The sequence below is a fragment of the Impatiens glandulifera genome, chromosome 9 (genome assembly GCF_907164915.1).
Source record: "Impatiens glandulifera chromosome 9, dImpGla2.1, whole genome shotgun sequence".
Lineage (NCBI taxonomy): Eukaryota > Viridiplantae > Streptophyta > Magnoliopsida > Ericales > Balsaminaceae > Impatiens > Impatiens glandulifera.
In genome coordinates, this window is record NC_061870.1 from 6,640,426 (window position 1) to 6,712,514 (window position 72,089).

Here is a 72,089-nt window from a genome sequence, read left to right on the forward strand (position 1 = left end):
GTTTACGTGTTATATTTTGGTGAAATGCCTTATTAGCATTTCCCACAAAGACCAATCATAAAACTCTTTTCTTTTTCTTTTTTTGCAGTATGATGCATTTGACATTGGCTTCATAACAACAGATGATTTCACCAATGCCGACATTCTAGAGGCGACTTATCCTGCAGTTGCAAAGAGGTTATACAGTGATTAGAGTTCTGATCCTGCAATTCCTGTTGTTACTGGTTTTCTTGAAAGGTTCTTCCTGATGGCTGACTGATTTGATTAGAAGTATTTGATTAGTTCACCACCTTGCATGAATTGCAATTTAATCCATTGTGCAATTACTATGTTTCTTCTTACAGGTATTCTTTATCTTTGAGGATTTGGGCATATCTGTGGATGTTGTAGCAACAAGTGAAGTCAGTATTTCTTTATCTTTAGATCCATCAAAGCTCTGGAGCAGAGAATTGATTAAACAGGCAAGCATAGGATAATCTTGGTTTATTTTCCATTTATATATTAGATAGATTATTATAATAATGTCATAAAGTTAGCCTCCTCCAGGGAAAAAAATCTTGATCTCAGAATTAATTTTTTATTACCATGTCAATTTTGTGTTTCATGCGTAGCCTGTTTGTTTATGTGTGGGTCAGATATATGAGCTTGAAAAGATTGAAGTTGTGAATCTTGTTCAGCATAGATCAATCATATCTCTCATAAGCAATGTCCAGAGAAGCTCACTTATACTAGAGAAGGTTTTCTCATTAATACCAATCAAAATTTACATGAAACCTCGATTTTATACCTTTAAAGCTCAACGTGGCCTTTTCTTTGTCTCTGTGTTTTTTGGTAGGCATTTCATGTTCTTCACACCAATGACATTAATGCCAAGATGATTTCTCAGGGTGCATCCAAGGTATATAATTTTATTTTATTTTTGTCTTTAAATAACATCAAATGAATATTCATCCATCCGTCATATGGAAGGCTCTTTTTAGGTATTCATGTAAAAAGTTAGTTGATTTTTTGTTTTTGTTTTTTTTGTTGTTAGACATGTCAGGTGAACATCATAGTAAACGATAGTGAAGCAGAGCAATGTGTGAGGGCTATTCACTCTGCCTTCTTTGAGAATGACGACGTACCTCAACATGGTTTCGAAACACAATATGAGGAGAAGAACCCGTGCTGATATCAATAAACGAGTGTTGATTTGGTTCATCACTCACGATGTGTAACTGTAGCGATAATACAAAATAAGTTATTGTACTGTTAAATGGATAGAAAGAGATATGTAGTATATTTACATACTATTCAGATCGAGTTAGCCTTTTCTAGATAATACACTCTAGTTTGAGAGTTTACACTAGAAGAGATCGATTAAGGCTTACTTGGGAGTAGGCATTTAAAATATTTTAAAGATGATTATGAGTTAACCATTCTCATTGTTGATTTAATTTCTTAAGTTTTGTGAAATTACCATATAATAACAACATACATTAATAAAACTAGCATGAATTATGTGCATTTGCACGGATATGAATATACATAAAACATTATTTATTTATAAATATTTTAGATAAAATTAATTTTTATCTTAAACTTAATATTAACATATATTTTATCCCTTCAGCACCCACTTAACCCCTCAATTGATCCTCATCTTGTGACTCACACTTTTTTATATACATTTTTTATCCTTTCGGCAAACCACCCACCAATCTTAGTCGACCTCAATTGATGACACACCTCTTATATCTCGTCAAACTCAACCACTAACCTCCAATTGACCATCATCTTGTGACTCACACTTTTTCATATAATTCTTTATTCTCTCGGAAAACCACCCATTGACCCTAATCTTGTGACTCACACTTTTTAATATGACTTCATTCCTCTTTTGACTGGGGTCTGGCTATTCATAACAACTTATGACTAACGATTCGATTTTAACTCTATTAGAAATTGAAATCAGTTTCTATTCTTCACAAATCTTCGAACTCTTGAAACGATTTAAAGGGCGGAAGTGTTCTTTGGATTTGAAGCTTTGAACCAATAAAAGATGAATGAAAGAAAGTAAAGAACACAGGGAGTTGTTTGTGGATGTTCGGAGCAAACCCTCCTACGTCACCCTTCTTCCACAACCGGAAGGATTTCACTAAACTCTTTGAATCAAATAGAGTTTATTGAACTAGCTAATACTCTGTTGAACTATTCAACCTCTATTCAACTTACAATATTATGAACAATATTCTCTTGAACTTAGAAGATGATAGAAATCAGTAAGTGCAAGAGTGATTCGGTAAGACAACAAGGTGAAAAAAGTAACTAGTGATTCGGCCGTTGTCCTTGAGCATCAATTTGTAGTAGAAGGACACCAACGGTCGAATCTTTTTCATGGACGTGGCAAGCGACCATTGGGAGGCCGCCCATAGAACAAGAGTACAACAGACTCTGAGCAAATGGATCATGGCTGTACTGAACTGGTAGTGCGCCGAATATCCTCTCTAATATTGTCTTGTATTAGATAAACCGTTGGATAGACATTTGCGTACGTGGCATTCGTTCATTGGATACAATTAGCTGGCTTGTCAGACGGCACATGAGTGAGTGGAGAAGAGTAGCGGACAACTAGTTTATCGTGGGTAGACGTATGCTAACTTTAAACGGCTTCTAAAGCGAGACATTAGACGTGCTCCATTAGACTGCATAGTCTAAGAGAGTTAGACGTCAACGTCTAATAGACCAACAAGTCTAATAGAGTTAGACTGAAACGTCTAACTACGAATCCCTTCAGACTTGTCTGAAGTCTGAAGGAGTTAGACGCCAACATATAACTACGTTACCCATTAGACTACCACGTCTAATGGAGTTAGACTTCGTTGTCTAACTACGTATTTGTTAGACTGTAACGTCTAATTATGTATCACTTCAGACTTGTCTGAAGGAGTTAGACGCCAACGTATAACTATGTTACCCATTAGACTACCACCTCTAATGGAGTTAGACTTCGACGTCTAACAACGTATCTGTTAGATAGAAACGTCTAACTACGTATCACTTTAGAGTTTTTTGAAGGAGTTAGACGCCAACGTCTAACTATGTTACCCATTAGACTACCACGTCTAATTGAGTTTGACTTCGACGTATAACTATGTATCTGTTAGACTACAACGTCTAACTACGTATCACTTCAGACTTGTCTGAAGGAGTTAAACGCCAACATCTAACTATGTTACCCATTAGACTACCACGTCTAATGGAGTTAGACTTCGACGTCTAACTACGTATATGTTAGACTGCAACGTCTAACTACGTATCACTTCAAACTTGTCTGAAGGAGTTTGATGCCAACGTCTAACTACGTTTCCCATTAGACTACCACGTCTAATGGAGTTAGACATCAACGTCTAACTACGTAACACGTCTAATTAGCCTACTTAGACCACGTCTAAGTTTGCCAAGTCTGATGCACCTGTACAAAATCAATTAGACAACTTAGCTTTATTCATATTTAAACATAATCAAAATTCATTTGTGTAATATTTCGTAATTTCCGTTAATTAACTCTTTACTTAGTTTTTCCCAACAATTTCTTCTAAGTTAATTAACTCTTCTCTTAATTTTTCCAAACAATTTCCCCATTTTTTATTATTTAAGCTAAATTATCAAAATCAGATAAAATCAGATAAATTCATTTAATCCCAAATTTTTTTCTCTTTTTGATGATGTTAAAACCATGCAATCTTAATAAAGCAATGTAAACACCCATCAAATACGATAGAAATCAAAGTGATTCACAAAAATATTCCAACATAAGTTTTTAAAATATGAAAAGTAAAGAAAGAAAGAGATTTATGGTCCTTCCCTTTTCACGTTTGGATCAGCTTCTTCTCCTAGTAGAGAGTTGCCCGTTAGGAGATCGTGAAATCGAGTGATAGCACCTCAGCCGCCTCCACTTCCACCACCTCTGTCGCCTCCACGACCTGGACCTTTCTTTGCTGGTCTGCAACATTCTTCGATCTCTTCAGAAGCTTTGCATTTTGGTTTCGCTCAGGTTCCTCTAGCAGTTCCTCCTCTTTAGATACCACCTCTCGAGCTACCTTCCCCCTTTTTAACATTATCAACTTCAATAAGGGCTTTCTCTTTAGCAGCAACAGACTCAACTTCTTCAGCAACTTGAATAGACCTTGCAAAAGAATCAGCTTGCTCTATTCGTTCAGCTTCAGCTCTATTCATTGCATTGGAAATATCCATCATTTGGTCTTGCGCGAGATTTATTGCTAACATAACATTCTGATGAAGCTCTAGGATGAGAGATTTGGATTCAGCAGCCTGCTCCGATTGTCTATTGAATAAATTCTTCTCAAACTTCTTGTATGTAGCGTTAATGATTTTGACTTCATAAGTGTTTATCTTCATTGTCTTCTCCAATTCCCTTTGAGTAGCCAAAATAGAAGACACCTCTTCCTTGCTAGAAATTGAGCTCTTCTCAAGATTGGCCAGTCTAGACTGCATATCCTGCATATTTTTTGAATTGAACTCATTGCGTCCAACATGGAATTGTAGAATTTTACTCCTCCAGGAGAGGCTTCTTATGAGGAATGAGAAGTAGAGGACACAGCCTGAGAGCAAGCTGGAGCAGTACGAATCGGGCTGACATGCACATTAACTTGTAAAGAATGCTCCGGTTCTTTGTCCTTGGAATGAGAAGAGGGATCCTTGGACGCATCCTTGGATTGCTCTTGATCATTGAGAATATCAGCACATACTTGATAGATCTGTTCTGAAATACCTTCAAAATGAAGAGGTAATTCAACAACTTTGTCGATAAGATCTGTTGGTGTTATGATTGGGGTTGAAGGGGAAGATGGAATTTTAATTTCTTCCTAAGATGAGGATGAGGAAGACTCCTCCTTGTCAGCTTGTTCCCCCTTAGCTTGTAAACTGAACGAAAGCAACCTATCGCTTAGATCGAGTGACCGATTGGCCACCTGTTTGTTGGCTGGATGAGCCAAAAGCCGTATCCTTCGAGAACTTCATCCTCGCAAAAGTAATTTTCACAGAAAAACTGGTGAATATGCGACTCGGGTTAATAGCCTCACCCTCACCCATAGACACACCCAAATGTTTCATAAACCAACCGAGTTGGGTTGAGAAACCCACACTCTCCTTCTTCCTTGAGTAAACCAACTAGAATAGATTAGAGAACAATGTAGATGCCCACTTGATTTGCATACCTTTCGAAATGGCCGCCATGTAGTCGAAGTGGTCTTGGTTGTACAGATTGAACGAACCTACTTTGCCTTGAAGAGCCTTTGCCACTATATCGTTCAACAGAATAACATGCGACTTTAGGTCCTTCTTCTTCCCGTTTAGCCTGATAGAGGAGCCATCGTTGGAAAAGACAATCTTCATTTCCGAGATGGTTTCTGCTGGAAGCGCTAGATTAAAGGTATGACCCTCCAATGGATGTTCCAGAAACTCAGCATAGGCATCTTCATTAAAAGAGGTAGAAGTTTCATTTACAGTCACCGTAATCGATTCTCCGACCACGTTCTCCGTCTTGAAAAACTCTCTGATTTATTTCTCATAGAAGATGAACGGTCTGCCAAGATACTTTCGAAGACCGGAATACTTTAGAGACCAGAACATATCAACAATGTCCTGTTGATCAAAGGTTAAGAATGATGCGAAGTCCACCTGTAAGGTGTTGTGACCAAGAGTAATGGGTTTCTTGTTAGTCATTTGATAATAGATGAAGAAGATGAACATGATTTCTTAGAGAGAAATTAGAGAAAAACTAGGGTTCTTAAAAAATTTGTGAGCATCAAATCTTCAAACACATGCATGATGTCCTTAAATAGAATCCGAAAGGTTAAATGTCTTTACCGTCATTTTTTACAAAGAGGGCCCACCAATTAATGTTAGACGCCTTTTCCAAAAGGTAGTAATCATTAACTGGGTTTAAACCAATAATAATTCAATATTTAAGGGTATGTTAGTCATTTTCCTTGACATTGAAAGACACGTGTCTTTAATTCATTATTAAATGAATGCTTTAATATTTGAGCGGGAAAATTAGATGACCGCGCAAGAAGACAACTGTCCTCAATTAGTCAGAAGATGAAGCGTCTAACTGCACACGTAGTTAGACGTGTCCTTTGCTTCTACATTTTGGCATCTTAAGTTGAATAGACATCTATTAGACGCATGAGTCTATTAGACGCAGATGTCTAATCACACTTGTTTTATATAAGTCTAAATGTCTATTGGACGTAGATGTCAATTTACGCATGGACATCACGTATTAGACGTGTGTCTAGTTAGACGTTAGCGTCTAACTGCTCTAGTCTTATCAACGTCTAAACGTCTATTAGACTTCGATGTCTAACCGCGCAGGTTTTTAACCAATACAGTCCAACTCAGAAGCATAGACTGTGTAAGAAAATATACGTCTAAGTACTTGCTTTTCTTTTAGACGTCCTCGTTTAATAGAACGGTTAAAGTTTTCGTCTGCGTTAATCTGTTTAAACAAATTTAAACATTAAATTCCCTCTCAATTTATGCATATTTACAGAATGAATAAGTAAATATTTTGAGGTCCTCAAGAACAAAAATATTTTTAAGGAAAAAACACTTAGTCTGTGGAAATTGCAAATGTGCCACTTGTTGATCTTCTGGAGCATGATCTCAAAAGAGTGCGCTCCACTTTTCTAGGAGACGGTTTTATCTCGTTTCTTCTTTAATTAATAATATGTTCATGTTAAAGGTAATTTTGATCTTCTCTTCTCCTAGTTTTAAGATCAGAATCTGAACCAAATCACTCTTTGATAAAAATTATTTGTCATGAGCTCTTTGCGTTGATCTCTTTAGTCATATTAAAATCAAGTTTGATCAGATAGATAAACACAATTTTCTTCTCATGTGAGCCTGTGATGTAATTTTTATTAAACCGATTCTATCATAATAGTTTTTTTTATTTTGAATGCAGGAGGCCATAACATTTATTTCCATGATAAAACGTTTTAAGTGAGAATCAATCAACGACGTTGGTCTCTTAAGAATCAAACAGTGAGGTAATATTTGTTAGCCTGATTCTATCATAATAGTTTTAATATCTTTATTATATAGTTTTCTTGAATATATTTCATTTAATTTTCAAAATTTATTGTTGCAGGACCCATACATTTTCTATATTCGATCAAACTTTTAATCTTGAAATCATATCAAATCAAAGTTTCCGCATTAGAATTATAAGGTAAAAATTTTCGAGAAATTATAGTGAAATGTTCAATTTCCTTGATATGAGATTGATTTTCTTCATCATATATAGATCTACTCATGTTTGTTACTCTATGATAACATTAATTGTTTTCATTTATCTAATTACAAGTGAATCAACATGAAGGTCCCTATGGATGAACACAATAAAACCTCTTTTTGTTGTTCAGGTAGATATCATTCACATTGACTTTAAATTAATATATACGAGGGTTGTCTGCTCCCGATCTCTCTACTCCCTCTGTTTTCTCCTACAGGCAGGGTCAAAATCGTAATTTTTTAATTAAAATTTTTTTTTACTATTTTGCTCCCTCCTTGTGAGAGGGCAAATGAAAGTAGAGAGATTTCAGAAACAGATGATCATATCCCATGTTTGATGTTGTCTCCAAATATTCTCAATGATAAAATTATTTGTATATTAATTAGTCTTGCCTTTATGAAAAATAATACATTATAGTTTTATTTTAATAATTTATAGATTTTTATAAAGTACTCGTTTTTTTTATATTCATCTTCTTGTTATTTAAAAAAAATATTGTAATCTGAAAGATTTGAGGTAATCTACCAATTTTCATAAAATAATATATTTTTATCCACTTTTTACTTTTTACTTATTTAAAATTTAAACATTTTAAAAATTATTTTAATTACAATTCTTTTTATTAAATATAAACAAAATCTATTTTATTTTTTACTTTAAAAAAATAAAAGTATTATTATTATAATAACTATGACAAATTAATTTTAAAATGGTAAATAATCTAAGTTAACAAAATTTTATAATTTGAAAGAATTTATGTAATATGATTTACAAATTTAATTAATAATAAAATCATTTTTATCCACTTTTTACTTATTTATTTTTTAAACATTTTAAAAATTATTTTATTTACAATTATTCTTATTAAATATAAACAGATTTTTTTTTTACTTTAATAAATTTTAAAAATAATTGTGATAATATTATGACAATATTATTCATAAAATGGTAAATTATTTAAGTTAACCAAATTTTATAATTTGAAAACATTTATGTAATATGATTTAAAATTTTAATTAATAAAAAAATCATTTTTATTCACTTTTTACTTATTTATTTTTCAAACATTTTAAAAATTATTTTAATTACATTTATTTAAATTATATATAAACAGAATTTATTTTATTTTTTACTTTAATAAATTTTAAAAATTATTGTGATAATATTATGAAAATATTATTCTTAAAATGGTAAATTATCTAAGTTAACAAAATTTTATAATCAGAAAAAATTGATGTAGTATGATTTCCAAATTTAATTAATAAAAAAATCATTTCCATTTTATCTTCTCATCTAATTTTCACTAAAGTATATTTAATGATTTCAATTATACTTTTTTAATAAATAAAAATTTAAAATATTCACTATTTTTATGATTTAAATTCATTAAAGATTTTTTTTCTAAATATGGATAAAAACATATTTTGATTTTTAATTTTTTAATTTTTTTATAATTTAGTTGTATATATATTTTCCACCATTCTCCTTCATTTCGTAACTGTATTTTCAAGCACAACACATCCTCTGTCTTTCTCTCATTCACAGTTCAATCGAATTGCCTATTCACTTTTTTTTCTAAAATGTCTGGAAGAATTGGAGGACGCGGAAGTCTAAGAGGTCAATCTGACCGTACTGATCAGCCTTTACCGCAAGCCGGACGTGGACGTGGATGCTTTGGAGGAAGAAGAGGTCAATCAGACCGCACCGATAAACCTTTACCGCAATCCGGACGTGGACTTGGACGTGTCGGAGGAGGAAGAGGTCCATACCGCTCCTACGTACTTGTATTGTCCTCTACCTCTTCTTCATCTGCAGATTCCTTAGTTGTAGATGTGGAAATGAAGCTTAACTTAGCTTCACCTTCAAGAGCTGTTGAGACTCTGCAAAAGTTGTCCAATGCTTTTGAGACTCGATCTCTTACACCTTTGACCGCGACAACCAGACTGCCGGATAGACCAGGTTTCGGTAGAGCCGGTAAGAAGATCTCGGTCCGAACCAACCATTTTCCAGTTGAATCAACTGGACATGATGTATTTCATTACAATGTGAGTGTATATTATTTGATCGGCTCTTATCATTTGATGTTCATGTGTTTCTTTTGTTTATATAATCTTTACAAATAAAATGTACAGGTCACAATCACTCTAGAGGTGACATTGAAGAAAGTATGTAGGGACGTCATGAATACTTTGATCGAATCTAACATGGAGTTGTATCTGGGGAATCGGTTACCTGCATATGATGGAAGAAAAAACATTTACAGCTTGGGGCAAATTCCTTTTCAGTCCAAGGACTTCCCGGTGAAACTGCTTAAAAAGGATGGAAATAGAAGGTGACTTTTTAGTGTTTAAAATTGCTTAATGTTTCACTTTACTTATTTGATTTGACTTGAGATTAACAATGGATCTTTCTCGACGCAGGAAGGAGAGTCACTTCAATGTGGCAATTAAGTTTTCTGCTAAAGTTGATCTGTATCAGCTTCAAGCATTCTTACATAGGAAGCAAGGGAATCTTCCTCATGAGACGTTGCAATCTCTTGAGATAGTTCTCCGAGCAACTCCGTCGGTTATGTAAGAACATTTTATGCTTCAATTCATTTCCTTGATCAAAATGTGCTTTTTCTTTTGTTTACCAAATTAAAATACAATTTTTTTTGCAGGTATACCGTTATTGAAAGGTCATTCTTTTCACCAAGATTTGGTGCAAAGGGGAAATTGGATGGTGGCCTAGAGTATTGGCAAGGGTTCTACCAAAGCCTACGACCAACTCAAATGGGGCTCTCGCTGAATATTGGTATGTAGCTTTAGTAGCCTATAAACATGTTTTACATTTTTACTAACTCAGCATCTAATTTTTATTTTGTAGATATATCAGTAAGGGCATTCTTTGACCCCATCCTGGTGACAGAGTTTATTCAACAGTATCTTCACATTGGAGATCTGTTTAGGCCATTAACTGACCAAGACTGTAAGAAAGTAAGTTTCAACTTTCTCTTAGATTTTTATGAATGTTTGAGTGTAAACTTAACTAGGATCATAAGTCACTTAAATGTGTTAATATTATTTTTTCAGATCCTGAAGGTCTTGAAAGGTATGACTGTGAAAACGACTCACCTGAACAATGTCATGAGCAAAAAGATAGTTCGTCTATCTCAACAACCAATTGGTGAACTGATGTAAGCTATTTTTTCATACGATCATATCCTGTTTAAATCTATTTTCTCTTTCCAACTATCCGTTCTCACTTTTCAATCTTGCTCTTGTATAGGTTCACGTGTGATGACGGTGTTCAAAAGAAGTATGTGGTCCAATACTACTTAGAAATATACCGTATCACACTTAGGTATCCTTCCTTACCTGCAATGCAGTATAGAAGTGATTCCAAGCCTATTTATCTGTCATTGGAGGTACTTAATACTTGAACTGATCTTTATTTTATGATATAGTCTTTATTTTCCTTAATTACCTTTGTTTATCATTTTTCAAAAACTCATTTCCTTTATTTTGATGACGCTATAGTTGTGCAAAATCGTGGAGGGGCAGAGGTATATAAAGAGGTTGAATGAGAGGCAGGTAACCACTCTTTTGATGGCTACCTGTCAAAGACCCGTGCATAGGGAACAAAACATCAGACAGGTACTTTTGTATCCATTGAACCTAATCTTTCAATGTTTTTTTATTTGTTATATATTTAGTCCTTTTATTGATAATTTTCTTCTCCAGATGGTCAGGAAAAACGATTACAACAATGACAAGTTCGTGAACGAATTTGGGTTGCATATACAGCCTGAACCTACAGTGGTTGAAGCAAGACTTCTTCCACCTCCCATGGTAATTCTTTAGTCTTGTAATTATTTGGTTTACGTTTCCATTACTAATCTTTAATAAAATTATTGCGCTGGTTGTTGCAGCTCAAGTATGATGGGTCACAAGAGGCTCCAAGTGTGGGGAAATGGAATATGTTGAACAAGGTATTGTTTTACTTGGATGTGTGCGCGCATACCACCTCCCATTTTATATTGTAGCGTAATTATTTGTCTTCTTTATGTTTAATATGTTCTTATTGTGGCAGAGAATGTTTAACGGGGCCAAGATAGATTTCTGGATCTGTGTCAACTTCTCAAAAATGAACCAAAATCAGGTCGGCCAGTTCTGTTGGGACTTGGGGCAAACGTGCATAAGTAAAGGGCTGGTATGCATTCTTTCCATCTCACCTCGAGCTTGTGCATCTTATATATCTTATGAGAACCTATCCTTAATGTATCTGCTCTTGGATTGTGCATTTTTGTACTTAAATTAAGTTACTAATAATATATGTTGTGTAAATGCAGAGATGGTGTTAGCGATGGCCAATTCAGCCATGTTTTTCTCTTTGAGGTTGATGCAATTCGGAAGGTAGTTTTTACTTTTAATATGGCTATATATATATATAAATGATTGTTGTTTTGTTTTGTATAGGTATTTGTGAGTTGAAAAATATATGTTTGGTGCAGGCATGTTCTTCTCTAGAAGAAAATTACCTTCCGAGGATCACATTTGTGGTTGTGCAGAAGAGGCATCACACTCGCCTCTTCCCAATAACTCATGGCGACAGACATTCAACCGACCGGAGTGGAAATATTTTGCCAGGTAATATTATTGGTTGTGGTTTGTAATTGTCAATGGGTTGGTTGATTGATGTAAATACTAAATCTGATTGATTTGATCTTCATATGTAGGTACGATTGTTGATATAAAGATTTTTCATGTAAGGGAGTTTGAATTCTATCTATGCAGTCATTCAGGTATCTAGGTAACTACTAAAAAAAATTAATTAGATATTTTTTATTGGTTGAATATATATGAAGCAATCACTAAGATATTTGGTAACAAACTGAAACAGGGAACAAGTCGGCCAACACATTACCATGTGTTGTTTGATGAGAATGACTTCAGTGCAGATGCATTGCAAGGACTCACTAACAGTTTGTGTTACACGTAAGTAAAGACTTAATCTTTAACCTATATTGTTGTAATTATATAATACTAAGTAATCGGGTGTTTCTTTTCAGCAATGCGAGATGCACTAGATCGGTGTCTATAGGTTTGTCCTTCTAGCTAACTAAACAACTAAACTTATGTTTTCTGATCAATCATTCTTCTTATGGTTTGATTTATTTGATGTGTAGTTCCTCCTGCTTACTATGCTCATCTTGCTGCGTGGAGGGCACGCTATTATGTGGAAGGTTACGTGGAAGGTGGTGTGGAAGGCGGCGTGGAAGGTGACATGGAAGGAGATGGAGCTGATGCTGAATCCACTAGTGTCAGAGTGAATACAAGGGAAGGGGATGCAGTTGTTCGGCCTTTACCTAATGTTATGGATAATGTAAAGAAATATTTGTTTTACTGCTGAACAACATTGTAATAAGATTTTTGTTGTAATATCAGTTTTTTTTATTGTTGTTGTTAAAGTATTAAATGGTGGGTAATTTAGATATGAAATAGGATGTAGGTGTTAATAGTTTTGTAATTTTTATGGGGGTTTTCTAGAAAGATTGTAACAATTTCATGACCCCTTTTAGGGATAAATATTATTATAAAAGTTGTGTTTGCAGTTAATTTTTACTTGTTTTGTGTTTTACATTTCCTTCTTTACTTTTATTAAGTTTTAACTCATGATCATTCATCAGGCTTTACATCAAAATATTTGTCAATTACATTACATTTTGATGGTATCTATATGCTTTAGTATTTAGTTTGGATGTGTCACCGCCTTTTCCACTAAGGTTTTGGATTGTCGAATTCAGTAACTCATCTCACATCTATACTAGATTAGCGATCCTCGATCGGCAAATACTGGGTGACGGCTTAGGAAGATGAAAAATCGGCGGTAATACCATCTTTATTTTTTATAGTTTATAATCTCTCGCTTATTCCAATTTTCGGCTCGAGTTTTGGATTGTAGCTGTCACTCTTACTAATAAGAATTTGATTGGCTTCAGGATAAAGACTAACGGTAATGCCATCGCTTTTTGTACGATAGTTATTACTCATTTCCTTTTTTCTGCCAGGGTTTTGGGTTATAGCTGTCTGTTTTCGGGGTGAACATATTATGGGTTGACCCAATTTCCAACCCTAACCCAATCCCAAAATATTAATTTGGGTAAGTTAATTTGAGTTGGGTTTGATTGAGTAAGAGTTGAGTTTAATTTGGGTTGGGTTAGGGACAAATTACCCAAATTATATAAATTTAATTTAATTCTCTTTTATTAATCCAATATAAACTAACCATCTTCCAACTTTAATATATTTTCTTAATTTTTACTACGTTGATCTCCATTACAGTCGAACACGTTTTTGACATGTTTAACACGTTTAATACGTTTTCACACTTATAACACATTTTCACACGTTTTCGGCAATTTTAACACGTTTTTATATGTTTTCACACGTTTAACACATTTTTGACATGTTTAACACGTTTTAATAAATATAAAATGTTTTGGCATGTTTAACACGTTTTTGACATGTTTAACACATTTTTGACATGTTTAACACGTTTAAATAGTTTAACACGTTTTGACACATTTCACACATTTTTAGCACATTTAACACGTTTTAACATTTTTTACATTTTTGTCACGTTTAACACATTTTTGACCTTTTAACATGTTTAACACGTTTTGACAATTTTTTGTCATGTTTAACAATTTCTTTGCAAACTCAACGCGTTTTGGCACGTTTAACACATTTTGACACATTTATAACACGTTTATCACGTTTGTTTTACATGTTTAACAAGTTTTTCACGTTTTTGGCACATTTAACATATTATTGATACGTTAACACGTTTTGACACATTTAACATATTTTTACGTTTTTGGCATGTTTTTGACATGTTTAACACGTTTTTGACACATTTAACACGTTTTTTACATTTTATATACGTTTAACACGTTTTGTCATGTATAACACGTTTTTAGCACGTTTAAATCTTGTTAGAACTTGTTAAAGTTGCCAAAAACTTGTTAAACATGTCAAAAACGTGTTTAACGTGAAAAACATGTTAAATGTATCAATAATGTGTTAAACGTATCAAAAACGTGTTAAATTGTCAAAAACATGTTAAACATGTAAAAACGTGAAAAACGTGTTAAACGTATGAAACATGTGTTAAACGTGTCAAAACGTGTTTAATGTGCCAAAAACATGAAAAACGTGTTCAACATGTTAAAAACGTGTTAAATATGTCAAAATGTATTAAACGAATGAAAATGTGTTAAATGAGTCAAATACATGTTAAATAAAAAAATAAAAAATTAATTTGGGCTACCCAACCCATACTCAACCCATAATTACTAATATGGGTTGGGTAAATTTAATTTGGCTTAAATATGAGTTGGGTAATACGAGTTGGGTTTACCCGTTTGCTCATCCCTATTGGGACTGGGGGCGTGTAAAGGTAAAGCGTTGTAGCTCAACTGATGGTGAAGCTAAATGAGGAATTGCATGCTCGCCTTTATAAAGAGAGAGAGAGAGTCGTGTCAAGGATCAACCTCTTACAGTCAAATCTCTCACCGACACTGTTAATTTACAGACGACTGGGAAGTTTACTAATAGGTACTTGAATGTACTGAGGTCATTGGACTGTCTGTTCATATATTTGATCTCAGTGGCGGTATAATTTACTAGTGAGTGGTCAAATCTTTGAATAAGCTTTTAGTACTATACAACTTTTTACCTATTGATTTATTCTGGAAATTCCAACATTAATTCTATTCTACTTTACCTTAATTCCGCAGTAATCGAACAGCTGAACACCTTTATGGTTATTTTGCAGCTGAAGCTCTAGGTCAAAAGTATATTGAGCTTCTGATCGATGACCTAGATCTTGTTGTAGCCAACAATATTGTGCAACGTGTGACGACGGGTGAGAACTACTCTGGCCAATTTTCTGTCAAGCACAAAACCGGAGATAGATTCGTAGTTGTCGTAACCAACACACCTTTCTACAATGATGACGACACTTTAATAGGTATTATACACGCTTGATACAATAAGAAGTAAGTTGAGAAGAGAAGAGTCATTATTCGCCTGAAAAGACGAAAGTAACCTATGAAATTGATTGAGATAGATGAGAGAAAAACAAAGAGATCTATTGCTCATTCATTACATATTCCAAAATCCTGAGCAACCTGAGTTAAATAACAATCCTCTCAAAATACTTCCCTCATTCTGTTAGGTACAAATGACATGGCCTAATAATATAATGGCCAAAATAACAAAATAAAAAGTTCAAGGATTAAACGAAATTAAGATAAACAATTAAAATATAAGAAATGTAATCTCCTGATGCTTCCACGTGGTTGCTCGTGGGCCTTTCAATCAAGATTTAATCAGCTATCATAACAATGCCTCCCCCTTCGGACATTCGGCGACCTCGACAAATTCGAATAAATTTCTTAGAAAATTGAACACATTCTTGTAGTAACTCCGGATGTCGGGATCCCAAAACCTCTCAATGTCCCTTTCAATTTCGCTCCATGGAGGTTTTTCATTCATCATCTTTATTATATTACAAGTCAAATTCCATATGTCAAAAGAAAAAACAAGATCTGAACTAACATCCTTATGTGTTACAGATTGTATGAGCTCAGGAGCCATCAAGTAAGGATTTTCCTTTAGAGAAGGTTCAGCTAATGGCCCAATAAGAGGTTTAGACCCTCCTAAATCCGCAATTTTGACAACTCCATAGGCATCAAGAAACAAATTAGCTCATTTGATGTCCCTATGTATCTCCTTCTTACTTTGCAGGTAATCCACCTTATTAAATGATTTAGGTAGCACATATTTCAGATATATGTGAAATTTTTCTCCTATAACTCCACTACCATAATATTGAACAATGTTATGGTGTTTTAGCATGTCCAGTACCTCAATTTCATGTTCTAACTCTTTTATGCATTCTACAGACTTTAGGTTGTCAAGGAATATGTAAACTTTTTCATTGCACCAAGAGAATCAATTCCTCTGTTGGAGGTACAATACATGCCCCCAATTGTGCATCTTCTCAAAAGTTTCCCCGTGTTTCATTGGGAACTTATTGAGATCATTCCTGGTTTGGAAATAACTTGAGAATTAAGAATATAATATGTGGGCTCTAGTGGAAGAGGCACAAGATGAACGTTATTATCATGCAACACCATAGTCTCGTCGCTCAGATTTTGGGTATGTCTAGGTGGACTTAATTTTGGAGTTTGTTGTGGCCAATCGGAAGCAGCTTTCTCCAAATCTTTGTATTCTGAGGGTTCATATGCACTGTCAAAAATATGAAGACAAACATTCACATTGTAAGATTTAAAGTAGTCTAACTCTAACTAAGCAGTCATTTTCACAGTATCCGTAAGTTCTGCAAATCGAGGTTCTTTAGGCAAAGCAAAAACCCTCACACCCTTGTTAAGTGTACTGAACCAAAAATCCACTAAAAAGAGATCTTTGATCTTATGATGTTGTTATTTCTATTGTTGCCATGTAAAGAAATGACGGTTGTAATGATCAGCAGCAGGAGGTTTCCAAAGAAGGGGATCAGTGAGGGAAATTTAAATCCCTTATGCATCAGATATGCCAGCAGACGAGTGATGTTTTTATCCCCGTCCAGTCCACAATCTGCTTACCTCTACCAAGTCAGCTCTGCCATCCAGACTGTCTCCTTCAGATTACAACTCTTCACTTCAAATACTTCTCGGAAAGAGATCTCTAACTTAATCCATATGTTGAAGTAAGGAGGTTTCCAAATTTTTTTTATGTCTACATTCAGACTCAAGCATCACCCAACAGTTCCAATTTGACTCATTCACCACAATAAGGTTAGTTTTCTTTAAATACTTTATCTCAACCACTAATCATGCCTTAGGAGAGCTTCAGTTAGAGTCACACCTCTATCTACCTAGATTTGTTGTATACCAATCAAATTAGTGCACAAATCACTCAACAACTGGTTGCCACTTTGGCGTACATAAGTCTGAAAACAAGCTTCCAATTGGCATGTTATGTTGCTCGCAATCACAAATGAGAATTCAATTATCTCTTGAGGATGACGATTCTTTTCCTTATCACATGTAGCCTCAAAGTCTATGACAACAAAATACTGTAAATCTTGGAACCAATTATCATGGGGTAATTTTGAGAAAAGATGGTATATGGAGCATAGAGCAGATGCTTTTCTGCTGAAAAATGGTTAAAAGGTGTTTGAAACACATTACTCACCTTAGGATGAAAATGTAACTATGTGTTGAATCCTTTTATGGACGTCGTTGTGGGTTTCACTTTGAAAAAGGTTCAACAGGTTTATCGTTGATTCGATCTTCAGTTTCCAACGTACTACTATCAAGGGAGGTTACAACGTCTTTTAACTCCAGAAATCTATCAATCGAGTGCACCTCCTCCTTGACCTGTAAACATTTTATTGACGCCTCCCAGTTACTTGTCCTCGTTCCTCGCTTTAGGTTTCTCTAGTCGATAGGGGTATCGCAAATCGAATGACCAAATCGCTCCAAAAGTGCTTTCTTGATGTTCATCCATGTCATTGCCATCGTCGGGTTCTTTGTTTGCACAAACAAATTGTACCATGATCAGACGTCTCTTGAAAAATGGATCAATGAGATTTTTACCTTTGTCACTTTTGCACTTTTATCCATACAGAAGAACTGTTCTGCTGAAATCAGCCAACCTTCAACATTTTGTGCCATCGAACTTGGGAAAATCTATTTTCGTCAAACAAATCAGTGGAACATCAGATTTATCCACTAGTGGTGTATTTCGGGGCGAATTTGTTAACTCATCTGAAAGACCAACTCCATCTCTATTTGCCATTATGTGTGGCTATTCTTCAATCGGACCTATTTTATTTTCTATCCATTTTCGCATTTCTTCAAACTTTTGGGAAATCGAAAATAGCGATGTACGCAGGAAGTCATTATCTGACTGATGTCTGGTTTCGACCATCGTGAGAATCGTCGGCTCTAATACCATTTGATACAATAAGAAGTAAGTTGAAAAGAGAAGAGCCACTATTCGCCTGAAAAGACGAAGGTAACCTGAGAAATTGATTGAGATAGATGAGAGAAATACAAAGAGAGTTATTGCTCATTCATTACATATCCCAAAATCCTAAACAGCCTAAGTTAAATAACAATCCTCTTAGAATACTGCCCTAATTCTGTTAGGGTACTAATGACATGTCCTAATAATATAATGGCCAAAATAACAAAATAAAAAGTTCAAGGACTAAACGAAATTAAGATAAACAATTAAAATAGAACAGATGTAATCTTCTGATGCTTTCACGTGGTTGCTCGTGGGCCTTTCAATCAAGATTTAATAAGCTATCATAACATATATGCGCATCGAATGATTTACGCCCATACCAAAAAACGAGGCCTTCATTTCAATGTAATGAGAATTTAGACACAAGTACGAGTTTTAGCCGTCCCCGACTCCCTCAGCAGCCACTCTAAGTTGTCATTGCCTCGAAAATATACAATTTGGTTAGATCCTGCAAGAAGTAAAAAAAATTAAGATAAATATAATATTTTTTAAAAATTATGACCATTTTACCCTTACTAATATTTTTTTTTCTCGCTACCCTCATTTTCTCTCCTCTCCTTTATTACTTCTCATCTGGAAACCAATGACGCCTCCCCCCAACTCCCAAGATACATCGGAGGACGACAACGAGACCCACCTACAACGCCGGAAGACGAAAACAGGTTCCTCGACTCCAACAACATCGCCGGACCACGAACGCATGCAAATCTAGACCCGACCGACCAGCATCATCGCCATCAAAATAGGTATGTTTTCATTCCCATTTAGTTGAACACACAATATCTGAAATAAAATATGAAATATGTTTGGTATGTTTGCAATGCTGTGTGAAAATGCGCACCATGCAATTTGCATTTGCGTCTCATGCACCACGCAATTTGCGTTTGCGTCTCACCCTTCACGCAAAATGCGTTTACGTCCCACGCTCCACGCAAAATGTGTTTGCGTCCCACGCACCACACTATAATAATATGGTTTTGTTTACTGCACTAACATTTCAATTTGTATCAATTGTAGATCCCAATTTATTTGTTAGCTATTTTGTCCTCTATGATGGAGAGTGGAAATATGATGATGATGTTAGTTCTTTTGTCTCAAGTTCATGCATAGGTGTGACTCTATCCCTAAATACTACATATAATGAATTAATTGACATTGTCTATGATGCTATTCGTGTTGTCAAATTGAGATATAATTTAGTGTTCAAAATCAAGTATAATTTGGTTTTGAAAACTACTCCTCTTACTGTTATCCGATATGATAGAGATGTGATGTTCTATGTGAAAGAAATTTTGACTTCACCTCACCAGCTTCGCACTCCTCTATGTGTCTATTTAGTAGAGAAGTCACTACCTTCACACCCAATTCATGAAAGCAAAATACTAGGAGAGGAGGTTCCTAAATTCCCTATATTTGAGTATGATGTCTTACAAAGTCAAAATGACATACACCATGCAGATGAAGGACAACAAGTCCCATGTTTGCGTCCGAGTGAATTGGTTGCTAGTACCCTTCCTTCTTTTGCACCCCGATAACCCATCACTTCCCATATCAGGAAAACATCCATTCATATTGAGTGGATTGATTCATTTGAACCAATCGAGGTTGAAACACATGCTCAATTAACCCTTGAAAGCGGGTTAGAAGTGGGTATGTTTTTTGAGGATAAAAAAGAACTTCAATTGAGGGTGCATAGACATGCGATGGATAATCATTTTGAATTCAAAGTGGATAAGTCAACAAAAGATATTTTGTTTGTGAAATGTGTGAATTAGAACTGTAAATGGAGATTGCGTGTTATTAAAGGAAAATTCTAGGAGATATTTGAGATTCGAAAATTAGTAAAAGAACATGCATGCTCAATTTTGATGAGACAAGAGAATGTGAGGCAAACACCATCATGAGTAATTTGAGAGTGCATCAAACGTAAGTACATGGACCATCACCATGACCACATGCCTAAGAAAATAATGGAAGACATACAGACAAGCTATGGGTTTAAGCTGACCTATAATAAGGCTTGGAGGTCTAGGGAAAATGCCTTAATGGCGATGCGAGGAACTATGGAGGATTTCTATGGAAAATTGCCATCATACATGTTCATGTTGACGAAGAATAACCCAGGTACCATAACTGACATCCAGACGGATGAGCATGGTCACTTCAGGTATATGTTCATGTCCCTAGGCGTCTCAATTAGAGGTTTCAAAAACTGTTTCCGTCCTATATTATGTTTCGATGTTAGTTTTCTTAAGCAAAAGGTTGAAGGTCAACTATTGGTTGCGATTGCATTGGATGCGAATAAACAACTATATTATGTTTCTTTTGGCATCGTTGATTCGGAGAATAATAACTCTTGGACATATTTCATGCAACATCTAAGAGTGATAATTGGAGTAGTCCCGGATCTCGTCTTCCTATTTGATAGACACCCAAGTATTTTCTATGCTTTGTCCGCGGGTTTTCCAGAAGCACGTCACGGTGCATTCACATACCACATCAAAATGAATATTATGGCCAAATTTAAAACCGATAACTACCATATTGAGTTTGATATGGCTTCACGCGCATACATAGTGTCACAGTTCCATCAGCATTTTGACAAGATCAAGGCTAAAGACCCTCGGATTGCTGCCTATCTGGAACAAATAGGACTGAAGAGATGGAGTTGTACCTTTTTCACTAATTCGTGATACAGTCAAATGACAAGCAATTACGCTGAGAGCTTTAATAGTCAGAGCAGGAATGCTAGGAAATATCCCATAATAACATTAGCTGAGTATTTAAGATTCACACTACAAAAATGGTTTTATAATAGAAGAGTAAAAGTTTCTAACCACACAGAACGTTTATCTCCATATTATGAAAAGTTTCTAACGTGAATAAATCGAGAAGGACAGATTCTACAACATTAATACGCTTAACCGATTCGAGTTTCATGTGAATGACGGTGAACATGATGTTCAAGTTTATTTCCAAACTCGAACTTGTACTTGTAGGGTATTTGATATATCTGGTCTTCCTTGTACACATGCCCTGACTACTGCCCGTTTCCGGAAATTTGTTCACTATGAATGCTGCTCAAGGTTGGAGAATGATTGCATGTTTAATTTTAAGATTGAATTTATATGACTTAAATATCATTTTTCAGGTTTTACTCAACTGAAACTTGGTGCATGGCATTTGCGGAGACATATTATCCACTTTGTAATAAAGGTTCTTGGAATATTCCAAAAAATATCAAGGAATGAGTTTTCCTAAAACCGCCTGTCAAAGTTAAGAAAAGTCGGACAACAATAAAAAGTAGGCCATCATAAGGTGAGCATCATAAGGAATAGAGACGGTGCAACTCATGTGGCAGTCGAGGCCATAACAGGGCAACATGCTCAGCAGTGATGCTTGCACTATCTACTGCAAGATAACCTTTGTCACATTCTCTAGAACCTTCACAATTTAGGGCACGACCTTCACAATCTAGTACACAACCTTTGACACATTCTCTAGACAACATTTCTTTTGATTAAATTGTATTGTTTGTTTAGATTGAATCTCAATTCTATTGTTTGTTTGGATTGTATTGTTTGTTGAGATAACTTTCCTGAATGATATAATGTTGATTGTAGGGTTTGGGCGTGGTGCATAGGGCTTGGTCTTGAGCGTGGGGCTTGGGCGTGGTGCGTAGGGCTTGAGTGTGGGTCTTGGGCGTGGTGCGTAGGACTTGGGTGTGGGGCGTGGGGCTTGGTACACAAATAGTTCTGTTTTATACACAAATAAGTATGTTGTTGTTAGATAAAATTAGACCGGCTCACAGAACTTAACATAAATAAATCTTTTATGCAGGAACAAGGAACCGAACCGGTCAAACAAAAGAATCGGCTAAGAAAACTAGTCGGTCAAGCTACTAAACCGACCAAGAATACTTGAAACATGACCGCACAAAGAAAGGATCGGCCAAAGCTTAAAACCGGAAACATCAAACAGCCGATCAGCCACAAGGCAGAGGAATAACCGGAAGAAGTCCGGTTATACTACTCACACCGGAAGCCATCCGGTTAAGTCGAATGACCGACAAGTACAAGAAGACAATTCGGGTATCTGTTGTGTATGATACCAAAGGAACAGACTGAACACTTCCATATCTATACAAGTCTGAGGAAAGTCTGCAGGCTGCAGAAGACAGTCCTACAGGATCTTTCCACTTCAGGATAAGTCAGAAAGGAGATCTTCCAAGTACAGACAACTGTCTAACAGACAGTGTCCACATTGAGTAAAAGACAAACCTAGCAGGTTTGTCTTACATACCGGAAGAACAGACCGCCAGGTCTGAGGAGACGACCGCAGGGTCTGAATCACTGAATCACTGAACCTCTGCACCTCTGCTCAGCCAATCAGATTCAAGGAAGTGAAATATGACCGTTGGCATATTTCACCTATAAAAGGAGCAGTTAAAGAAGAGTAAATGTGGGACAAGTGAGAAATTCTAAGAAGCATTTAATCTACAAGTGAAAACAGTGCGTTCTATCTCCAGAGAAAGCTTGAGTGCTAGTGTGTGTATTTTACAATTCCGGTATAAATTGTAAGAGTGTTATCGAGCAGGAAATAAGTCTCGATCGGATTGTATTTGTATTCCTTAGTGAATATCCTTCTCGCGGTTTCGAGAGGAAGGGGTGACGTAGGAGTTTCATCTCCGAACATCCATAAAACTTATCTTGTCATTTACTTTCTGTCGGTTCCACTATCTAACCTATCCGTACCGCTTCAACATACTTAACTTCATCTAAGCCGAATCACCAGGTTACCGAAACCGACCCACCATTCTCTTTAACCTTCATCATCCGAAACCGGTTCTGCCTATCATACAAGTGTGCTGCTTCAACCTGAAACAAACATCTTCCGCGCTTGAACTTAGTTCAAGGGTTTGTGACAGTTTGTGTAGTATTAAAACCCCGATGTTAATCTCTAACAGGATTAACCACCACCCTTCGAGTGAGAACCGCTAACCGGTCCAACCCCGGTCCTCCAGCGGCTACCTAGATCCTAACAATTGGTATCAGAGCAGTTAGTTTCAATACTCAAGCAAGCATGTTTCAGGATAGGCCTCCAATGCTAGAAGGTGATGACTTTGCCAACTAGAAGGCACGCATGCACCTACACTTAATCACCTTGGATGATGAGATGGAGTCCATTCTGACCGAAGGACCGATATTCATTGATAAGGACAGAAAAGAATGGACAGCTGAAGACAGAAGAAGAAACAACCTGGATAATCATGCTAGAAACCGGATCTCCAACAGTGTGGACAGAAACACATACTGTAAGATCAGAGACTGCAAAACCGCGAAGGAGACATGGAACACGGTTATTCAGATCTTTGAGGGAAATGAAAGAACAAAGGAAAACAAGGTGATGGTAGCTACTCAGAAGTTTGAAAGCATCAAGATGAAACCGGGAGAAACAATGAAGGAGTACAGTGACCGGTTCACAGGTGTGTTAGATGAGCTAGCAACTCTTGGCAAGAGGTATGATAACAAAGAGGTCATCATGAAATCTTTGAGATCTCTTCCAAGTGCATGGGACATAAAGACAATGGTAATGAGGGAATCAAAAAGCCTACGTAAGATGAAACTACACGACGTATTCGAAGATCTTAAGGCATATGAGTTCGAAATGAGATCTAGGACCGAAGAAGAAGTCTCGGCCTCAACATCAACCAGAGCACTCATCACATCTACAGAACCGGCTATACCTGCACCGGCACCTGCACCTATACCCACCGATAAGAACCGCCGAACAGTTCACCGAGGATGCCATGGCTATGCTTGCACAGAAGTTTGGGAGGTTCATGAAAAGAAGCCAACCGACAAACAACTACTATGGTGACAAATCCAACATAAGGTGTTATAACTGCAACTGTTTGGGACACTTCAAGTGGGAATGCAGAAAACCGAGGAGGAATGACCGGAAACCGGACTACCAAAATAACCGAAACAACTATCAACAAACCGGTGAAGGAAGTGAGATTCAGAAAGCACTGATAGCCGATGATGGAGGAAGTCTATGGGCTCACAGTGACAGCGATGATGAACTCACATGTCTCATGGCAAATGAGGAACAGGTATTTGACTCTCCTTGTGAAGAATTTACTAAAGATGAGTTATATAATGCATTGAATGATATGGTAGAAGAGTATAAGAACCTGCTAGCCATGTTACCTAAGCAACTCCACCTTAGAACCGACCCTATAGTACCCATTCCAATAGAACTAGAGGTACTTGTTGTAACCGAACCAGAGGTCATAGAACCTGATGAGATCCCTAGCATAGAAACCGAATTAGAACCTGAACCACCACTTAGTACCGAACAGCCCAGTGAACCAGCTAGAGAACTGACCAAAGAGGAAAATGCCCGACTCCAATATAAGATGGCCGCATATAAGAGATCTAGTGATATAGTAAAGAAAATGTGCAGTCATTACAGACATCCCCGTTGCAAGTCTGGTCTAGGATACACAGAGAATAGCTCCAAAGACCAAAAACCCGTAGAGAAAGTAAGGTTTACAAGAAGTAAGCTCCCTCTTATAAGATTCCTCAAAAGCTCCTGGACCGCTAAAGAAGAGTTGACCGCATACTATAGGGAAGAAAAGCTAAAATACGACTATATTGGTCCAACCGATTCTGAGAAGTGGCTTGACCCTGTGAAGAGAAAAGCCGAAATTCTCAAATATAGGAAAGCCAATCCTGAACCGCATAGGTCAAACCAAAGATCTCCCTCATTTAAGACTTTTGTAGAAAAACCGAGACACCAAAAACCGAGTGCCAAAAGGACGGTTAAAACCTTAGCAAAGAAGGTTGTCCGGATTGTCAAGGTTTGGATACCCAAGGGACTAATCGCATGTGGACCCAAGTGAATGTGGGTACCAAGTAGTTGTAAATATGTACTTTTTGCAGGATTTAAAGAAACGGCTAGGAAACTCTGAATGGTACTTGGATAGCGGTTGCTTCAGGCACATGACCGGAAACAACAACCTGCTAACCGACATCAGAATAGAAACCGGTGCTCTAATTACTTTCGGTGACAACTCAAAAGGTAGAACTGTGGGCAAGGGTAAGATTGTTCATGGTAACTTAACTATTGATAACGTGCTCTTAGTAGAAAACCTACGTTTTAACTTGCTAAGTATTAGTCAAATGTGTGATGCTGGATACACAGTAGAATTTCTTAAACATGCATGCTTAGTTAAGAATTCTCAAGGCGTTATACTACTAACCGGAAACAGACTAGGTAATATTTACAAGGTAGACTGGAAAACTAAGGTAGAATATCCTGTATGCATGATAGCTAAGACTGATCAAACCTGGTTATGGCATAAAAGACTAAACCACCTAAACATGAAAACCTTAAACTACATTTACGGTAAAACGCTAGTAGAGGGTATTCCTGACATAGTATTTAACAAGGATAAGGTTTGTTCAGCATGTCAAATGGGTAAACAGACTAAGTCAACCTTTAAGAGTAAAGGAAATATCCAATCTAGCCGATGCTTAGATCTCTTACACATGGATTTATTTGGACCAATCCAGGTAGTCAGCCTAGGAGTTATGCTTTACACCATGGTAGTTATTGATGATTACTCTAGGTTTACATGGGTGATATTTTTACCATCTAAAAGTGAAACCGCATCAAACCTGATCACACTTCTTAAACGTTTACAAAATGAAAAATCAACTCGCATTAATAGCATTAGAAGTGATCGAGGTACCGAATTCACTAATAGTACCCTAGCCGCATATCTTGATGAATCCGGTATTAGACACGAGTTGTCTAGTGCTAGGACTCCTCAACAAAATGGCCTGGCCGAGAGAAGAAACCGGACTCTCAAGGAAGCCGCACGGTCTATGATAGCCGACTCGGGCATTGCTCAGAAATTTTGGGCTGAGGCTATCAACACTGCATGTTATACACAAAATCGGTCTCTGATTAACAAGTTTCATAACAAAACACCGTATGAGGTTTATTTTAACAGGGTTCCCAACCTTAAGTACCTCAGGATCTTCGGTTGTAAATGCTACATTCATATAAATGGTAAAACATATATTTCTGCTTTTGATGCAAAAATCGATACTGGAATCATGCTAGGTTACTCGGCAGTGAGTAAAGCATATAGAGTGTATAACAATAGAACTTTAACCATGGAGGAAACACTTCACGTTGTTTTCGATGAATCGGTTGAAAGTAACACTGCATCATGCTTTGATCTACACAACAGATTGGAAAACAACAATATCCATTCTGATAGTGAAGATGAAACTCCGGTCTTCAGGCAGTTTGTCCATGACCAGATGGGTAATATTGAAACCCAGCCGGATCAAGCTGTCCCACGACAGGAAGCTGACACTTCGGTCCAATCCGAGGAAGTTGGTCGGTCTGACAATCCTGCTCAGCCTACTGACATGTCTAGCCTTGATCAAATAAACGGTAATCTGGTAGACATCCCTGAACCGAATTTCAGAAGAAACACTAAACATCCTCCTGAGCAAATTAGAGGTGACCCTTCAGAACCTGTTCGAACTAGGGGTCAACTTCTGGAGGAATACTTTAATTCCGCTTTTATATCCCAGATTGAGCCTAAACGAATAGATGAAGCATTGTCAGATCCGGACTGGATCTTGGGAATGCAAGAAGAGCTAAACCAGTTTGAGAGTAACAAAGTCTGGTACCTAGTCCCTAGACCGAAAGATCATCCGGTCATAGGAACAAGATGGGTATTTAGAAACAAACTCAATGAGGACGGTTTGGTCACGAGGAACAAAGCCAGATTAGTGGCACAAGGTTACAAACAGGAAGAAGACATTGATTTTGAAGAATCATTTGCCCCTGTAGCCAGAATCAATGCCATTAGGATTTTTCTAGCCTTCGCTGCTTTCAAGAACTTTAAGGTTTTTCAAATGGATGTTAAAAGTGCATTTTTGAACGGTGACCTACGTGAAGAGGTGTATGTTGAACAACCACCCGGTTTCAAAAGTGCAGAATTTCCAAACCATGTATACCGGCTAAACAAAGCTTTATACGGTCTAAAGCATGCACCTAGAGCCTAGTATGACACACTAACCGCATTCTTAATCGCACATGACTTCACCATCGGTTCGGTGGATAAAACGTTGTTTAAATTTGAAAAGAAGGAACATATCCTACTTGTTCAAATCTATGTAGATGATATTATTTTCGGTTCAACCGATCCTAAATTGTGTGATAAGTTTTCAACCATGATGACTAACAAGTTTGAAATGAGTATGATGGGAGAATTAAGTTTCTTCCTAGGTATTCAGGTTAAACAACTCGAAGAAGAAACTTTCATCAGCCAACCCAAATACACTAAGGAGCTCCTAAAGAAATTTGGGATGGACACATGCTCCTCAGCGGCTACTCCAATGAGCTCATCGATTAAATTGGATAGAGACGATGAGGGCCAATCGGTAGATCAAATCGCATACTGGGGAATCATCGGTTCTCTCCTATACCTAACGGCGAGTAGACCAGACATTCTGTTTGCAGTCGGTGTGTGTGGAAGATTCCAAGCAAATCCAAAACAATCCCACTACACAGCCGCAAAGAGGATATTGAAGTATCTAAAGGGCACACCTGATGTCGGTCTGTGGTATCCAAAGGACTCGTCCTTTAATCTAACGAGTTATTCAGATGCAGACTATGCAGGTTGTAAGATTGACAGAAAGAGCACCAGCGGAACATGTCAGTTCCTAGGTGACCGACTTGTTTCATGGCATAGCAAGAAACAGACATCGGTGGCTACGTCAACCGCAGAAGCTGAATACCTGGAGGTCGGAAGTTGTTGTTCACAACTACTTTGGATCCAACAACAACTGACGGACTTCGGTGTCATAGCCGAAGAGTCACCGATCTTCTGTGACAACACGAGTGCCATCGCAATCACCTACAATCCGGTTCTCCACTCCAGAACCAAGCATATTGACATAAGGCACCACTTCATTCGGGAACATGTCATGCTGAAGCATATCCGGCTAGAATACGTATCGACAGATCAACAAGTAGCCGATATCTTCACCAAGCCCCTACAGGAAGCTAAGTTCTCTCAATTCAGACTTACTCTCGGTTTAACCGACATTAGTCAAATCCTTCCTAAGGATGTTTAAAAAGGAAAATCGGTTCGATTACAGACAAAATCGGTAGTTCCTCCTAACCTGTTGGACTTCAAATTTTCTTGGTACCTATGGAAGAACCGCCCAGCTTATCAGATAGAGTAAATCGACCGGCTTCTTGGTGCATGCACCAAATAACTGCATCGGGATGAACAACTGATAGCTGACCGGTTCGGAAATAGGCTATTTTAGATTATTTGAATTTCAAACAAAAAATGGAATAACTATCAGTGTTTAATGATATTTGTTCTGAAATATTGCCTTTTCAAAGTAAAATGGTCGCACCTAAAAAGACGTGAAGATCTGATGATATCTTTCACAGTCCAGGTCTATGACCAACATCCTAGACTATAAACATACCTATTTCATTCAATATCCTTTATCCTGCAGTTAATAGATATCATCACATGTAATACCTAGACATTAGGATACTCCCCCAACTAGTATTTAAGATAAGCAAACATTCACCAAAACATTCACAAGACAAAAGATCATTCTCTCACTAAGGCAAAAATGTCTCAGTTTCCTAACATCTTTTAAGTTGATTTCCAATCTGCTTTGAGCACCGAACACTATGAGGTGTACAAAGTAATCAAATCCTTGGAAGATACCGGTCTTCGGTACTTCCTGGATGATAAGCAAACTATATATTCTGAGTCAGTCCTGGAATTCATGTATAATACCAGGGTATTCAGAAGAACTCCCCATTTCGATACTCACATCCAATCGAAAGTAGGAGGTATAGTTTTTGACTTCACCGAGAACGACTTCGCTAGGTGCTTCAGCTTACCTAAGCAAGGGCTAACAGATCTTAATGTTCCGGCCGATGTCAAGGCCGAAATTTCTCTCGCCTTCGCACGTTCAAACGAACCGGTCGATGATCATGGCAGTAAATCACTCTTGAGAGCTGAATATCAGCTCCTCAACGATGTAATAGGAAGAAGCATCTTGGGAAGAGATGTAACAAACACTTACTGCACAGCGGCTTTCAACATGATGGCAGCCATCACCACCGGTACACCGGTGAACTGGTCGAGGGTCCTGTTCGATGTCCTGATCTGGATGATTGGGGTGCGAACAGTCGGCCTGATTCCACAACTAAGATGTCTACTAGTTGAACTTGGTGTTCCGACCTGTCCGGGCGAAGGTCTAAACCAGTCTCAAGTGATGACCAAAGAGATAATCGACTCCTTCTATGAGCGGTTCGAAAGAGCTTGGAGGAGAAGGAACCGCCGCAACAACCCCAACGGTGTCGTCAACTCTCATGAACACTAAATCACTCCTTCCTGCACCCGGTCATTTTGCTGCACGTACTGGGTGCATCGTTGTCCAATTCCATTATGATCTTTCGGAGTTATCTTTGTTCTCTTCGGCTTTGTCAATGTTATTCTCGGTCTCTTTTGATTAACCTCGTTTGTGTTGGTGCATTAATGAAAAGTAATATTTAATTAATGTAGTAACCCCCAACCACCTGAAAAATTACTATCCAACTAACTTGGTTACTTCTCAACTAACACCTACCTCGGGCTCCGCAATCATCCTCTTCCCAATAAACCTTGGAAACATAAAGATTCTCTTTTCTAATAAAACAAAACTGATAATCAATGCTCACATTTTCCCTCCAAGACCGACCCTATATAAAGGGCCATCCTCTACTCAACTCATCATACTCTTGAAATTTCTTGAACTCTATCTCTCTCTGCAGAACTGTAATCATGCCGAGACGAACTTTGGGAAACTTCTTGAGCGTTGATTTCAACTCATGTATGGAAGAGTGGGACGGAAATCATGGAAAGGAGTTCATGTTTCACTCCCTCATTGCAACCGGTCTTCGACCCTTTCTCGAAGAAGTCGGTCCCATTCTCTTAGAGGATGTCAAGACCTTCTTTCGAAGCGCTTGCATCAGGGGAAATTACATCGTCTCTACGGTAAGAGACCACACTTTCTGGCTTGATGAAGCCGAATTTGCTTCCCTATTCAACCTGCCCACGGAAGGGTTTTCTGATTTTCCAACTATAGAGGGACTTGCGGAATTTGAACACGCACTATACCTCTCTGCCACTATTGAACCGGTAGAACACTATGGGTCAAAAACCCGACTCGCCAGTCACGGTCAACTCCTTCTTGAGATTGTGACTCGGTCTATCCTATGTTAGTCACCGAATCAGCGGTATTCTAAAAACACTTACAACATAATGACTCACATTGTTGGCAAGACGGCCATCAACTGGTCAACGGTCATATTTCAAAATCTGAAGAACATGGTGCTGACCAAGAAAGGTCTCGGTTATGCACCTCACATAAGTAAGCTGATTCTCAAGTACCGACCAGAGTTTGGACCGGGTATACCGGCATCCCCTTTGAACATACTTGACGTGGATGCGGTGGAAGAGAAGTTCTCCAAAATGGTTTTTACATAAGTTGTAATTTTCCATCTTATGAATGTCTGTTTTCGCACCGAACCATCTTTCGGTTTTCTTTCTGTATTGTTTCTTGAATACAATTCCATTGCAGTTTAATTGACCGGGTCCTCTAAATACCTTGAATATCTATCTAAGTAACCGGTTAACATCTTCAAAATAACCGCGCCCTAATCCGGTCTCAAAGAAAAACCGCTTATACTCAAAGATTGCAAAATTCAGTTTACTTAAAATAACCGGTTAACTTTAGAAGACTGGAGCATCAATCGGTCTCAAAAGAAGATTGCGACATCAATGTCGAAAGCAAAATTTTTGGAGGGAAATTTCCCGTCCAAAACTCCCGCCTCCTGGTTTACCGCACACGGATTGGCGCCTATTCCATTCCCGCCCATGGTTTGCCGCCCTTTCGGATTGGAGGGAAAACTCCCGCCAAATATTGATGGGACGGTTGGGTTTCCAAATCGCACCTATAAAAGGGGCTCTCGGCCATTTTATTTCATTCTCACGCGAAATTGCTTTCTCTCTCTAACGCTTTCAAACTCTCTCAAAGCGGTTATCTGCTCTCATATTCTTCAAACCTTCTAAGATGGGACGCGACTCGGTTTTGTTCAAACACTTGACTCAAGTGGATTTCGAGGAAATCCGACAGAAGGGAACGCTTGCGGCAGTAGAGGTTATTAACCGGGTAACTGGAGCCGGTCTGGAGTATTTTCTTGGAGGTCCTCATGTTCTCTATAAAGATGCGGTTGAGGAATTTTTCAACACCGCAACTATCTCTGACGACAAGATCACCGCAACTGTAGGCAGTATTGAATTGGTGCTAACCGAGGAATCGGTGGCGGAAAGCCTGCGTCTTCCAACAGCCGGCCAAGATGCAACGGCGTGAATAGAGCTCAAAACGTTCGAAGCCGCATGCCAAATACTCTCGGCGACTAAGGAGCCGATAAAAGTTTCGGTAACAAATCGACGTTGCGACCGGAGTATATACCGATTTGTGATATCTTCACAAAGGCGGTTCAAGCAAGGGGAGGAAACTACAGCAGCCTAACCAATGACAAAATCAGGATGCTGGTCGGCCTGATAGAAGGCACAAAGGTGAACTGGGCGAAGGAGGTGTTCAACAATTTGAAGGATATGGTAAAACCGGATTCCACCCGGTCATGGGGATAGGCTGTCCCTCTCGGCAAAATATTCCTTCACCATAACCTCAAAATCGGTCCCGGCGTCACCATCCCATCAAGAAGCCTAATCAGAGCCAAACAATTCCTAGAAAGGAAGAAACCGGCCCCCGGTTCCACAGGTGGCCGAAACAAGACAGCCGGCAAGAAAACGGCCCCGGCGAAAGAAAAAAAGGCGAAAGCAAGGGGAAAGAGAAGATAGTCTTCTCGGAACCGCCACAACCAACGGAAGAGGAAGAGTCGGCTTCAACATCTGAAAGAACCGAATCAGAAAAGACCGATGACGAAGGACCGATTGATGAAGAAGAGCATGCGGGCTAAAGTCCCGATAATGCCGGTCCTGGCGCAAATCCTGAGACCACCGAAGGTGGTGAAGAGGGCGGTGAAGAAAGTAGTGAAGAAGAGGAGGAGGAGGACGAACTGATAAAGGCCGACAAGATAGCGCTCAAAACCCTAAAGGTCATTGAACAGCGTGCTGGTAAGATTGACGAGATATACCGGGAATGGCACGAGCACCAGTTCGGCAAACGGTATAGGCACATCCTACCGGGCTACACCGACGAGGAATGTTTCCAAAGGCTGAAGGAAGTGGAGGACGTAGTCATGGATATCACAAACTCCGATACCATTCACGAGGCCCTAAACCGAACCTACCTTTTAAGACCGCGGGCACAGCTACGGAAGCTAACCATACGGATCCGGAAGATTACGGCAAGGTTCGAAGAGGTAACATCGGAGGACACCTTAACACCGTTAGTGTTGGAAAGGCTTGAAAAAGAGAGAAGAGAACTCATCCAGGAAATTGACCGGCTGGAGGCGATGTACGGACAAAGGGAAATACCGCACTATACAGCCCCACGGATCGATAGGAGTCCACTTCACAGTCCAACACCTCCAAGGGCGAATTCGGCAACAGATGAATCCGATGAAAGGACGGACCCTCCTCTCACCAGGCAATCTCCACATAAACAACCGGAAGTCTCTGAACCGGGTGTCACAAAAGAATGGGTTGAGAGCCGTTTTCAAGAGTTTGAAGACTCCGCGGTTCACCCTTTGAAGGAGAAATTCAAGAGAACCGTTAGCTCGGCACTCCGGTTCGCCAACACTACAAGGCAACTTTTAATAAGAACAGAAGACCGGTTCTCAGAAATCGACGATGATCAACAGAAAGAAGCGGTTCTGCGCAGCAACCACCTTAGGCGAACCGTAATTTTGGAGGATACGACCTCCGAGATAAAAGAGAACTTTGACCGGCTTGAAAGAGAGACCGATGAACGACTGACAGAAGTTACTAAGGATCTGGTCGGTACAACACTTGATAGGGTCTCCGATCTTGAAAAGAAGAATGCAGGTCTCGAGGACGACCTCAAAGCACTGACCGCACAAGTTGCCGAATTGCTACAAGCCAAGATGAATGCGGATGCCGCGGCTGTAGAGGCTGATGCCCGAGCGGCTAAGAAGGTCCAGGATACGCTGGACGACGAAGCAAGAAAAGAGAAGTAGCCACCGCAACATCCCGAAGAGGAAGAGGCCGAGCGAATACGAAGGACAGAGGCTAAGTTTCTAGGATTTGCAAAGACGGTAGCCGCTCAAGCTGCGAAGGATGCTGCGCGGTTGGAAAGGGAAAGTCAGAGGCTAGAAGGCTATGCAGTCGCTAACAAAAAGAAAAAGGAAACCTCTGCTTCTTCGATACCGGCGAAGCGGAAAAGAAAATCGTCTAAGAAGGACCTAGTAACCGAGCTGCTGAACGAGGTTACTGAAACGGTTATTCAGAATCAACCGGACCCGGCTACCCACAACGAAGATGAAGATGAAGAGCACCTGCAGCCCCGGTCTACAAGACAACGAGTCTCCGAATCGGTCAATCGACCGCAACTAGTGAAGAAAAAGCGGAACAAGAATCTGATGGCCAGCTATGACTTCTCGGACTCGGAATAGTGGCTCTCCTTCTCTTAACTATGCTTATCTTAATGTTCCTATATAATATTTTCTATTTTCGGTTATCTATATATATAAAGTTATTTTTGAAACCGGCCATCGTTTGCAAACTTACATTGTTTTGATAATTTTAAATAAAATAATCATAAAGGGAGAAATTGATAAGATAAAATATAAGACTTTTTCAAATTTTTCTCAAAATTTTTCCAAACTTTTCGAAAAATTCTCCCAAGTCATTTTCAAAAATCCGGACAAAGAAAGAACCGGCCTACGTTTGCAAACTTACATTGTTTTGATTATTTTAAATAAAATAATCAAAAAGGGAGAAATTGTTAGATCAAATTAGACCGGCTCACAGAACTTAACATAAATAAATCTTTTATGCAGGAACAAGGAACCGGACCGGTCAAACAAAAGAACCGGCTAAGAAAACTAGCCGGTCAAGCTACTAAACCGACCAAGAATACTTGGAACATGACCGCACAAAGAAAGGATCGGCCAAAGCTTAAAACCGGAAACATCAAACAGCCGATCAGCCACAAGGTAGAGGAATAACCGGAAGAAGTCCGGTTATACTACTCACACCGGAAGCCATCCGGTTAAGTCGAATGACCGACAAGTACAAGAAGACAATTCGGGTATCTGTTTTGTATGATACCAAAGGAACAGACTGAACACTTCCATATCTATACAAGTCTGAGGAAAGTCTGCAGGCTGCAGAAGACAGTCCTACAGGATCTTTCCACTTCGGGATAAGTCAGAAAGGAGATCTTCCAAGTACAGACAACTGTCTAACAGACAGTGTCCACATTGAGTAAAAGACAAACCTAGCAGGTTTGTCTTACATACCGGAAGAACAGACCGCCAGGTCTGAGGAGACGACCGCAGGGTCTGAATCACTTAATCACTGAACCTCTGCACCTCTGCTCAGCCAATCAGATTCAAGGAAGTGAAATATGACCGTTGGCATATTTCACCTATAAAAGGAGAAGTTAAAGAAGAGTAAATGTGGGACAAGTGAGAAATTCTAAGAAGCATTTAATCTACAAGTGAAAACAGTGCGTTCTATCTCCAGAGAAAGCTTGAGTGCTAGTGTGTGTATTTTACAATTCCGGTATAAATTGTAAGAGTGTTATCGAGCAGGAAATAAGTCTCGATCGGATTGTATTTGTATTCCTTAGTGAATATCCTTCTCGCGGTTTCGAGAGGAAGGGCTGACGTAGGAGTTTCATCTCCGAACATCCATAAAACTTATCTTGTCATTTACTTTCTGTCGGTTCCACTATCTAACCTATCCGTACCGCTTCAACATACTTAACTTCATCTAAGCCGAATCACCAGGTTACCGAAACCGACCCACCATTCTCTTTAACCTTCATCATCCGAAACCGGTTCTACCTATCATACAAGTGTGCTGCTTCAACCTGAAACAAACCTCTTCCGCGCTTGAACTTAGTTCAAGGGTTTGTGACAGTTTGTGTAGTATTGAAACCCCGGTGTTAATCTCTAACCGGATTAACCACCACCCTTCGAGTGAGAACCGCTAACCGGTCCAACCCCGGTCCTCTAGTGGCTACCTAGATCCTAACAGTTGTATACACAAATTGTTTTTTTTATACACAAATTGTTCTGATTTATACACAAATATTTGATACTTGTAGTTTTATACACAAATATTTCATAACAAAATGTATATCTATTATAAGACAAAAATCTCACTGTTTTATACACAAATATTTCATAACAATATGTATATCTATTCTAAGCCAAAAATCTCACTATTTTATACATAAATATTTCATAACAATATGTATATCTATTCTAAGCCAAAAATCTCACTGTTTTATACACAAATACAACAACATCTTTCCACTAGAGAAGATTACGGGTCTATTATTTGGTAGAATAATCTTACTACTCATTTCTTTCTCTAAAAAGTCATGTGTTTGGTGATCACATTTGATACATTCAATGAGACAGTAAGGTATTCTATATACATAATAGTAAAAATACCACAGTCCCTAGTTTTGGTTGTCTTTGGGACTATTGGGCGTGGTATTATAAAAAATGGCATATTCTCCAAGTTGAACTTCGGAAACCTAGCCTTTTCGATATAGGTGAATCCCTGTTTAAGCAAGTATGGAAACATTTAACACATTGGTTTCATGAAGTTGTCATATACATCATTTGAGAAAAAATTTTGTTCACGGTCATATACGTATATGCACCAATCTTGTAGATGAACCTGGCACAGGACCTAGTGCTTCAGCTTTAGGTTTATAGAAACATATATGATATCAACAGTAGTCCAAGAAGTCAAATATCTGTCAACATCACCAATTAAATATTCCATGAATGTTATGTCAAACTTGAAGTTTGCAGGATTTGCGGCAAAGATATCATAGTGATTTTCTAACTACTGAGCGAGATGACAGTCAGCTATTGTGAATTTATTTGGATATGTCTTAAGAAACTCCGCAACCCTTCTTCACATTAAGAAACAAAAGATATCTATCTCCTGCGAAAAAAATTATTGATTAAGCGTAGGGCACAAGTCCAAAGTCCACGCAACGTTCAAAGTATAATAAGGAAGAAAAAACTTGGATATAAATGCAATATATTTATTTATTTATTTAAATATAAATAAATGTTTTAAATTTTGATTGAGAATTCAAATCTGAAATAAAATAAAATAAAAGTAATTCATTATAAATTATTTATATAGAAATAAGAGTTTAATTTCAAAAAATATTATTTATATATATAATAAATTTTTATACACTATTCATTTTAAAAAAATTATAAATTTAAATATAAAATTAATAATAAGTAAATAATAGTATAAAAATAATTATATTTACAAAGTTAATTATATTATTTATAAAAAAAATAATTTAACATGATATAAAATGGTAAAATCTCTTTAAAAAAATAAAATGTTTATATGTTTTTAAAAATGAAGTACTTTTTACAGAAATAAAGTAATTTTGAATAGACCATTTCAACATTGGGCTTAGATTTTATGGAACCAAATAAGAAGGGAGTTGGAGAAATATATATAACCCGCCGCCGCTGAATATTTGAATAAAATAGGTGTTGGGGCTCGCCAAGTGTGTCTATTATATAATTAATGGGAGCTTTTGGAGTATATAACTACTATATTTTTCTATTTATTACTGCCTTCCTGGGAATATTTTCAAATGTATTAATCTGTTATTTTTTTCATTAATTGGTGGCAGTATCTTTGTTAATGGGACAGAACAGAAGTGATTTCACCAATGCCGACATTCTAGAGGCGACTTATCCTGCAGTTGCAAAGAGGTTATACAGTGATTAGAGTTCTGATCCTGCAATTCATGTTGTTACTGGTTTTCTTGGAAAGGTTCTTCCTGATGGCTGACTGATTTGATTAGAAGTATTTGATTAGTTCACCACCTTGCATGAATTGCAATTTAATCCATTGTGCAATTACTATGTTTCTTCTTACAGGTATTCTCCATCTTTGAGGATTTGAGCATATCTGTGGATGTTGTAGCAACAAGTGAAATCAGTATTTCTTTATCTTTAGATCCATCAAAGCTCTAGAGCAGAGAATTGATTAAACAGGCAAGCATATGATAATCTTGGTTTATTTTCCATTTATATATTAGATAGATTATTATCATCATGTCATAAAGTTAGCCTCCTCCAGGGAAAAAAATCTTGATATCAGAATTAATTTTTTATTACCATGTCAATTTTGTGTTTGATGCCTAGCCTGTTTGTTTATGTGTGGGTCAGATATCTGATTATATTGTATGATTTTCTTTGGTAAGGAACTTGATCTCTGGATGAGCTTGAAAAGATTAAAGTTGTGAATCTTCTTCAACATAGATCAATCATATCTCTCATAAGCAATGTCCAGAGAAGCTCACTTATACTAGAGAAGGTTTCTCATTAATACCAATCAAAACTTACATGAAACCTCGATTTTATACCTTTAAAGCTCAACGTGGCCTTTTCTTTGTCTATATTTTTTGGTAGGCATTTCATGTTCTTCACACCAATGACATTAATGCCGAGATGATTTCTCAGGGTGCATCCAAGGTATATAATTTTATTTTATTTTTGTCTTTAAATAACATCAAATGAATATTCATCCATCCGTCATATGGAAGGCTCTTTTTAGGTATTCATGTAAAAAGTTAGTTGATTTTTTGTTTTTTTTTTTTTTTTGTTGTTAGACATGTCAGGTGAACATCATAGTAAACGATAGTGAAGCAGAGCAGTGTGTGAGGGCTATTCACTCTGCCTTCTTTGAGAATGACGACGTACCTCAACATGGTTTCGAAACACAATATGAGGAGAAGAACCCGTGCTGATATCAATAAACGAGTGTTGATTTGGTTCATCACTCACGATGTGTAAGTGTAGCGATAATACAAAATAAGTTATTGTACTGTTAAATGGATAGAAAGAGATATGTAGTATATTTACATACTATTCAGATCGAGTTAGCTTTTTCTAGATAATAAACTCTAGTTTGAGAGTTTACACTAGAAGAGATCGATTAAGGCTTACTTGGGAGTAGGCATTTAAAATATTTTAAAGATGATTATGAGTTAACCATTCTCATTGTTGATTTAATTTCTTAAGTTTTGTGAAATTACCATATAATAACAACATACATTAATAAAACTAGCATGAATTCTGTGCATTTGCACGGATAAGAATATACATAAAAAATTATTTATTTATAAATATTTTAGATAAAATTAATTTTCATCTTAAACTTAATATTAACATATATTTTATCCCTTCAGCACCCACTTAACCCCTCAATTGATTCTCATCTTGTGACTCACACTTTTTTATATACATTTTTTATCCCTTCGACAAACCACCCACCAATCTTAGTCGACCTCAATTGATGACACACCTCCTATATCTCGTCAAACTCAACCACTAACCCTCCAATTGACCATCATCTTGTGACTCACACTTTTTCATATGATTCTTTATTCTCTCGGAAAACCACCCATTGACCCTAATCTTGTGACTCACACTTTTTAATATGACTTTATTCCTCGACAAACCACTCACCAATCTTAGTCAACCTTTCTTTTACTTCCACTTCAACAAATCAAAATAACAAATCCCCCAATTGATCACACGCCTCTTATCCAACGCAAAACCAACCACTAACCACCACCCTACATTCACCTCGTGACCTCACACTTTCAAATGCTCATCAAACCAACCATTAATTTCAAACTCACATTCGACAAACCACCACCACCCGACCTCCATCCACTAATCCTCCAATTGACCCTCATCTTGTGACTCACACTTTTTCATATGCCTATCTATCCCCTCGACAAACCATCCACTGAACATAATCTTGTGACTCACACTTTTTCATATGCCTCTATACCTCGACAAACCACTCATCAATCTTAGTCAACTTCTCTTTTACTCCAACTTCAACAAATCAATAATCAATCCCCCAATTTATCATAAACCTCTTATCCAACGTCAAACCAACCATTAACCACCATCCGACATTCATATCGTCACCTCACACTTTCAAATGATCGTCAAACCAACCATTAATTCTAACCTCACATTCGACAAACCACCCACCACCAGACCTCTATCTCGTGACCTCACACATTCAAATGCTCGCCACACCAACCACTAATTTCGACCTCACACTCTAAAAACCACCCACCACCCGACCTCAATCTCATGACCTCACACTTTTAAATGCTCGTCATACCAACCACTATTTCTGACATCACACTCGAGAAACCACCCACCACCCTACCTCCATCTCGTGACCTCTAACATTCAAATGCTCGCAAAACCAACCACTAATTCTGACCTCACACTTTCAGATTCTTATCAATTGTTTAAAAGTTGTGTAACCATATAATATAGTCAATAATACATCCTTGAAAATATAAATTAGCTTGTTTTGGGATTCAAAACCTGGTCTCCCGCATGAAATGTGAACACTTAAATCGTTAGACCACTTATGATTGTTGAAATAATTTTATTATTTTGTGTATGAATATATATTTTGTATTTAATATTTATTACCAATTAGTTAACCACCACCCGACATTTATCTCGGGAACTCATACTTTCAAATACTCGTCAAACCAACCATTAATTCCAACCTCACACTCGACAAACCACCCACCACCCGACCTCCATCTCGTGACTTGACACTTTCAAATACTCTTCAAACCAACCACTAATTCCGACGTCACACTCGACAAACCACCCATCACCCGACCTCTATCTCGTGACCTCATACTTTCAAATGCTCTTCAAACCAACCATTAATTCCATCCTCACACTCGACAAACCACCCACCACCCCGTGACCTCACAATTTCAAATGCTCGCCAAACCAACCACTAATTCCGTCGTCAAACTCGATAAACCACCCACCACCCGATCTTCATCTCGTGATATCATACTTTCAAATTCTCTTCAAATCAACCATTAATTCCAACCTCACACTCGACAAATCACTCTCCACCTGACCAACATCTCGTGACCTCACACTTTCAAATGTTTGCCAAACCAACCACTAATTCCGACCTCACACTCGATAAACCACCCACCACCCGACCTCCATCTCGTGACCTCACAATTTCAAATTCTCGACATACCAACCACTAATTCCGATACCATACTCGACAAACCACCGACCACCCGACCTCCATCTCGTGACCTCACAATTTCAAATGCTCGTCATACCAACCAATAATTTCAATATCATACTCGACAAACCACTGACCACCATCTCGTGACCTCAGACATTTAAATGTTCGTCAAACCAACTACTAATTCCGACCTCACACTTTCAGATGCCTATGATTTGTTTAAAAGTTGTGCCATATATATTATATTCAAGAACCGCATGAAATGTGAATACTTAAACCTCTAGACCACTTATGATTGTTGAAATAATTTTATTATTTTGTGTATGCATATATATTTTGTATTTAATATGTATTACCAATTAGTTAATTTTTATATTAACATAAAAATTATATATACTCATAAAAAAATATTATATATATTTATATGATGATAGAAAAAATGTATGATAAAAGATAAAATGTATTTATATAAATTTAATGATGAAAACTAATATAATATATATATATATATATAATGTAAAAAATAAATATAAAATTATAATGGTATGTGCATTTATAAAAATAAATAAAATTGTTTATATTTATATATAAATAAATATAAAAATTATGAAGTTAGGTTCATTTATAACTAATTTTTTTTATATCTTGAATTAATATTAATATAGATAATTTTTTAGATAATATATGATAAAAAAATATATATTATATAATATATATATATATAATATATTATATTATATAATAATGAAAATAATTAAAAAAATAAAGAGGAGAGAGGAATTATATATCTAATGACGTGAATTAATGTGGTGCTTGTTAATATTTATTACCAATTAGTTTATTTTTATATTAACATAAAAATTATATATACTCATCAAAAAATATTATATATATATATATGATGAGAGAAAAAATGTATGATAAAACATAAAATGTATTATATAAAATTAATGATGAAAACTAATATAATATATATATATATATATAATGTAACAAATAAATATAAAATTATAAAGGTATGTGCATTTATAAAAATAAATAAAATTGTTTATATTTATATATAAATAAAATAAATATAAAAATTATGAAGTTAGGTTCATTTATAATCAATTTTTTTTATATCTTGAATTAATATTAATATAGATAATTTTTTAGATAATATATGATAAAAGAAATATATATTATATAATATATATAAATATATTATATATTATATAATAATTAAAATAATTAAAAATAAAGAGGAAGAGAAGGGAAATTTGAGGAGATGACCCTCAAAAAGGTGTTAAATGCGGAAAGTGTAGAGCTAAAAAAAAAGCGTTGGTGATCCCTTTTACTGTTTTTGGACGATTTTGCCCATGTCGGAGTTTGCGTGACGCAACCGGAATCGCGAGATTTTTTTTTTACGTCTTGCAACTGGGGTTGCGTGATGCAATTGCGCGTTTTCTTAACAACTCGCTTAACTGATTACTTGCTGAAAGCTCTGTAAAAATTAAGATTCACCAAGTGTTGTATTCACTCTCCCTAAAATCATATTGTAATCCACCTATTGTTCTTTTTGTGTGAAATTTCAGTATTGTAAGTTGAATAGAGGTTGTTCTGTTCAATAGAGAGTTAACTAGAAGTTCAGAAGTAGACGGTTGTTAAGTCTTGTGTTTTCTAACTGGTTTGTGCAGTCGTTGTACTAAATCAAAGTCTTCTAATGATTATTATTCTTGTTGAGGAAGATGTGACATATGAGTTTTATCTCCAAACATCCATTAAACTCATTGTGTTCTTTACTCTCGGTTGCTTACATTCATCTGTTTAAAGCTTCAAATCCAGCAAACTATTCTGCACTTGAACTTGTTCAAGAGTTTGTGAAGAATATAAACAAGTTTTAACTTATAATATAGTTAAAATCGAATTGAAAATCATAAGTGGTTAACTGTAGTCAGACCCCATCTCTATTGTTAACACCGATCCTAACAGTTACTTTAATGCAGACTATGTAGGTTGCAAGATTGATCAGAAGAGCACTAGTGGAACTTGTCAGTTCCTTGGTGATCGTCTGATCTCTTGGTTTAGAAGGAAGCAGACGTCTATAGCCACGTGTACAGATCGTCTGATCTTATTGCAGTCAGTTGTTGTGCTCAATTGTTGTGGGTTCAACAGTAGTTGAGAGACTTTGGCATCAAGGTAGACGAGTCTCCTATTTTCTATGACAACACCAGCGCTATCGCGATCACATATAATTCAGTGTTGCACTCTCAGACGAAGCATATCGACATCCGAAATCATTTCATTTAGGATCATGTTGCTCAGAAGTATATTTAGTTGTAATATGTGCCAACAGATCAGTAAGTGGAAGACATCTTTACGAAGCCACTGCCTAAGACTAAGTGTTCTTACTTTAGAAATATTTTGGGTCTTTTAAATTTAAATTAATTTAATTTAATATGCACAAATTTAGGGGGAATTTGTTGATAAGCTGATAAGCCAGACGTGCTAAGAAAGACGTCTCAAATCGTGCTGAAAGAACAGTTGTGTGACGATATTGTACATCTGACGGGTTGTGCTTAAGCATCTTATAATTTCATCATAGTTAGACGCTAAGTTGTTAGGCAGATGTCTGTTGACACAGTTGTTGTTGTGAGTCAGCAGACGCCTTTAGAACAGATGTCTCACTAAGCCTGAATGCAAGATATGCGGACAACACAATTAGTCGGTTGTCTAAGTGTACTTCAAATGACTCGTCTTAAGCCGAGTGGGACAGTTGTCTTAATCTTATCAATACGCTGACATTTTATTTCTCCCTTGTACAGTGAACAGTCACATTTTAAAAAGGGAGTTATTTTCCCTCCATTTATTTTTAATTAGATTTCATAAAATAAATATTTATTTTATTTAATTGAATCTTATCTCATAAATATTTTTTTAAAACGAATAATATGAAGACATGTTTCTATCATGTCCTTAAATGTTACCAACACGCCTGGCGGTTTATTACCACACGCGTATTCTTTAATGATGTCTTTTATTTTAATTAATGACATCTTTTTAATGATGTCTTTTAACACATGTGTCAGTTAGATTCTATATGAAGGGTGCCTTGCACACCTGAAACGTTTCATTACCTTATTTGCATTTTCCGAAACCCTAAATCTTTACTTTCTCTAGAACTCTCTGCCTTCTCTTTAGAATCTAGTGTTCTTCTTCATCGTCTAATCTCTAAACCCTAAAGATGACTTCCTTCGCTCAAAACACAATACAGGTGGACTTTGAATCGGTTTATTCTTCGGGGATGCCCGCAATGATAGAAATGTTCAAAACCCTAGAGGCTTCCAGCCTAAAGAAGTTTCTAAGAGGTCCGTTCACGCTTCACAAGTAGGAGGTTCGTGAGTTCTTTTTATATGCTAAGGTGGTCGGAGACACCGTTCAGGAGACGGTGAAGGGTTCTGAAATTTCTATCTCTGAAGATCTATTTGCTTAGCTTTTTGAGCTTCCGACGGAAGGGCTTTCCACCTTCGACGAGATTCCAGCCAAAGATATCTTGGAAATGTAGATTATCTTCTCTGATGTCTCTGGTCCCGTTGAGACTCATGGGAAGAATAAATTTATCAAATCGGAGTTTTGTTTCCTTAATGATAATGTCTCTAAGTCTCTTCAGGCAAGAGTAGGGTTGTTCAACGCCTACACCGATGAGCGATTTGAAATCATGGTGGCAATATCTAAGGGGATGACCATCAACTTGATGTCCTTCCTTTTCTCAACTTTGTCAATGATGGTGTATATGCCGAAGAAGCAAAGTGTGGGCTTTACTGTCCAACTAAGTAGGGTTCTTGAGCACCTGCAGGTGAACTTGGGCAAGGGTGCCAATATCCATGTCAGTAGAGTTATGACCTGCAATACTGTTGGAAACTACATTTTAAGGATGAAGGCGATTAAAGAGGCCAAGTCCACCTCATCCTTCCAACAGTCGAGTGGTTAGTCGACCACTCTATCCAAACGCCCAGCCGCCTCGAGTCGACCTACCCCAATAAAGAGAAGAAAGTTGAGGGTGCAAGAGTCGACTACAAGTTCCACCAGTCAGAAGAGGGCTTCTGTCGTGAAAACTACTAAGATTGCCTCCGGTGCAAAGAGGACCAGACTAGAGGAAACTCCTATTACAAAGGTATCTCTTTTTGTAGCCCATGTTTTATCTCCGCCATAGTGTCGGTTGATGTTCCCATTGTGGAACCGATTGAAACACCAATTATTGTGTCAGTTGGTGTCGTTGTTGATGAAAGACCTGCGGGGGTCATTGATGTCTCCCCTACAGCACCAGCAGATGTTGAGGCTATTGGTCTTGATGCTGAAACGACAACTACTTAGATAGCGTTTTCCCCTGCTATTGAGCCGGCTGATGTGCCTACTTTTATTAATCCTGAATCTGCAATTCCAAAGACAGCAAATCCTATTTCAAACGTCTCTCCAGCTGCCATTGCAAGACAGGTTCAAGCTGCCAAGGGCATCATCTTCAAGAAACTTGTCATTGCTGCTAAGTCTAACAAAGTTGCAGGAAAGGGTAAAGAACCCTTGGTGGATGTCCCCGAGCCTCTTTCGGAAGTTAAGTAGTCTATCAAACTCATCCTTGAGGAGGTTGAGTCTTTTGCTTCAGGGAGGCTCGAGCTCTTTGATAAATGGAGCAGCATCAAGCTCCACAAGAAATTCAACGAGGTTATCCATGGCGATCTGATTTAGCAATGTGAGGCGCTGTTCAGTCTGGAGAAATTTGTTTTAGCATGGACCTGCACAAATGAAGTCCACGAGGCTATCAAGAGAAGAGAGCTCGTTGTAGCAGTTGTTAGAGTGCGTGCTTTATTCCCGATACTTTGGCAAAGGGAAGCAAATTATGACCCTCTAGAGAGAACGGACTGGGTAGACGAAAAAGTAAACATTTGTCTACAACAAATATTGGATTCTTACATCTCAATAGCCCTATCCTTCATTCATGGCACGACATCCTCCAAGTTTGCTGAACTTTAGAAGGAGATTTCATTAGTTGCGATGAATAGTTCAGATGCCGAAGAGCAACTCCTCTTCATTGAAAAGCTCCAGCCACCTCCTGCTAAGAAGTAGCTCCTCTCTGAAGTAGAGCAGTTGTCTATTCCTGCTGCTGAGCAGTAACAATCTCCTTTGGTTGAAGAGCAGGCGCCTCTTCAAGCTGTTGAGTAGCATCAGCTCCCTTCTTCTAAGAATGGGCCATCTCATGCCATCTTCACTACTTCTTAGCAGAAGTCGTCTTCTGTGAAGGAGTCTTCTGTAGCTTTTTAACAGTTCTCTTCTTTTGCTTCAGAGAAGCAGCGCTCCCCAACTATTCAGACGATCTCATCAAACAAGACGCAATAGACGTCTGATGAGAGGCGATCCTCCCCAAAATCCAAACGTTCAACCCCTTCATCCTCCAAGCATAAATCCCTCCCTTCTAAATCTATTCAATCTAAAGATGTGATGGGATTTCTCTAGGACTTGTGCGAAGAGATTGAAGGAGCACACAGTGAGTCTCGAGCAATGATGCAAGTGCCTTGAGTCTCATCTCTCGAAGGACATCCAGATCCGTCTGTAGTTGAGGCAAGTTTTCGAGCCTCACATCTTCGAACCCTCCTAGATGGTTCCCATCTTGATGCTTCGACTCCCTCTTCCCTAAAGGAGTCCCCTCGAGGAATAGTTGATCTTTGTAACTTCATCATTGAAGCTTTCGCGCCTATGCAGCAGAGTATTGCTTCAATCATCGATTATCTGGAGTTTCTAAAGAGGAAATATACTTCAAACTCTAAGGCAACAACAGATGTTGCCTCGGCACAGGAAATTGGCCAGAAAGAAATATCAAGGACTTCTATCAAAATTTCGATCATCCAGGATGCGTTGATTAGGCTGAAATCTACCCTGATCAAAACTGCCTTCGACCATCACGGATATCTTGCTGGAAGAATGGATACTTTCGTCCATGAGCTACTCGAAATATCCAACCACCTTAAGACAGCAGAAGCTGAGCACAATAAAGATGTCGATGTAGAACCCAAGCGCATTCAAGATGACGATGTAGTAACCAATTGTATTGAAGATATTGGTGTCGCGGAAAATCCTATTGAAGTTGTTGAAGTTTCCTATGATAATGTTAAAAAGGGGGAATGTAGAAATCGAGGGGGAAGGGAAATTTGCGGTCGAGGTAGTCGAACTAGGAGGAAGCCAGACCGAGGAGGAGCGTGGAGGAGGAAGAAGTCGAGGCTGGGAAAGATATCTCTTCAACGAGTAAAAGGGGGGAATCTCAAACTTTGTATATTCTATGTATTTAATATTTATATAAATATCTTATTCAATCATTTACTCTTTAATTTCATGTTTTTAACTTAGTTTTAACATCGTCAAAAGGAGGATATTGTTAGATTAAGTTAAATAAAGAAAAAGGGAAAATTAATTAAAAGAGAAATAATTAATTAAATTGAAATAAGAAAAATGTTTTAATTGATTAAAATAAACTTAGGTGAATAAAAATAAGTTTAATCAATACGACATAATTTTAATGATGTGTTAATGTATAAAATTAAGTTGTGCAAATGTTTAATGCGCAGGTACAACTCAAGAAGCGCGAGTAGACATATTCCTTCAGTAGCAGTCTGAAGAAGCGCGAGCAGACGTCTTCCTTCAGTAGCAGCCTGAAGAAGTGCGAGTAGATGTCTTTCTTTAGCAGCAGTCTGAAGAAGCGCGAGCAAACGTCTTCCTCCATTAGTAGTCTAAAGAAGCGCGAGTAGACGTCTTCCTTTAGTAGTAGTCTGAAGAAGCGCGAGTATACGTCTTCCTTCAGAAACAGTCTGAAGAAGCGCGATCAGACGCCTTGCTTCAACAGTAGTCTGAAGAAGCGCGAGCAGACACTTTGCTTCAGCGTCCGTCTAAACAAGCGTTGGCAGCAGTCTTACGTCAGCAGCCGTCTGAACAAGCGCTTGCCTATCTGCATAGCTCATCAACATAGCGAACAACAACCTTTGTTATCAGTAGTCTGCCAAGTCAGCTTAATACGACAAATGCTTAAATTCCACGTACGCTATTATTCTACTAGAACGCGTTGTACTTTCTAGTACACCACGTTCCAATGAATATTTCGCGCACTACCATCCTGTACGCCATAATCCAACAAATATATTCTGCGTACGATCCCATACACCTGGCGTACATCTATCAGAAAGCTGACACGTATCTAAGAGACCAAATCGACTGTTGCTACACTTCAATATAAAAGGTGATCAGAGTACAATGGCGAATTTCTCCGATCTCTTCTAAATATTGAAATTCTTGCTTACTCTCTCTCTAAGTGCATTCTGTAAAATCATTACGTATAGCTAAGAGATAATTTACTATACTACCTAAGTATATTTTTAGTATTATAATTTGAACAGAACATTGTCTGTTCAACAGAGTGATAGCTAGGAGTTCAATAGGCAACTATTAAGTCCTAAGTTATGACTGTGTTTTATAGTCGTTATACAAATCAAAGTCTTTTAGTGAAATCCTTCTGGAAACAGAAGAAGGGGTGACGTATGTGTTTTATCTCCAAACATCCATAAAACTCTTGTGTTATTTCATTTCTGCATCTAATAGTTCATAATCTACCGCTTCAAATCTAGCAAATATTTCCGCACTTGAATTCATTCAAGAGCTTGCGAAGATTTGTGAATAATAGAAACTTAAAATCATAATTATATAATTTCAACCCCTTTTGTGTTTAATTTGTGTAAAATAAATACAATATTTTAAACTTAAATTATTTTTGGACTTTTATTTAATTTTTCAAATTAGAGTTTAATTATAACAATAATTAATCCTAATTTGATTTTTAATCTCATTTCGGGTTATTTTGAATTTAAAAATTCAAAATATTATTTTAATATTATTATAAATTAGGGCATGTCAAAATTTCATGTTTACAATGATATTTCGTCTATGAAAGCATTCAATGCGTATTCTTATAATAGCAAAATATTTATCTAATTGTTGTGCCCGACCGATAGTAACCACATGTTCGCATTCAATAAAAGCAGGTAACAAAGCTCGTGAGTATTTTAGCCGAAGGCACTATTTACGTAAAGCCCTTTTATCAACATTTTTTTTTGAAAAAGTTAAATAAAAAAGTTTTATTTATCGGCAATGAAATATATTAATTTCTATAACGTGCTTTCATTTTTTATTTCAAAATATTTTATATCTCAACTTGAATTTTTTATGTTTATGTATTTATAAATAAGCATGATAATAATACATAATATCACTAACTAGACATAATATCACTGACTAGACAAACAACTGTTAGAGAAGTCCACTTATTTGGTAAACATCTTCAAATGTTGGACCTACAAAGAATTTGTTGGTAAACAAATCTTCAAATTCAAATGTTAGACCTACAAAAACTTTGTATAAACATATATGATCATTATAAACCAAAGGAAAAAAATATAAACATTCCCAAAAAATTTTTAACAAAATTTAACCTCACAAAAGAGAAAACAAAACCATATTATTAAATTATGGAAATCAGATCTAAAATCTTAAAATACTTTTAACAATTGTTAAATGAACGTACACTTAAAATAGACATTAAATTAGAACGCCAATATCAGAAAATAACATAGCTATAACCCAATTTAAAAGGAAGTAGACACTATGGTAACGACACACGTAATATATAATTATTACATAAAAATTTAAAAAAGCAATGACAATAATTTAAAAAAGCAATGACAATAACCAACAAAAATGATATAAACTTACGTAACCGAGAGTGTCCCGCAATTTTTTTATGTCTCCATTCATAACTCACTCAAGAACGTTGTTTATCATTAAACAAAAATACTAAATATTGAGCTCTGGAAATGAATTACAAATCAATTTAATATAATTATTATCTCATTATTAATTTCCATGATTTATGTCTCTTGATTTTCACTAAACCAACTAAAGAAGCTTCTTTTGAACACAAAAAACATCAGATTGAAAGGTTTATATTGAAGAATAATAAATAAGTAAACATGATATGTTTACATAGTGACAATATTAAAGAAAAACTAAACCACAAAGTTCATAAATAGTTTTTTCTTTATGAGTGAATTTTGGGATCAATGGATTAGTGAGAAAATTATAACTAAACATAAAAAAGGACTAAAAATAATTTGGGTAGCTCTTTGTTGATAATATGGGTGAAAAGAAACAGACAAACACTTGAAAAAATTGACTAAAATGCATGTTTCATCTTTTTTGGAATTATTTCTTTCGACAGAGATGATCAATAGTTAAATTTCTATCTTATTCTTGATGATATGCATTTAATTGAGATCTGCTCGGTCGCGGCCTGGCTCCCTCACTAAGAGCGGGTCGGGATCTCCACCTCCTTCTAGTCGAATGCTAGAGCATGTTGTTGACTAATGTCGGTTGCCTCTGTGCTGGTAGTTGGAGAATAGCGTCATCGACTTCTTTCGGGGACCTTCTGTTTGCTACAGATCGGTCCAACTTCTCCCCTCATCTATCGATACAGTATTGGTTGAGACCTCGGTCTTAGCTTCAATCCACACCACTACGGTTGTAGTGTGGAGTTGACTAATGCTGAGCTTTCTTGTCTTGTTTGTGTTCCTAATGTTAATGCTAGTGTCCTCTTTCTTGGGTCTGGTGGAGATTTGGCTAAGGGACGGACTGTCGGTCCGTGTCATGGTGGTGTTGTTGGTTCCTCAAGTCAAGATGTTTTTGAGACCCTTTGTGGTGCTACTTTCTTTGTTGTTGGGGCACAGTGTTTGAATTCTAATTCTATCATGACTGGCCAGTAGTTATTTTCTGGTCTTGTTCTCGATCACAGACGGTCTGATGTCTGTTCATCCGGTTGCCAATCTTGATCCATGGTTGGGTCCTCTTTTTGCATTTAATTCTGATGAAATCCTCAACACTGAAGCTATTTGTCTAGCTAAGGATCTTTCTGTGATGAAGGTTGGCTCTTTTTGGCTAAGGATCTTCCTGATTTGTGGGTTGGCTCTAACAGGTCTACTAAACTTGATCTTAGGACTCGTTGGGTTGATTCTGGTTTTGACACTGTCATTGACATTGGGTCTTTATCAAGACCTGGACCATGTAACAATAAATTGTCTCATGCTGAGGATTTGACCCTTGCTGATGATATGGGATTGATTTCTTTTGTTAAGCCTGTTGATCCTAGCCTTGATGTTACTCTTGCAAACTCTGTCGGGATGGGAGTTGGTTGGGATGTTGATCTTATTAATGCTACTAGTTCTAAGAGATAACTCTATGGACAAATCCCCTGCTATTCGATCTTGTGAATAGATGATGGACCCTAGTTTTATTAATGGGGCTGAAGATGTTTCTGTTATTCCTGGTGCTAGTTCAAAGAATAAAGCTAAGAAGTTGAGAAGGAAGCTGAAATTGCAAGGCTCTTGCTCTCGATCGGATGATTCAGCTTCTGTTGGAAGCTTGGGTCTGATTTCTAAGTGGGTGCATTCTATTTCTGATGTTCCTTGGTCTCCTAGCCTTGTTGACTTGTACCAAAATGGAAATGGGTCTTGTCTTCCTTCTTCTGCGAAATTTTTGTCTAATGACTCAATTAAATCTAATCTTGGTTCTTGGGAGATTGTGACTTCTTCTGTAGACACTCCTGAACCTATTTGGCCTGATCCTAATCGATGCCATGTTACTGTTGCTCGGTCAGTTGACTATGCTCCTACTAAACACCATGAGTTTATTTCTGGAAATCTAAATTCACAATCTGATGACTTTATGTCTCGATCTTTAAGCTTTAAATCGTCTAAAAGCGCAAGTCTTTGATCTAGTTCTAGTGATCCTAGGTCCGTGGAGGTCATTAGTGGAAAACCGAAAGCCATGAAGAGAAATTTTAAGAAGATTTCAAGTATTGATCTGAAAAATGTTGTTGATGATGCCCTTGAATCAATTAATCTTGACACTTCCTCAGTTCATGTAATTGTTGATGTTGACTCTGACTCGGAGTGTGATGAAACTATTTTGTGGGATCTTGACTTCCACTTATCCAAGCTGTAACACAATGATTTGCAGCAATGTTTCAGACCGATTTAATTGTGTCCTTCCGGCCAGTCAGGGCCTTTGTACTTTAAATCAGGTTGATTCTACTAGGTATGAGTTTTCAAAGTCCATTGATGAGAGGCATTGTAATGAGTTGATTGATAAGATTAGCTTAATTAATAAAAAGAAGACTTCCAATGCACGGTCCCCTGGTCCAATAATCAATCCTGAACTTACTGCGTTCCATGGAATTTCAGATGATGATAATTTTGTCTTTGAGCTTCCAAACTTAGGATCTGATTATGTGGGAATATTTTCACCACTATTTGAAATTGACCCTGAGTCTAGGGTTCAAGATGGGAGGTTTATGGAAGGTTCTAAAGTTAATTGTTCTGATAGTTCAAGGCTAGCTTCTGTTTCACATCGCTATGCAGAAAAATCTGGAAATAATGTTAATGGGTCGTTTCTCATTCTAGGGGGGTTGATCCTAATATTGATTCCAATTGTGATATCTTAAAGTGAATTGGGTCTGCCAATGGTGGCTTGGTTGGTAACAGGCGGGTTAGATGGGCTAAAAAAGTTACCCCTGTGCATTTGGAGAGTCGCATTCCCCATGCTAAAATTGTTGATCATCCTCTTGGCGTTAGTGATAATTTGCATAACATCAGTGAGCCTCAGGGTCCAGTTCAGCCCAACATTCCTAAAGTCCCCCGGGTTGGATAATGCAGAAAAATGAAATTGCGAACTTATCTAGGCTTTGAAATTAGATAAGAAAGTTACTACTTCAGGTTAAAAGGCAAGAGATTATTTTGGCTAAGGACCGATGTGAACAGTTGAACATCCAGTTCAACGTCCATTTTTTACAGGTCTGGAACTCGTTTGACAAAAATCACTATGATACATTGGTTAACTAGTCAGTTGGTATGATTAAGGAAGTGTCCAAATGTCATAAGGCCCAAGTTTACTCAATTAGAAATAATCTTGGAAGATCCTGGCAGGAAAGTAATGTGTGGAATAGATTTGTTGTACCTGGCCCTGAAAAGGGGAAATTCAATGTTGATACATCTTCCTTGACTGTGATTACCCTTGATAAGCCACACAAGTTCAAACTCCCGCCTGATATTGAGGAGAGTTGTGTCAAAGCCTGGGACTTCGTCTAGTTGGTCATTTTATGGGAAACACTAAGATCCCATTTAATGTTGTTAAAAATACTCTTTTGGAACTTTGGGGAAAAGTCGGTCTTGAGAAGGTTACTGTCAACGATTTTGGGTTCTATTTCTTATCCTTCCGCAATGGCAATGAGCTGCAGGGAATCATTAATGTTGATTATACATTCATCAAAAATCATAGGTTCAAGATACATAAATCGTGTGAGAAGCTCAACACAAATTGTAAACCTCCTGAGCTGGAACAAATTTTGGTCAAGCTTAAAAATATCCCTCCACACATCTATAACCCTACTAGTCTTGCATATATTGCAAGCATTCTTGGAAAACCTCTTATGTTTGAACCAGCAATGAAAGGGTATGAAAGGGTGTCCATAGCTAGAGTAAGTGTAGAAATTCATTTGGGCAATCATCTTCCCTTGAAGCTTGAAATGCATGATATGTTGGGAAATTCCTATACTATTGGTGTGCAATATGAATGGAGGTCGAACCATTGTGTTAGGTGCAGCACTTTCACCCACTCTATCAAAAACTGCCATGTTAACAATGCTTGTTCTCCCAATACTATTAATCCTCCTAGTTCTCGAGTTCCCACCTCAACAGCTGGACTGAATATTGGGATTGATGTTGCTGACCCTGTGCCTCTAGTCCAACAACCTCGGAAGTTTTTTATGAATATATCTCAGGTCAATGAGGCTTCAGATAACCGGAATGGGTTTTTGTTTAATGATGTTGGCAAGGTTGATGGTATGAATTGGTATTTGAAGTCTGGGAAGCTTGTAAGTTTTAGTGCTAAAGTAATGGGTAACTTTAGACAGACGCGACCGAAGATGATTAATTGGGTCAAAGTGCAAAAAAGTTTGTCAAACGTGACCGGCGTATCAAGGATCATGGTAAATTTACATTTTGGAATATGGATCTGCTAGCTAATTCCCCTGGTCATCATGAGGGATGAAATTTGAATTTGAAGGCTAGAAATTTGTCTCAAGTGAAGGCTAGTAGTTTGTCTCATATACAGGTAGCTAAGAAAAACAAAGGATCGAGAATGAAGAATAAGAAAAGGCTGACACAGGTCTGGGTGCAAAGGAGAATTGTGAATGGGCAAGGTTTTAATCAGTCTGTGGTGTTAACCGTTTAGGTTCAGAATTCATGTCATGGCCAGATTATTGCAGGCAGCCAAGATCGGGTTCTAATTGACAAGGCTTGTGATGTTATTCAACAGGACCGTGGTTCTTCTGGGCAGGACTATGAGTCTACTTTTTAGGATCGAAGAGTTTTTGTCCTTAATTAGTAGGACTGTGGTTCCCTTGAACGGGCCTGTTTTGTTTACAATCGGGGTTATGAAATTAATAATCATGGCCAAGGATCTCTTGATCGAGACCGTGCTATTTCATTTGAGGACCGTGATATTCAATAGAACCGTGGATCTTTTGGGCAGGACCGTGAGTCTCCTTTTCCGGACAGAAGAGATTGTGTCCCCGATCAGTAGGACCGACGATCTCTTGAACGGGACCGTGTTGCTTCTAATTGGGGTCGTGGAATTCATAGTCATGATTGATGATCTCTTGATCAGGACTGTGCTGGTTCTATTCAGGATCGTGATATTCATTGTCAGGACTGAGGATCTTATGAACGGGACTGTGTTGATTCTATTCAGGACCGTGACATGCCTTGTCAGGACTGTGTCTTACCTAACCAGGACCGTGTTGTTCTCAGTCAAAGTCCTGGGAGTAACCGGCAAACTCTCATCAAGGTGCTGGTTGTTCTACCACTCCATGCATCCATGATCATGGTCTCCCTTTAGAATATTGTGATAATTCTAAACAGGACTGTGGGCTTTTGATGTAAGACCATGACCTTCCTATTCAGAACTGTGACCTCCCTATTCAGGACCGTGGATCCTTTAGTCATGATTGGGACTCCCCAATCTTTCAGAGTGCTAGGGAAATGATGCTGACTTAGAATTTTGGCAATGAAAATGAGCATCCTTGCTCCAATCAAAGGTCTCTTGTTCCTTGCGGCATTACCCTCTCATCAGAAGTTAATCTGGACCGTGACTCCATGGGTTCTAACATGACTATTTTTGACCGTGACACGAACTCCTTGGGTCTCAAGTTTGTTGATCATGACTGTAGCTCAAACTCCCTGAGTACTAAGCTTGTAACTACCTTTAATAATAGATTGGATCTTGAACATATTTTCATCCTTAGCCAGAATCTCTCAGAATCCGATGAGACTTCTAATTGTGAATGAGATGCTCAAAGGACCGGGGATTATTCAAAAATTGATCGAATTTGTGATAATCGTCAGTCTAAGGTTAGTGAATGGGATGGAAATATTCTTAAGGATGTACAGGTTGATAAGTCCAGTAATGATAAACATAAAAGTAGTGTTGGGCTTCAACAGATTCTGAGGGGCAATGATTTGACTGAGTTACTTACTAGCCAGCGTCATACTCCTAGTCCTGAATTTGCAGGGTATGAATCTGTTCGATCTAAAAGGGCTATTTCTAGGTCGGCTGTCTCCATAGCAGCTATTGTTGGTTTCTCTAGTTCAGCTGGGTCTGAATATGTTGAGTTTGGGGCTACATGTTATGGTCCGGATCGGTTTAAATTGGTTGTTTCTGGGTTGGCAGTCCCCATGGAAGATTTGGTTGGTGTCTTTGGTTCATGAGTGTTTGATTTTGTAGGGTCTGGTGGGTCTTTATTGGCAGATAGGTCTAGCACTATTATTTTTGGATTGGTAGTCTCCAAGGCATTTTTGGCTAGTTTTTCTGGTTTAACAGGTCTTAATTATGTTAGGTCAAATAGGTCTGATAGGTCTAAAAGGGCAGGTTCTGGGTTAGTTGCTTCTTGCTGTTTTGGCTGGTTTTTCTGGTTCAGTTGGGGTTGAAATTGCAGCGTCGGGGTCTGATGAAACCAAGTTGGCTGATTCTGGGTTGACTACCTCCAAGGCTGTTACGGCGGGTTTGAAAGATTCTAGTTCAGCGGTACCTTGTGATGATAATCCTAAGTTGGCTAAGATTTGTGACACAGTTATAAAAAGAAGGCTGGGTCATATTCCTAGAAGTTCGGTTGATGGTCGTGAGCACTTTGTTGTTAGTTTGATGGGTGAAAGTTCATGCGATTCAAATGAGACCGACTCTATTTCCACGGGCAGCCTTAACCATGACATGAATCAATCTGTGGCTATTGAAGACAACCAAGATAGTGAGGCCTATGGGTTTTCTAAAGATGAAGACAGCATTAAATGTCATCATGGAATGGTGGGGCAGCTTGCTAGGCATGATGATAATGAAATGCAGGAATTCAACTCGTATATCCATTCATGAATATTATGACATGGAATATATGGTGCCTCAATAATCCCATTAAAAGCAAGGTAATTCGTACGATCATCGATGAAAAGAAGCTTACTATTTTTGGTGTTCTTGAAACCAATGTGAAGGAGCGCAATGTTGATAGAATCAAAAGTCTTTGTATGGATAGCAATTGGGACTTGTTACACAATTCAAACAATAGGACCGGTAGGATTTAGGTTGCTTGGAATATTGATGTGGTTGATGTCAAAATGCTATACTCTTCCGATCAGGTCATTATGTTTAAAGTCAAAAGTAGGATTTATGACAATCTTTTTCGTTTATCTATTGTCTACGGTAGTAACACGGGTTTGGACAGAAGACTATTGTGGAGTTGTTTGAAGGCTAAAATTGACGGTGAAGACCCATGGGCTGTTTTGGGGGATTTCAATATTACTAGGGCCGAGAATGAGAGAAATCCATAATCTAACTTCACCCAAGACATGATAGAATTTAATGAGTGTATTCATGATATTGGTTGTGTTGAATCGACTAATTCTGGCAACTTCTTTAATTGGTCTTCGATGAGAGGTGATGAGCATATCAGAAGGAGAAGAATCAATAGGGGCCTTATTAATGTTGTTTGGGAAGCTAAATATCCGAAAAGCCATGTTCATATCTTTAACCCGGGAATTTCCGATCATTGTCTGGTCAAGCTTTTTTGGGAGAATGATAAGAAATTGAGACACCCGTTTAAGTTCTTCAACTTCTAGATGGGAAATGATAATTTCAAGAGCATTCTTAGCGAGGTTTAGGAACGCATGTAGATGGTTCCAATATGTTTCGGGTTTCAGAAAAATTGAGACTCCTAAAAAATCAGCTGGATAAGTTTGATCGTAGGAAATTCAGCAACATATCTAAAAGGGTGATGGCTGCAAGAGTTGATCTTGAGGAGGTACAATCCCATTTTTTCGGTAATGATATTGATGATCATCTTCAGGAAGAGGAAAAATTACCCTAACTACTTTTAGGAAGCTTAGTTTAATGGAGGAAAGTTTTGCTAGGTAGAAATCGAGGCAAAACTGGATTTCTCTTAGGGATAAGAACACATCTTTTTTTTATGGGAAATGCTCCTCTAGGAATCTTCGAAACAATGTCCATAGGCTCAAGAAAGATAACGGGGATTTCTCACAAGAGCATGATCAGATTCAGGAATTGACTATCCAATTTTATCGGGGTCTCGTGGGTATGAAAACTGGGCAGCAGCATAATTATCTTAATACTCTCTATCAAATGGTCGACAAGAAGATTTCAACTGTTGATAGTCGGGATCTTGATAAGTTTGTCTCGAGGGATGAGGTTTGGAAGGCTCTCCCTAGTATCAACAGTAACAAGAGTCCCGGTCCCGATGGGTTTAACGCTGAGTTTTTCAAAGCAAATTGGGACATCGTTAGTCACGACGTTACTAAGGGGGTTTTAGAATTCCTTAGGAATAGGAGGATGCTCAAGCAATGGAATGTTACCATTTTAAACCTTATTCCAAAGAATTTCGTGCCTGAAAAAATACAAGATTTTCGACCAATCTCATGTTGTAATGTCATTTATAAAATCATTTCTTAAATTCTCGCTAAACGTTTTCAAAAAGTGATTTCCAAGATTGTTAGTCTAGGTCAATCTGCATTCATCCCCGGTAGGTCTATATCGTATAACATTCTCCTAATGTAGAATATTCTTAAGGGTTATGGGAGAAAGAAGATTTCACCTAGGGTTGCGTTTACGATTGATATTCGTAAGGCATTTGACTCTATTAAATGGGGAACTATTCATGATTTTCTTGTTGTTTCTGGTTTCCCTAGCATATACATTGATTGGATTATGTAGTGCATCTTTACCTCTCGATTTGTTGTCTGCGTTAATGGTGTGCATAGTGGCTACTTCAAGGGCGAAAATAGTGTGAGGTAGGGAGACCCTCTCTCTTCTTATATCTTCGTGTTGATCATGGAGGTCTTTGAGAGTGTCTTAACGACATTCTGAAAGAGCCTCCATTACACTTTCCACCCTTTCTACGAGGAGGAGAAGATTACTCACTTTTGTTTTATTAACAACCTATTTGTTCTTGCACACGCCGATGTAGATATCATTCAAACTATTAAAGATGTTCTTAACTTCTTTTCTGATGTTATAGTTTTATTGATTAATGAGGAAAAAATGCAGCTTTCTACGGTGGTGTTGATGGCGATACTAAGGCGCGGATTTAGGGTATTATGGGCATTGGCGAGGGGTCTTTTCCGGTTCGTTACTTGGGTATTCCTCTCACGGCGAGGCAGATTCAAGTTGTTCATTGCAGGTCGCTTATCGAAAAAGTCAAGAATGTGATTATGGGTTGGGCGGTAAAGAAACTCTCTTATGCGAGTAGTATTGAATTGGTGGGAAGTGTAGTTATGGGACTGATCGACTATTAGTCTTAGCAAATTGTACTTCCGAAAAAGTTATGAGAGAGCTCGACACCCTTATACGTAACTTCATTTGGGACAGCCATGGTCGTGGGGAAAGAAAGTCAAGTGGGTCAACATTTGCAAACCGAAGGATGAAGGTGGTGTTGGGTTGAGGAGCTGTGTGGAATGGAACCGGGCTATTACCTACAAGCACTTATGGGCGTTACAAATAAAACAAGATTCATTGTGGGTTAAGTGGGTGCACTCACGGTTCATGAAGCGTAACTTAAGCATTTGGACGTGTACAATAATGGATGACATGACTTGCTCCTTGAAAAAGATTTTGAAACATAAAAACAGCCTTGCTTCGATTTTTGATATTCGTCTTGGTGATGGGCGTGGCACTCTCTTTTGGAACGATCCATGGTTCGAAAAATTGGCCTTTGATCAATAGGGAGGAGTTCTGAAGCTTGAGAATTAGAAGGGATTGTGCGCCTGCCACGGTTCATGACATACATGGAGGGCTTTGGGGTTCCACTATTACACGGGTTCCGAATGGGAGAAAAGTGTTTAATCACTCCAGCGGAATCAATCTTTGTGATAGAGCTGACGTTCACTTGTGGAAAGTGGAGGAGGATGGGAAACTTAAGTCGAGAATGATTTGGAACGTTAAAGAGAAAGATGTCAAAGCGTGAGTTGGGCTTCTCTTGTGTGGTCATCAAAAGTTATTCTGAGACACCGATTTATTCTTTGGTTAGCTTTCCGAGACAGACTTAGCACCCGAGACCGTATTCAAGCATACATGGATATCTCGGACGCCAATTATGTACTTTGTGAGGGGTTTGCGGAGTCCATTGATCATCTTCTTGGGGATTTTTTTTGCTATGTCTATTTGGAGTTTATTTAGCCATGGGAGTTGGGCGATTATCGGGGTCTTGGGAGGATATTAAAGTTGCTGCCCAAGTTCTTGCCAAAGGTAGTAAATTTCATGCCAACGTTTTTAAGTGTAGGTTTGTTACCATAGTTTATCATGTATGGGTCGAGAGGAATGCTCGAGTTTTTGGTAGAGTTCGTTGAAGCATCAATCATGTATAGAGCGACATCGTCTTTGATTGCGGAGCACTTATTAGAACGTGGAGACGAATTCCTAAAGGTGAGCGAGAATGGAACTTATGTCGGTCTTGGAAGGTTGATTATAAAGAAGTCACTTCATTGAAATGCTTTAAAGCGAGATAGATTCCTTTGTATTTTGTTGTAATTCATGTGTGTTATTTGTGTTTGATTTGTTTGCTTTGTTTGATTCCTTGAATTGTGTTCTCACTTTCTAGGTTTGTTAGAAAGTTAGAAGGAACTATGTCCAGTTTTTCCCGGTTTTGAGATTTTTAATAAAATAATACTAAGTCGTTTTTCCAAAAAAAAAAATTCACTCGTCTTAATTAGGGTCAACCCTGAGTAAGGCAATTGATGCAATTGTATAGAACCCCCCACTTTTATAGGGTCCCCATTTTTTAATATTTAATACTATTATATTATTAATCTTTTTTTTCCTTTAATATTAAATATATATTATATAATATATATCTTTTTTATCTTCTTTTTAATCTCTTATTTCCGTATTATAATATATTAAACATTAATATCTTATTTTATATTATTAAAATTTAAATTTTTTTACTAATTAGGGCCCTCAAACTTTAAATTTGCACTGAGCCCCAAATTTTTAGGATCGGCCTTAGTCTTAACGACCGTTGTTCATATTGTATATTTTTTGGTGATAATCTTATCTCATTGAATTCCAAGAAACAACATATTGTTGCTCGGTCTAACACAAAATTTGAATAACAAGCTCTAGTCTATATCACTATCACTAGTGAACTCATTTTGCTCTAATCCTTATTAGATGAATTTCGTGTCTTTACTCCTCAATCTCCACCTTACGTACTGACAACATTGGTAATGCATTCTTCTCCATTTATCATTTTCGTATAAATCATATGGAGATTGATTTTCACTTAGTCCGTGAATGTGTTGCTAAAAAATCTATCATCATTCAATACATACCTAGTTACCTATCGATTATCAAATTATTGGCATACTCACTAAAAGACTTGTGTCAATCAACTCTATTATATTACGTGACAAACTCATAATGTGTATTTATTACATATCTAGAAGTTAGAGTTAGAGTAAGCTTAAAAAATAAAGAAAAAATATGAGATGGTCTTGAAACAATGAAAATAAAAAAAATATATGTAACAAAATATAATCAAACCTATAATGTGTGATTTAAATAATTTGTCAAACAATTAATGTAACTATTATTATTTTTAAAAGTGGGTATTCTTACAGACTTGGTAGATAATAGTTTTTTTGGTAGCTTAAGCCTAATACAACTCATATATAAATATATTCTTCATATATTGACCACCGTTCTATAATGGGGTTACTGCACCCTTTTTTATGATAACTTTTTTTTTATAACCTTATCTTGTGAAATTCCAAAAATAACATTTTAACACAAAATATGAATAACGAGCTCTAGCCCAATGACCTCAAAGATGGGCAAATTTGACCTGATGGTCGCCCATAAATTTAATTGCGTTCGTGGTCTTTTATTTTTTTTTGACGAAATTGCCCTTTTCGCAAAACGCTAAGGGACTTAGCATTTCGCAAAGTGGGAATGTGTAAAATGTCCAAATTACCCTTACTATTTAATATAACCTCCCCTGATTTTTTTTCATTTCTTTTCTTCTCTTTCTCTCTCTTCCCACTCTTCTCCTTCTTCTCTCTAAACTCCGACGGCGATCGATCGACGGCAATAGAACGAAATCCACGACAATTAGCTCCACGACGAGAACGAGCATTGTTCCACTTGGTATGTTTCTATGATACTTCAAGTTTATTGATGTTTGGTTTCTTCGAATCACTATTGTTGAAGGTTTACTTCCCGTTTCGCTAAGTGTTTACCGTTTCTCTAAGGCCTTCCCGTTTCGCTAAGTGCCTAGCGATTCGCTAAGTGCCTAGAGATTCGTGAAGGCCTTCCCGTTTCGCTAAGGCTTCCTGCGAAGTATTAATTATCCATTTCCCGTTTCTAAATCAAATCATGTTTTTTATTGCAGCTGAAATTTTCGTTTTCTATATTGGAGAGTGGAAATTTGATGCTGATGGAATACTGTATTTTGATGCTTCTTCAATCAAAACATTTGATTTACCCCAAAGTAATCGTTATGCTGAATTAGTTGATAAACTCTACGCTAGACTTAACGTGTAGAAATCTACATACGATTTAGTGTTGCAAGTCAAATATGATATTCCAAATATCAGAAATCCAAAACCTATTTTTATTGATGAAGATGGGGATTTGAACACATATTTATCACGCTTGATTTTGGGTCGAACCGTGTCACCTTTGTGTGTCTCTATAGTAGAGAAGTCAACATTTACTAAAGAAAAGATACCACTATTTACATACCCAACTCAAGAAAGTATACTACCACCACAACTTACTCAAAAAATTGTACCACAAGTTGTACCCTCGTAATTCTTTGTTGAAAGTCAAAATGAAGTCGGAGAAAACTCTTTGCCTCACATCCCACTTACTCAGGACTTGCATGTTAATACTGGTGCAAAGGCATCAATACCTATACTAACAAGTGCAAGAAGATCATCAATGGGTACACCAACTAGTGCAAGAAGAGCATCAATGGGTACACAATCTAGTGCAAGAAAATCATCAATGGGTACACCATCTAGTGCAAGAAGATCATCAATGGGTACACCATCTAGTGCAAGAAGATCATCAATGGGTACACCATCGACAGACCCGACAGACACATCACCGCCAGACCCCTCATTTGTGATGGCATTAACTAGTGAAACCGTATTGGAAGTCGGTTCGTTGTTTAAAAATAAAAAAGAACTTCAACTTTGTCTATATAAATATGCAATGACCAATCATTTTGAATTCTAAGTGTAGAAGTCAAGAAAACATCTTTGGTGTGTGAAATGTTTGGATGAGACATGCAAATGGAGCTTGCATATTGTGAAAGTAAGTTTTCTGAGATGTTTGAGATCCGGAAATTCGAGCAACAACACTCATGCTCAGTTTTGTCGAGGCCAAAGAAAAAAAATACAAACACCAGCATGGGTTATTGGGCATTGCGTGAAGAGCAAGTACATGGACCATCACCATAACCACTTGCCTAAGAAAATAATTGAAGACATGCAGACAACTTATGGGATATATTTGACTTATAATAAGGCATGGAGGGCAAGGGAAAATGCTTTAATAGCGGTGCGAGGAACGGTAGAGGATTCCTATAGAATATTGCCATCATACCTTTACATGTTGGAGAAGTATAATCCTGGTACCATAACTGACATCCAAACAGACGAGCTCGACCACTTCAAGTATATGTTCATATCCTTAGGCCTCTCAATTAGGGGTTTCAAAGCCTTTTGTCGTCCTGTATTATGCGTTGATGCTAGTTTTCTTAAGCACAAGGTGGGTGGTCAATCATTGGTGGCTATTTCATTGGATGCGAATGAGCAACTATATCCTGTCGTATTCGACGTTGTTGATTTAGAGAATAATAACTCCTGGACTTATTTTATGCAAAAACTGAGAGACACAATCGGATTAGTTGATGATCTCGTCCTCGTATCCGATAGACAGCCAAGCATCGCCAATGCCTTGTGTGTTGTTTTTCCAGAAGCAGACCATGGTGCGTGCACATATCACATAAAATGAATATTATGGCCAAATTCAAAAGTGATAAGTGTCATGCAGAGTTTGATTCGGCTTCTAGAGTGTACACTATCCACGAATTTAATCGGTTTTTTCGACAAGATCAAGGTTAAAGATCATAGGATTGCTTCCTATTTGGAAGAAATTGGGTTCCAAAGATGGAGTAGAGCATTTTTTCCCGGTAAGCGATACAATCAACTCACAAGCAATTATGCTGAGAGTTTCAATAGTCAGAGCAGGGAAGCCAGGAAGTATCCCATTTCAGAAATGACTGAGTATTTAAGATTCACTATACAACATTGGTTTAACGATAGAAGAGAAAAAGCGTCCAATCACGAAGAAGTTTTATCTCCAAATTTTGAGAAAGTATTACGTGAGGGATTCGAGAAGGCTAGATTCTATATAGTCCAATCGCTTAACTGATTCAAGTTTTATGTGCATGACAATCAGTCTCATTTCAAAGTCAATTTGAAAGACATGAACTGGACTTGTAGAGTATTTGAAGTTTCGGGTCTTCCTTGTATGCATGCAATGGTTGTTGCCCGTAGTCGGAATTTGGTTTCTTATGACTTCTGTTCAAGGTATTATTTAGCTCACATGTTCAATTTTCTTAACCAATTGATAAATTGTTATATTTTCCATGCACACAGGTATTACACAACTGAATGTTGGATAAATACATATGCGGACACACGTTATCCTCCTAGTGATGAAGAAAATTTGGATGTTCCCGAACATATCAAGCAATGCCCGTGTCTTAAACCAAATGTCAAGGTTAAGAAAGTTTGACCACAAACAAAGCGTAGGTCATCCCAAGGTGAGATTTGTAAGGTCCCGAGACGATGCAACTCATGTGCTGGACTAGGACATAATAGGGAAACATGCAAAGCAGTGATGCCTGCACCATCTACTGTAAGAGTATCATCATCTAAGAAGCATGAGTCATCATCTCAACAGTATGAACTTTTAGCTTGAAAGATTATTATGGTGATAAGTTGTAATATATGTTGTTAATTGAATTGAATGATGGTAGTACTGGTCAGATATAAGTTGTAGTATATGTTGTTAATTTAGGTGGTTTGGGATAAGTTGTAGTATATGTTGTTAATTCATGTGGTTTGAGAAGCACTTAGCGAATCGCTAGGTCCTTAGCGAATTGCTAGGTCCTTAGAGAATCGTTAGGTCCTTAGCAAAACGCTAAGCACTTAGCGAAACGCTAAGCATTGTACTTAGCGAAACGGGAAGTTAAATTTACATTTACATTACATCAAATCAAATAATTTATCCAATTTACAATACTAAGGTTCGATAATTTGATGGAATAACCTGACCGCCATCTTCTACCTAAAAACTCCATGTTTTCTGAGGTCACATTCTGCACGCCTTGGTTAGAATTCAAGTATTCCATATACATCAGCGTGAAAACACCATAGTCCCCTCTCTCGGTTACTCTTGGGACTTCCCCTACTTTAGCTGCTGTGGTTTTGACATTCGGGTGAGGAAACTGTTTGCATGTCATGGGTCGGATGGGGTCTTTGAAGTTAAAGTCAGGATACCTTTTCATCTCACCTTGAGTGAGTGTCTTTGAAAATACATGTAGTATCAGCTCACACAACGGTTTCACATAAGGATCCAGGTTCTTATAAAGATAAGCATCGCAATCATACACGTCAATGCGATTCTTTTTGAAGACGTACTACACACAAAATCCAATGCTTCTGGTTTATGTTCACGGGCACGTATATATCGTCGATTGTTGACTATTCAGGCATATATCTATGAGGTAAACCCATGTAATAGTCTTTAAATTCTTCGACTTGATAATTTGCAGGATCTTTAATAAAAAGTCTTGTGCTCTCGCCTTATTCTATCTGACAATACGTAATCCCCTATTGCGACTTTAGAATTTTTATATGTATTGGGATGTTCTGCTATCCTTTGTCGCAATAAGTGGCATAATGCATCAATTTCCTGCACAATGGGAATACATTCAGTATATATCAAATAACATTGAATCGTACTTCGCGAATCGCTAAGTACCTCGCGAATCGCTAAGTACATAGTGATTCGTTAAGTACCTCGCGAAGACATTAATAATGAACAATGAATTGAACGACTTACAGTGTGTTCAAGCCATGTCAACCTTGTTAGAACTCTAACAAACATATCCTTCCCTGCTTGGCAAGTCGCTACATCCTTTTTCACATCATTGGTTTTTGGATCATCCAACCACTCTTTTACTTTATCCAGCAGCTCATCTTCAAATTTTTGAAGGGGATTGACTTTCATTGGATCATTTGTCTTTGGCAGTTTTGTTAAAGAAGGGTAGGTGTACGATTCATCTTTTTTTGGCTTCCTCACTCTCCTCCCAAATTTTCCTTTAAGAGGAGTATTATATAACTTGAAATCATCATTATCATCTTCAACCTTCTTCTTCTTACTCTCAATTCCTTTTTGCATCATCACATCCTTCACTTTCACATCCACACTCTCCTCATCCTTCACCTTCACTTTCAGATCCTTCACCTTCACTTTCAGATCCTTCACCTTCACTTTCAGATCATCGACAACATCCATCTTCTCATCATCCTCCACAGCCACATCATCCACAGCATCCATCTTCTCATCATCCTCCACATCATCCATCTTCTCATCATCCTCCACAGCCACATCATCCACAACATCGATTTTCTCATCCTGCAAAATAGCAACATTCTGGTCAGATATGTACTTAGCGTATTGCGAGGTACTTAGAGAATCGCGAGGTCCTTAGCGAATCGCGAGGTACTTAGCGAATCGCTAGGTCCTTAGAGAATCGTTAAGTTCAAAATTCAAAATCTTACCTCAGTCTTCTCCTCATTCAGATCAACCTTGCTATTCTTCTCTTTGAATTCTTCGACCTTCACATCCTTAGAATCCTTCACCTGCAAAATAGCAACATTCTGGTCAGATATGTACTTAGCGAATTGTTAAGTTCAAAATTCAAAATCTTACCTCAGTCTTCTCCTCATTCAGATCAACCTTGCTCTTCTCCTCTTCGAATTCTTCGACCTTCACATCCTTAAAATCCTTCACCTACAAAATAGCAATATTCTGGTCAGATATGTACTTAGCGAATTGTTAAGTTCAAAATTCAAAATCTTACCTCAGTCTTCTCCTCATTCAGATCAACCTTGCTCTTCTCCTCTTCGAATTCTTCGACCTTCACATCCTTAGAATCCTTCACCTGTAAAATAGTAACATTCTGGTCAGATATGTGCTTAGCGAATTGTTAAGTTCAAAATTCAAAATCTTACCTCAGTCTTCTCCTCATTCAGATCAACCTTACTCTTCTCCTCTTCGAATTCTTCGACCTTCACATCCTTATCCTTCACCTGCGAAATAGTAACATTCTGGTCAGATATGTACTTAGCGAATCGCGAGGTCCTTAGGGAATCGCTAGGTTCTTAGAGAATCTCTAGGTCCTTAGCGAATCGCTAGGTCCTTAGCGAATCTCTAGGTACTTAGTGAATCGTTAAGTTCAAAATTCAAAATCTTAACTCAGTTTTCTCCTTCTTGTTGTCCACCTTGCTCTTCTTTTTCTCAATCTTCTCCTCCATATCATCTAATTTGGTTAATAATATGGCCATCCTTTTGTTGGATTTATCTAACAACTGTTGGGACACACTAAAAATCACATTCTTTAGAGAATCATGGTGAGTTTGTTGAGTTTCTTTGATTTTGATTTTCAGCTCTTTGATGAACTCTGTTTTCAGCTCTTTCAGCTCCTCATTCAACTTTATTTTCAGCTCTTTCACCTCCTCCTTTAGTTCATCACATTTACATCCAACACCAACAGAAGGTGTTGGAGCCCGAGGACTTGACGTCGTAGTGGGGGGAGTAGGAATGTGTACCAGACTTGAATCATAAGCAAGCATCCTCTTCAAGTTGACCGCTTCTTTGAGAGTACCTTCAGCCTTTCTCTTCCTGGGGCAGGTTTGGGAGTACATTCTTCATGTTCACTTTCATATTCATCAAAATCCTCTTTGATTAACTTTCCTTCAGTAAATTCCTCAAAAAAATCATGAGTTGTCTCGTCCATTTGTTCAAATTCTTCACCACTGTATAACCTCTTCTCCATTGAGGACTCTTCCATCTCAGTCACATCCGTGGTCTCAAGGGCAAACTTTATCTCGATCAAGGTGTTTTTCCTGGTTGAATGATAGAGTAACAACATTGGGCGTAGAGGGTCATTAAGCTCATTCTTTTTGGCGAATTTGGGGACAAAGTTTTGGATGACTTCATACATCCACACTTGAAGTGCCAGTGCGAACTCATAAATGTTATATGCAAAAGGAGCATAAAGATCATTAGTAGTTTTCTTCTTCTCATAATATGAGAAACTGAGATGTTTCATATTTTTGTTTAAACCCTTGAGGGTGGCTCTAATGGTGACCTTCCCCCATGGATATGAGAGGAAACTTTCCTCGTCTTCCACCATGTGGAGTATTTTTGGCAAAATCACCCTCCTTGGGTCAAATGTAAATAGGTATTGGCAAAGCAGGCATACCAGCCCCATCTTGAATGCATCTTCCTTGTCTTTGCATTTCAAATATGCATTCTCCAACTCGCTCATTCGCACACTATTTTTCCCTTTGAAATATTTCACTAAGAGAGGTGGACAACCTCGGAATTCTTCTTCGTTCAACTCAGGAAAACGGCCGAAGTATAGGCCTGTAACCAACACATACTCCTTCATACCAAATATAAGTTTATGCCCATTCACCATGAAAGTTATCTCATTGGAGTTTGAGCTTACCTTCCCATCAACATATGATGTACTATTGTTCCTGAGAACTGCAAGACTGGGGCAGTGAATAATGATCTGAACTAGGTATTGTATACCCTCTCCAAAAGATCCATATCCTCGAACTTCTTAACAATCTTCTTCAGGCACAGGGCACTTTTCCAAGAAAGCCGACCAGGAAACTCAGTAACTGTGGTTTCTGCCATCTACAAAAGGAACAACATCATCAAAAATGTAAGAACAAATACATAAACTATCGCAAACCATAAGTACTTAGAGAATCGCTAGGTTCTTAGCGAATCGCTAGGTCCCCTTAGAGAATCGCTAGGTACTTAGCGAATCGCGAGGTACTTAGAGAAACCCTAATAGCGAAACCATTTAAAATATTAAACTGAACATAAGACGAGCAAAAACCATAAACTAATAAACAAAAAACCAGAAACAGACAAGCAAAAACCCTAAAACTTAACATGAAAAAACCCTAAAACTTTACATGCAAAAACCAAAACTCATAAACAAAAAACCAGAAAATGATCGGCCTTGGCAGGGAGAAGAAAGAACATGTTTAATAATGACGAACGAGAAGAAAGAACCGAGAAGACAGGCATAAATGATCGGTCTTGGCAGGGAGCAGTTCAGTGAAGAGGGGGTTAGAGAGACGAGTCGCGCGGGATAGATGAAATGAAATGTTAAGATGCTGAAATGATTTTTTTTAAATATAAGGTATAACACGTGTGCGTACGCGCGCCTCTTCGACTTCCTTAGCGAGTCGGTGAGCACTTAGCGAATCGCGAGGTACTTAACGAATCGTGAGGGACTTAGCGAATCGCGAGGTACTTAGCGAATCGCGATGGACTTAGCGAATCGCGAAGTCATGCTTCAAGCATTTGATTGAGCTCCAAGTAAGAGAAGATGGTTTGAATTCGATTTCGTTAGTCATTAAGCATATTTTGGTTAATAACGAAAGAAATCAAATTCAAACCATCATCTCTTAACTAGAGCTCGAAGTACTTAGCGAATCGTGAAGTACAAATTTTTTTTATTGGTTTCATAGGTAATCTATCTCATTTGACAAGGTATCAACAACAAAGTCATGGTTTTGAAGAGAAGTTGTGTTAGCAAAACAAATCTTATTAATTTTACTTTGAAACATTTAGATTATTCAAAAAAGGCCTTTGAAGAATCAATCATTGAGCTTCAGCTAAGAGAAAATTGTTTGAAATTTATTACTTTAGCTTAACGACTGACGAAATCAAAGTCAAACCATCTTCTCTTATCTGGAGCTCAATGATGGATTCTTAAATGACCTTTTCTAAAGAATCTAAATGTTTCCATTAATGTAAAAAGATAAGGTTTGTTTTGCTAACACAACTTCTCTTCAAAACTATGAGTGATGTAGATACATTGTCAAATGAAGTTCATGATTAACTATAAATATCAAAAAAATCTTGACAGTTAACGAAACGGTAAGTCCTTAGCGAAACGGTAAGCACTTAGCGAAACGGTAAGCACTTAGCGAAACGGTAAACACTTAGTGAAACGGTAAGCACTTAGTGAAACGATAAGTCCTTAGTAAGAACTTAGCGAAACGATAAGCACTTAGCGAAACGGTAAGCACTTAACGAAACGGTAAGCACTTAACGAATCTTCCCTGAAACGGAAACCCATATGATCCGAGATTATCTGCAAAACCCATAAATGAACCACTTAACGAAATGCACAAATATGAACCCACAAATATGAACCAATATGAACCAAATAACAAATATGAACCAATATGACCCAAATAAAAACATGTTAAATCGAAGGGTTTGAAATGAAGATAATGGAAACATGAAAATAACTCGAATTAGGTTAAAGGTTTAAAATAAACATCTTCTTCGACCTTCAAATCCTTAGAATCTTTCACATGCATGCAATAGGTTTAGGGTTAGGGTTTATGAAGATCGTGTAAATAAAAACATAAATCGATTTAGGTTAGGGTTTGAAATAAAGATAATGTAAATCTGTATGAAGTGACCGCAGCCCCGTCGTCGTCGCCGTAGCCGCCATCAAAAGAGAGAACAAGAGAAGAGAGAGAAAGAAAATGAAGGAAATGAAAAAATTAGAGTATTTATACTAAACCCTAATCCACTTCGCAAAACGCTAAATCCCTTAGCGTTTCGCGAAAAGGGTAAATTTGTCAAAAATAAAAAATAAAAGACCACGAACGCAATAAAATTTATCTTTTGTCACCCCTCAAATAACCCCATCTCTGAGGTCATTTCGTCAAATTTCCCATATCACTATTAAACTCATTTTACTAGAATTCATATTAGGTGAATTTAGTGTTTCTTTTCATCAATCTCGCACCCAATGGAGTAGCATTTTGTCTAACATATTTATATAATCTTATAAATAAAATACTAACACATGATATTAAATATATTAATTTTATTTTAATTAACTTATTTAAATTTTTAGAAAATTATACATCTTTTATATGAAAAAAATAAACATGTTTAGATAAAATAATTTTAATATTTAAAAATAAAATTAATAAAAATAGAAAAAGAGATAAAAACCCAAATATTCTAGCAGAAAAAAATATAAAAAACACGTGGTCATGATAACCCTTGATAGTATACAAATTTACAATTAGGGTTTCATTTCATTTCATTTCCGGGTTCTCCAGTCTCTCCATTGCCATCTCCGCCTCATCTTTTACTCACTCTATTCTTCTACTTACAGAATCCTCCCGCTAAGGTAAAAAGAATCTCAATCCGCCGTATGAATATACTCCTACCTCTTCTCGTTTGCATCATCTTCGTCCTCTAGATTCTCGTTACATTCGTATATTTAAAGTCGTTTGTTTTGTGTAACATTCTTATTAGTTCTTTAAGTATCTTATCTTATCTTATGTTTCAGATGAATGTGGAGAAGCTTATGAAGATGGCTGGTGCCGTTCGCACCGGTGGAAAGGGAAGCATGAGAAGGTAAATTAGCTCTAGCAATTTGTGTCCGTGACCATGTCTGACGTTATGTTGTGTATCTATTTCTTATCAATTTTAGGAAGAAGAAGGCCGTTCACAAGACAACAACAACAGATGATAAGAGGCTTCAAAGCACATTGAAAAGAATAGGGGTCAATGCCATCCCTGCCATTGAGGAAGTCAATATATTCAAGGATGATGTAGTTATTCAGTTTGTGAACCCCAAAGGTAATAAATACATATATTATTATTAGTTAGCGTTTATTGCTTGCTTACACACTGTAATGATAATATTCCTGATTTTGCTACTATTTTTTTTCCTCAGTTCAAGCTTCTATTGCTGCAAACACCTGGGTAGTCAGCGGTTCTCCTCAAACAAAGAGTAAGTTTCATCTGTTTTCATACCCATTTTGAATTTTAACATACCCTTTTAGAATGTGCATGACTTTTAAACAGTCTGATGAGAGATCTGTTTCCAAGTAGCTCCATGTTTCATCTGTTATCATACCTATTTTGAATTGAACATACGATTCTTATTTTTGAATTTAGCACACCCATTTAGAATGTGCATGACTTTTAAACATTCTGATCAGAGATTTGTGTCCAAGAAGTTCCTTGTCATCTTTTTCATATTTGTGCAAAGCCACTAGATATGGTTTTAACACTTTTGGCGCCTCAAATATCATTGTTTATATTAATTCTGGTTTGGTTTGTCTTACTTGTTAGATCTCTATCATTCATTCCTCATTTATTCTAGTAACTGACTACATTTTTTTGTTCACTTGTATTGTTCAGAATTGCAGGATATTCTACCTGGAATCATTAACCAGTTGGGTATGTCCTCTCTTCATTTTGTTGGTTTGCTTGTTGTATTATATTTAGC

The 72,089-nt window shown here is 37.4% G+C and overlaps 2 protein-coding genes and 2 pseudogenes across 3 annotated transcripts in view; all 4 read left to right on the plus strand.

Moving 5' to 3' along the window:
• Positions 1 to 9,261: 9,261 nt before the first annotated feature.
• On the plus strand, positions 9,262 to 12,694 carry LOC124915779 (annotated as a pseudogene).
• A 7,663-nt stretch (positions 12,695 to 20,357) lies between these two features.
• LOC124915780 lies at positions 20,358 to 21,080 on the plus strand. The gene is made up of 2 exons (XM_047456542.1): positions 20,358 to 20,511; positions 20,575 to 21,080. The coding sequence occupies exons 1-2, from the start codon at positions 20,358 to 20,360 to the stop codon at positions 21,078 to 21,080; spliced, it is 660 nt and encodes a 219-aa protein (XP_047312498.1).
• A 16,268-nt stretch (positions 21,081 to 37,348) lies between these two features.
• On the plus strand, positions 37,349 to 38,497 carry LOC124915781 (annotated as a pseudogene).
• A 32,352-nt stretch (positions 38,498 to 70,849) lies between these two features.
• The window catches only part of LOC124914982 (nascent polypeptide-associated complex subunit beta-like), a 1,965-nt gene continuing 725 nt past the window's right edge, over positions 70,850 to 72,089 (plus strand). The window contains exons 1-5 of one of the 2 annotated variants that reach the window (XM_047455620.1): positions 70,850 to 70,979; positions 71,142 to 71,209; positions 71,286 to 71,434; positions 71,532 to 71,588; positions 72,002 to 72,040. In XM_047455620.1, coding sequence (XP_047311576.1) covers positions 71,142 to 71,209; positions 71,286 to 71,434; positions 71,532 to 71,588; positions 72,002 to 72,040 — 313 coding nt within the window. In that variant the 5' untranslated portion in view covers positions 70,850 to 70,979. Of the gene's footprint in view, positions 71,002 to 71,141; positions 71,210 to 71,285; positions 71,435 to 71,531; positions 71,589 to 72,001; positions 72,041 to 72,089 lie in introns of both variants that reach the window. The other variant, XM_047455622.1, reaches the window with a different exon arrangement.

What these genes read in the sequence shown, in the direction of transcription:
- LOC124915780 (XM_047456542.1), top strand. Translation starts at nt 20,358, where the DNA reads ATGGAAGACATACAGACAAGCTATGGGTTTAAGCTGACCTATAATAAG. An exon ending in GTTGACGAAGAATAACCCAG is followed by an intron (nt 20,512 to 20,574) that starts GTACCATAACTG and finishes TCATGTCCCTAG; the next exon opens with GCGTCTCAATTAGAGGTTTC.